Source organism: Adiantum capillus-veneris, chromosome 28 (genome assembly GCF_014529385.1).
Source record: "Adiantum capillus-veneris isolate H3 chromosome 28, ASM1452938v2, whole genome shotgun sequence".
NCBI lineage: Eukaryota > Viridiplantae > Streptophyta > Polypodiopsida > Polypodiales > Pteridaceae > Adiantum > Adiantum capillus-veneris.
The window spans coordinates 64,143,323-64,215,411 of record NC_140958.1 but is presented as its reverse complement, the minus strand read 5'-3'; positions in this window follow the sequence as shown (position 1 = coordinate 64,215,411).

The window sequence follows — 72,089 nt, the reverse complement described above, 5'->3', positions numbered from 1 at the left end:
TTACCAAAATATCCCTCTAATTTGTTGAAATTTCCAAAATACCCTCTATCTATTTTCGTTCGATTGTTCAAGATTTTCTAATCTTTATTCCTTTTTGACAATTGAGATCCGTTGTTGAGTGCTTCGCATGTAATTTCTCACAAATTGCCTCGAAAAAAAGGCAATATATCTAAAAATAATGAAGCAATTCATCTTCGTAGCAAAAGAATTTATTTTTGGAGAATTTTACTCTCACAACCAAGGCTATTTTGAGAATTTTGGAAAATTTGAAGCGCAATTTGGGAATTTATTGGGGTTAGGTGTGAAAAGAGGGGTAGATGTGGTGTGGAGGAGAGGGAGAGACGATGGCCGTCGGACGGTCGTGGATGCGTCACGCGAAGGCAGGTGGCATTACGGCACAACTGATTGGTGTTTGAGCAGAGAAGGGGGAGAAGGAAATGCACTAAGGGCAAAGCCAGAGCGCGAGAGAGGTACGGCGGAGGTGGAAAGAGATGGACGATCTCTGGGAATGGAGGGGGACACCTGAGAGATGAAAGCGGGTATAGAGAGAGAGAGAGAGAGAGAGAGAGAGAGAGAGAGAGGTTGCTAGGGGCAATGGCAATGCACGACAGAGAGACAGGAAGGGGAAGCAAGAGGGGGAGATACGAGGCCCGAATGCGGGTGCAAAGGAGGCCACGACGGACACATGCAAGTACATAGGGATAAGTGCAAGTGCGAAGGGGGGTTTTTGCTTAGCATTAGCTTAAATGAACTTTGCACAGAACAATTTGGAACTTCACATTTTAAAAGAAATTTCTCATAGAACTTTATTTTAATGCATTTTTGGCAGGCGTAGTGATAGTGGTTTTATAACTTGCTTAACAATCCAAGAGATTGCATCTAGAGAGAAGCACTATCTCTGTATTTGATAACAATGGCCAAGAGACTCTTGACTCTGGCATGTGAGGCATATGCCGCTATCAATGTGGTGCAAGCTGATCGTTTAATAAAGCTGAAAAATGGCAGCTTTTGTCGGCAACGAGCAACGTGGAAGCTTGGAAGCTCTCCCTCATACAAGAAATGGCATTCTCTCTCCTCTCTCTATGAAGCGTCACGAGAAACTGCCCTACGTTCCACCTTCATGTGCCGGTTTGCAAGGTTACCCTCATGACTAAGTGGCACGGGCATGGGAGGGTGGGATCTACGACGGGGGCATTGTGGGCCGTAGATCCCAGTGGCGCGCCGAAAGTAATCTATGGTACCCTAGTTTACTTTTTAATTATAAAAAGTAAACTAGGGTACCTTAGATTACTTTCGGCTGTCGCCCTCATGCATACATGTTATAAGTAAATTAGGGTCCCCACGTTTCACATTTCGCGCATGGCGTAGTGGTTAGGATGTGCGCCTCTCATGGGTGAGGTCATAGGTTCAAAACCCACGTGGGTACCCTAGTTTACTTTCAAAACTCGGGTACCTTAGTTTACTTTTTACAAAAGTAATCTAGGGTACCCGTATTCCAGATCTACGACCCACAATCCCCCGACCGTAGATCCCACCCTCCCATGCCCGTGCCACTTAATCCTGAGGCAAGGCTACCTCCCGATCATGTGACCATAGTGATGCACATTAATCTGGTTCAAGGCATAGTTCGACACAGTTATCCATGACGAATAATTGTGGCTCACGTGACCACTTCCTTAATGCCCAATATCCCCCTTCCCCATCTTGTGCGCTTGTGGGTCCCCCCCCTCCTTATTATTTTCGACTCCACTCTCGCTTTATGCTGCCTCGCTTGCTACCTCCTCAAAGTAGGCTCCTGCCACTCATGATGGACATGTATGCCACCTTCATCGACTGCCCATGGAGTCCTTCGGGTCCACATTAAGAGAATGCAAGGGAGATAATCTTGCATGCCATCTAGTGCATCCACAATCTCTCTCTCTCTCTCTCTCTCTCTCTCTCTCTCTGTGTGTGTGTGTGGCAGCACTCGTCCACTGGATGTCTTGTTTGGATGTGAGAGGTTCATTAAAGTTGGCAGCAGACTCTCATTAGATGGTTATCTAGTGCGTACTCACAACAGATGCTTATCTACTTTCAAGCTTATCTTGAAGATAGTTGGCAATAATTTTGGGGTGAAGCTCGAAATGTCCTGAAGATAATGACACATAAGGTGATTTTTTTTTGAGAATTGCTAAGGAAATTTGAAATTAAAAATACTATAAAGACGTCTCTTAGTATTCCAATTTTTGCCGAACCATAATATGATTGTTTGCAAATTGCAATAATAGGGTACAAGGACCAAGTTAAGGCCACCTAAGAGAGGTTGCAAATTGCGGGCAATGTGCTACGTTGTTCTCAGCTTGGGAGGGTGCATTCAAGAGTTGAGGGCAAGGACTGTCCGAGATAGAAGTTGCGTCGCGAACAATAAACCGTACAGAACGCACGACACCAAACAAAATTTCATGTTTGACAAAAATGTCCATGAATAAGAAGCCAACAAGGGATGTAACTTGAGCCAATATGCTAGATCTATTGGCAAGGGTGGGGTTTTGTCCTATGCTAAGCTGCGTTCAGACTGCTAAGGGGGCGCATGCGAGGCTGGAAGCAGTGGCTACCCCTTCGATTCACACAGCGCTCAACGTCACAGAAATCCTCTCGCTACAGCTTCTCCTTCCTCCTGTGTGTCAGTGATCCGAGGGCAGCCCGCATTTGCTGCTCCAAAAGTAGGCGGACACACATTGTTTCTGAGGAGGGAGTGCCTCGTCTCTAATTGACACCCTCAATTTTTTAGAGGGGATCTACGGTTGAAAATCGGCGTCACTTGTCGGCGAAGATCACAACCGTTGATCCCAGATGTGAACTTGATGTAAACTAGATGTAAATTCGGACAAATGTGAACTAGTTTTGAACTTGCATGTAAACTAAATGTGAACGTTGCAAAGTCTGTGAACTATAGTATTGTGGTGTAAACTCGATGTGAACCCGGAGTAAACTCAATGTGAACTAAGATCGCGGCAAGCCAGATGCTACCCAATTTATTTTTTTTTCTCATTGAATCGACGGCCCACGATCAACAATGATCTGGGACCGTAGATCCCCTCTAAAAAATGAGGGTAGCAAATAGAGACGTGGGAGGGAGTACTGCCCGTTCATCTAGTGGGTACGGATACTCCCTCAACTCGTTGGTTTTGGGGCTGTCTGAACGCCTCAATGGGTTCCACTTCTGGAGGAAAATAGATTTATTAAAAAGGGCCCCTTTACCCTCGTCCTCTCTCTCTCTCTCTCTCTCTCTCTCTCTCTCTCTCTCTCTCTCTCTCTCTCTCTCTCTCTGTGTGTGTTTCTGCCTTGGGGCATGGCGGTTCATGACCTCCTTCCCAAGGTCGGCAGTAATCCTCTCTGATGTGCAGGTGCGCTAATTAATTACTCAGGCCGAATGTCTCTCAGCATTTCAGACTCTCTGGAGCGTGCCTTCCAAATTACCTTTGACAGCTCCAAGGGTGTCCGCCGACAAGTGCAGCTCTCTCTCTCTCTCTCTCTCTCTCTCTCTCTCTCTCTCTCCGCGTGCAGTTAATTTTTATCTTATTTCTTGTAGAGCAACATGCGGTAAGTGCATCCATTTCTCATCCCAACCCATGTCACCACTCCTCTCATACTTGCTTGACCTCACCTGCTTTCTCCTTCAAATGCGCCGCTATGCATATTGTCCTTCTCTGTCACGGCATTGTGACTAAAAGGAGAGGAAATGTTGTGTCATTTAAGCAATGGGATACAGTGGAGGAGGCAAGCGATGATGCCGCCAATGAGGAGTGCGCCAAGGATGAGGATGGCTACAAGCGTGCTTGGGGGTTCCACTGTATAATCATGTTAATATACCTCGAGAGTTCAACAAGAGGGGTTTAATTGAGATACATTAACAAGAGGGAAATTTTTTTTTAATAAAGAAAATAAATAAAAAAGACAGGTCAATCTATTCATGTCGACATCTTAACAGAGGGACTGTGAATGCACATTATATATGGGGTTCTTAATATGCAACCCTCTTATGTGAGCTAGTGGTGGAAGAGGAGGGAGGAATTAGCATGCTTGTCTTAAGGGGGGAAGAGAGAGCGAGAGGAAGGAGAGAGGAGCGAGGAGCGAGGAGAAGAATGTGGAGGACATGTTGGGTGACGTAGGAGGTGTCTTGATATATATTTTTAGATTAAACTAATGAGGTTATAAGAATTTAGGTCAAAATATAAGGAATTGAATTGATTGGAACACATAACTATAATGCCTACCTTTTGATGTAAAAATCAAGGTTTAATGAAGGACATTTTTCATCTAAATGAAAAGCCTTCGCTACAAACTAGGATAAGAGAACGCTATGAAGGAGAGTATACATTTTCCCAGTGATAGAGAAGCTTATGTCTGACGGCTCTAAGATACACACTTGATTAAACCTCAATTTTTTAGGATCAAATGTAGGGTATCGTAGTTTTAATATAGAAGTATAGATGGCGGAGGGGGGTGCCCTTTACAGGTGGCGTAAGCTGCGAGATGAGGGCTAAAGGCCAAAATCTAAAACTAAGGCCGGGTTCACAATAGGCAGCGGAAGGAAAATGACGCATGCGTGACCTATCAGCACCCGTACTTGTCAGCCTACCCTACCCTATCTTCACCAGACCACCTCGCCACTTTGCTCTTCTCCTCACGAGACTCCGCCAGCTAGGCTCACAACCTTATACTCACCGACCTTGCTGAACTCCGCCTGGCTAAGAGTTTCTGAGATGGCAGGTCTATGGCAGGTTACCTACCACAGCTTGCACCCGACCACCTCTAATTGGAGGAGACGAGGAGTTAGTCGAAGGGAGCTTGGAAAGTTTATTACAGCTTGCAGTAGACCATCTCTGGCAGGAGGCGAGGACTTAGGACGAATATAGTAGAGACTACATGAGGTGTGAAATGCAGCGTTTTCTCAATGCTTCACAACTTTTTTCTCCCACGGAAAGAATCAGTGTGTGTGTGTGTGTACTGTGTGTGACGACTTGAGAGAGAGAGAGAGAGAGAGAGAGAGAGATTGCCTCCATTCCAGTGTGCTGCTCTGTCTGCAGCCTGCGGGGCGGGTGGCGACTTGGAGGGTGGGAAGAGAGAGAGAGAGAGTAGCCTGGCCCAGGTACGTCATCCCTTTGTGCTCAGGATTGTGGTAATGGTGTGCTAGCCCTCCCTCTTCACCACCGCCTTGCTCCACCCTCTTCCTTAGAGGAAGTAATGGACATTGTGTCGCCCCATCAACCCCTGAGCCTCTGCAAGTGCTGTTGTCCTAGATCTTCCTTGACTCCTCCTGAATACAGGGCAGCCAGAGCCTGCACCTAACAGGTTTGCGCCACCAATCACTGATAGGCAACGATTGGACAACCATATTATGATCCGGTTCTAGCTGGCGACGGCGAGCATGTCCAAGCTGGCAATGACTAACTTCTTCTGTGACATTTAAAATCTTGAATCGATTCTTTTCTTAGCTGACATTCATGCCCAGACGTGCCTACCAGAAGAGATTGGATATCTGTGAGAGAGAGAGAGAGAGAGAGAGAGAGAGAGATGGTTTTATTATAAGCCAGAGAGAGAGAGAGAGAGAGAGAGAGAGAGAGAGAGAGAGAGAGAGAGAGTTTTATTGTAAGCCAGAGAGAGAGAGAGAGAGAGAGAGAGAGATTTATTGTAAGAGAGAGAGAGAGAGAGAGAGAGAGAGAGAGAGAGAGAGATTTATTGTAAGAGAGAGAGAGAGAGAGAGAGAGAGAGAGAGAGTTTTATTATAAGCCACACTTATTTGTGTGTGTGCGCGCGTGTGTTTTTTGGGGAGGATTATTGAGAAAAACTGTGGTGTTCCTCGAAGCATGGTTTTAGAGAGTTGAGGAACATTCTTGATAATCATTTCTTCACCTTTGAACAAATTCTTCTTTCTTGCTGCACTCTTCAATCAGATTGAAATAGCACGATTAAGCGTACTACTCAGATCTATTCCTCTCTTTTTCTCTCTCTTACATTTGAATATTCAGCCATCGGCTCTCTCTCTCTCTCTATCTCTCTCTCTCACACACACACACACACACACACACACAAAATTAGTATCTATCTCTCACTGTAGGTAGAGTGAGAAAGCAGAAGAAGAAGAAACAAAAAAGCAAAAAAGCTTTAAGGTAATTGGAGGTCTACATGGAGAGAAAGAGGTTAGCGTATCTAGGTTTGTACGCAGAGAAAGAGAGAGTGAGATAGCGCATTGAGCTGCATTTTGCCAAGAATGGGAGTCATCATATATTCGAGGTGAGCATGCAACTAGTTAGGGTTTCAAGGTGAGCATCCATCCGGAGCACAAGTCAGAGAGAGAGAGAGAGAGAGAGAGAGAGAGAGAGATGAAATGAATTGAATTGTCATATTAATGTCTTCAAAAGGCCAAAACAAACTCATCTATGTCTGTGAGAGCGAGAGTGAGTGAGAGAGAGAGAGATAAAATGAAATGAAATGATATATTAACATGTCCAAGAGGCGAGTCACTAATGAGACCAAACCATTACAAACATGTGAATCTGATACCATGTCTAGAATTGCATGGGGGATGTTTGATCATTGATACAATGGGTCCCCAATGCAATACAAATGAGAGAGAGAGAGAGAGAGAGAGAGAGAGAGAGAGAGAGATGAAGTGATATATTAACATCTTAAAAAGGTCGGTGTAACCTATGACACCAAATCGTTACAAACTGGTAAACCTGATACCATGTATGGGTTTTTTAAAAAAAGTTGCTAAAATGAATCTAGGGTTGCTACTAATTGGAATTATGTGGGGTGTGTGTCATCTCTGAGACAATGGGTGTCATGTACAATATAAACGACAGAGAGGATATTAAAAATAAAGAGAGAATTGAGAGAGAGAGAGAGAGAGAGAGAGAGAGAGAGAAAAAAAAACATTTCTTCAAAAAATGAAGAGAGAGGAAAGAAGAAGAAGAAAAAGAAGAGAGTTTTAACGTGGTAGGAAACTATCTTGACAAAGAGAGTTGAACTCAAGATCCCTTATTCAAGAGGGAAATGGCTTAACCAATCTACCAGAGAGAGAGAGAGAGAGAGAGAGAGAGAGAGAGAGAGAGAGAGTTAAAAATAGACGGATAAAATAAAGTTCTTTAAAAAATGTTGTGAGAGAGAAAGAAATGAAATGATATATTAACGTCTTCAAGTGGCTAGAGTCGCTAGTGAGATCAAACCTTCATAAATTGGTGAATCTGATACCATGGCTGGGTACAAAAAAAAAGAGATGTTAAAATGAATCTAGGGTTGCTACTAACTGGAACTATGTGGGGTATGTGGCATCACTGATACAATGGGTGTCCTGTACAATATAAGCAAGAGAGAGAATATGAAAAACCAAAGAGAGAGAGAGAGAGAGAGAGAGAGAGAGAGAGAGAGAGAGAGAGAGAATAAAAAATTACTTTATAAAAAAACAAAAAATGATGAGAGAGAGAGAGAGAGAGAGAGAGAGAAGAAGAGAGTTTTAACGTCGTAGAAAACTATTATGACGAGGAGGCCAAGACCAAAAGGGTACATCCATGAGAGAATACATGGAAAAGAAGAGAGAGAGAGAGAGATAGATAGATAGATAGATAGATTTTATTATCGTCCTCGGAGGTCAAATATGACCTATGGGACCAAAGTTACATGTAATGTAGTATGTGTATGGCTGATGAGTGACTCTCGATGCTCCAAAATTGTAGTGATGAGAGTCGCAATGGAGAGCCCACACTTTGGCTGGGAGAGGAAAGTGTGTAGGTCTAAGTTATGGCTGAAAATGTGAGAGAAGCAAGTTCGGATGTGATCAAAAGCTGAGCACTCTAGTAGTGTGTGGTACTCAGACTCTCGAACTTGCAGTGAGCATAATGTGCACAATCGATTTGACTCTTCTCCATTGCCCCAACGCCCTATCTCGCATCGAAGGAAATGGGAGCTAAGCCGAATTGCTGCGATAGTGCGTATCGCGGACAAGGGAATAGGCTCAAGCATGTAAGTGTGAGTACGGTTTCCTCTCTCAGCGAAGAACATGGTTTTGTAGTTGGGGGCAATATAGGTGGTGTAATGTATGAAGCGTGACCCACCGGATTTCTCCCAAGCCGTAATACATTGGCGTTGTAGAAAAGCTTCATTCACTTGAGAGTCAATTGAAGCATCATGTAGCAAGTGTAATGCATCCCATCTCCCAAACCACTTCTTTATGTCTTGCATCCATCCCGTGCTCAAGATCTTGCTTTTATGCGTCTTTTGAACTTTTTTGCTTGCTTCCCATGCAATTGTAGGAAGTCGATGTGAGGGGTTTTGACGCATCTTTATCATGTACTCCACAACCCTTTCCATGCCCATAACCTCAATTGGAAGAGATCCCGACTCAAGAAGTAAGAGCATATATGGTGTTTGTGTCTTAACTTGGAGAAAGTTTGTAAGAAAACGCTTTTGGACATTCTCAAACTCTTTCCAAGTAGACTTTGAGATGCTCCCGCCCCACACTTCAACTCCATAAAGAAGAACCGGTGTCACCAATGCATCAAAAAGATACTTCTTGAGAACCCAACACTTGATGTTTCCTGCATTACACATGTTCTCAAATGCATAATATGCTCTCTTTCCCGCTTCCAAACGACGCATAGCACATTCATGCCACTTGTGATTGGATGGAACCTCAAGGCCAAGGTACTTAAAGCTCTCAACAACTTCAAGTGTCTCGTTGTTGTACACAATGCATGGCTTCTCCTTATGGTTGGTTTTCACAAGCATAACCTTTGTTTTGGATTCATTTACAATCAGCCCACTATGCAAGCAAAAGTTCTCAAGGACAACCATAAGCTTTTGTGCATCTTCTAAAGTGTGTGCTAGAAGCACTACATCATCCGCATACAACAAAAGCATGATTACCGCATTGCAAATAGTGACCTCTTCAATGCCTTCTTCTTGCATAAAGTCAAGTACCATTTGTTCCAATTGATCGATGCATAGACCAAAGAGAGTTGGTGACAATGGACATCCTTGTTTAACCCCAATAGTGCTTACAAAAATTTCTGAAATTTCTCTTCCCATGCGCAATTGACAAATCACCTTCTCATAGATTCGAGAAACCGCAAGCATAAACTCACTTGGCACTTGGAGTTCTTCCATCCTTCTCCACAAATTGTTACGTGGAATCATATCAAAGGCTTTCTTAAAGTCCACAAAACAACAATACAATCGCTTGCCTTTCAACCGACTTTCCTCCATGAGAACACGAAGAGTGACAAGATGATCAATGGTGCTATGGCATCGACGAAAACCCGCTTGTCCCTTTGCACGCTTGTCATTCTCTTCAGCCCAATCACTCAATTTCATTTCCATTATGCACCCAAACAACTTTGCCATAAGAGACCCAATCATTATAGTCCGGTAGTTGCTTACATTCTTTACATCCCCTCCTTTATGCAAAGGCTTAACCCAATTAGTACTCCAATCATAAGGCATACCATGTTGAAGTGCAAGGTTGAACATATCACACATCCACTCATGGGTAAAATCTCCCGTCCATTTGATCATCTCCGGCTTGATACCTTGAAGATCTCCCGCTTTGCGAGTGGCCAACTTTTCAAGCCCACCGCATACATCCTCAATAGTAAAAAAAGACGGCATACATGGGAGTGAACCATAAAATGGCATTTTTTCAGTATTTTCTTGCTCATATAATTGCCTACAATGTGTGTACATATCCACTAGACTCAAGTTACCAAAATTCTCAATCCGCTTGCCTCTCAAGTTTCTCCAAAATCTTCCACATGCATGTGCCTTTTCTTGGACTTGAAATTCTTGTTGCTTTACTTCCCATCTTCTTCTCTTCTTTTGAATCAATGCCTTGTATGTATGCAAATGACTTTGATAGTTGTCTTTGTCCATAGTTGCATCAAGCTTTATCAAGGACTTTCGAGCATCTTGACATTCTTTATCAAACCACCTTTTGCGTGATCTATCTTTGTTGATACCATGGAGATGCTTTATGGCAAAGCATTCTTCCGCACAAGAACAAATAGCTTTTTTGAAAGCTTCCCATTTAGTTTCCAATGGTGCATCACATTGAAGCTTTGTCATCCATAATTTTTGCTCAACCATTTCAATGTACATTGGTGCCCGTTTGAAATCCATACATAGTGATAACTTCTCTTTCCTTTGGCTGAGATTATCATGCTTAGTTGCTTCTCCACATGAAAGGTCAATACATAAGGTGCGATGGTCGGATTCTGGGGTCCATTGACCAAACATAAAACTCTTTATGCGATACATGATGGCTTCAGAGAGTAGCATATAGTCAATCACACTATCCCCATTATGTCTTCTACATGTAAATCCATTGGTTCCACTCCACAAAGATACACCATTGGCAATGAGCATACCCGTGCTATTACACATGTGTAAAAGTAACTTTCCATAGTGATCCGGCTCTTTCTCATCCATTGAAGTACGATCATACAAGTGAACTTCCTCCAACTCCCTTGAAATGTATGGCATATCAAATTGTTGAGTATCATGTTGCAATGTTTTTGTGCGAGCATTCATATCCCCAAATACAATAACATCACCTTCACCTTTGAAATAAGCAATGTCCTCTTCCAAATCAGAAAATGGTTGATCTCTATCCATGCAAGCATAAAAGGGAGAATCATGATGAGGAATGTAGCAACCGGCTACAAAAATGGGTACTCTTTTTGGTGTCATAATTTTCAGCCATACATAACGTTTGTACTTGTCATCTTTCACAATTGATACAAAATCTTCCAATCCTTTCTTAACCATACATGCTAACCCTCCTTGTCCTCTTCGTTGCTTGAGATTTTTTGACCACATCAATGAATGTACATTGTAATCCTCCAAGCCGTCAATCCTTTGTGTATCATGCTCCCAAGTTTCAACAAGAAGTACAACATCAGCTTTGCTTGTTAGTTCATCAATGCCAACCCCCGCATTCCATGGGTATCCATTACAATTCCAAAAGCATATTTTCAATTGTAACTCGGTCTCATAGGTCACGCATCCCTATTTGCTTGAGAGACTTGCCTCCTCCTTGGGCACATTTTCTTCATGAGAGATCTCCTTGTTTTTATTATTCTTTTCCTCATATGCCTTGCGACGCATATTTTGTTGCTTAATAGTGCGATCTTCACATACAAAACATTTTGTATCCCTCAAATAGATCCAACTATTATCAAGGATAATCTTTCGCTTGGTCTCATCCGGCATGGTGCATACAATTGGCCGTTCTCCCGAGCGAGGAGCTCCTTGCTTCCCCACTCTATGTGCTCCATAGACCATAACTCCGGACATGCCAAAGTGGGTTTTGAAGAAATCTTCAATAACAATGGCAAGAGAAGGAGGTGTCTCTGACTTCTCTTCGCGAATTCCACGAATTACAATGTTCTTGGAACGTCGCTCCCGTTCTTTCAACTCCTCCACATCCACATTCTCAACATTCTTTGTTTGAACCATAGCTTGCATGAGTGAGGAATTAGAAACCACATTGCTACCACATACATCAGCCCAAGACTTGTTTGTGCATACATTTTTCATGTCGCATACATCCCGGCTCATAGTGTCAAATTTCTCCTCTTTCAATACATGGTCATGCTCTACTTTGCTCATCCGCTCCTTCAAAGCATTCAAGTCCACAAGAGAGCGTTTACATTCCTTGACTTCCTCTTCAAGTTGCATCAAACGTGTTGTTTGCATCTCAAGTGTCCTCTTGAGATTTTCATTCTCAACCACAAGTACCCTTAGTGTGCCATTCTCCATTGCAAGTGCTCGTAAGTCTTCGCCTTGTTTGTTTACGGTCTCTTGCAATGATACCAAGTACGCCATGATCATGGTTTCCGATGTCGTTGGTTGGGGGGTTGTGTTGCTATCTCCACACTTAGGAGATTTTGGATCACTTTCCACAATGGTTGTGGATCTTGTTGAAGAAGAAGAACCCTTGCGAGTGCCGGAAGACATTGTATGTAAAATAGGAGATGAGAATCAATTTTGTTGAACCTGTTCACTTCGGAAATGCTGCTACAGAAACGCCTTCCATAACTCTGAAAATTTCTGTCTTTACATCAATGCGTAGAGGACTTCGTGCTCTTCGATTGAGGCTATAGATCACCCAAATCGGAGTTCGGATGAAGAAGTTATGATCAAAAGAGTGGACTGCTGTCTACTAGGTCAAAAAACGGCTGCACTGAGAGAGAGAGAGAGAGAGAGAGAGAGAGAGAGAGAGAGAGAAGAGAGAGAGAGAGAGAGAGAGAGAGAGAGAGAGAGAGAGAGAGAAGACCATAAGGTTACATCAATGTGTGACCATACGGTTACATCCATGTGAAGACCATAAGGTTACATTCATGTGTGACCACATACAAAAACGAGAGAGAGAGAGAGAGAGAGAGAGAGAGAGAGAGAGAGGATGAAAAAAAGAAAACCACACAAAAATTTCTTCAGATATTGAGGAGAGAGAGAGAGTGAATAAAAATAGATACACATGTACATACATTTATCGATGGTAAGAGCGAGCGAGACGCGTCGATAAGCGGGTCGCGCGAGCTAGTTACGACTATGAACTTAGGTACCTTGTAGCTCCACAATACTCTCCAAGGCTTTTCTACACGTACTATTAGGCAAATTATAGCCCATCAATTTTCGAGTTGCATGCATAATGTCACATGTTCGAGATTGCACAAGAGAGGTTTGCAAGAAGCTTATTGATAGCTGGTGCTAGTATCAAGAGATAGATAATCCTTGGGATGAGAGTTGCTTTCTCCCTTTGGTAATAATAAAGAGAATGACCTTGCCAGATATATTCATTGATGACTATAGAAAACGAGAGGGAAATTTCAAGTGACTACTACTTGAATAGTTGGTATATATGGTGGAGGGAAGAAAGCTTAAAAATAATTTTAATTTCTAATTAACGGCACAAATATCCACGTTCATATCATCATTAGTATGAGCTTAAGTATAGATGCGACTATTGGCGTAGATTTTGATGTAAGAATCGATGATTATATTATTATCTAAAATTGTAAATAGAGCTAATTAAGCCATCCTAGGGTGAAGGGGCCAATAGGAAACCATTTAAGCAAAAAATAGTAATTCTGGGATGGAGGATTTTTCATATCTGACCAGATTTGAAATATGAAGAGTGCATCGAATCCCTCATGAAAAAAACGGATTAGATGATACTAAGATATATATTTTTTTGATTTTGCCTCAATGCTCTATTTGAAAAAGTTTAATTTTGAGGGCTTTTGAGAGCACAGACACTACAAGAGGTTGTGTGCTCTTGTGACGCTGTTAGCAACGGAAATACACTGGGTTTTTATAACCCCCGGCGTCGCTAAAACCGTCGCTATATGCGTCGCTATAGGCGTCGCTATATGAGTCGCTATATAGCGACGCACATAGCGACGCTCATAGCGACGCTTATAGCGACGTTTACACAGAAGACTATAGCGACGCTACAGAGCCATAAATAGCGACGCTTATAGCGACGCCCGAGAGAATTTTTTTTTTGGTGGCAGGGCATTGAATGCCCTGCCACCCATCAACCATATTGTACTTGATTCACTTTTTCAAAAAAGTGCAAGGGTAGATAATAGACCCAAAATAGTCACCCACAAGACGCATTGTTTACAAAATTGACAATTGTACACATCATAGGCAAAATGAATTGATTGGCAAATGTAATAATGACAATTGTACAACATCATAGGCATAAAGAATTGATTGGCAAAAGGAACTGCGGTGACAAATGTAATAATATACATGGTTCAAAAAGACGTATAAAATCCGTCTCATGATGCATAAGCTATGAGAAACCCTAAACTAATGCTATCTAGCTACGGCTAAACTGACGTCGTCTAGTCAGACGTCTCATCGCGTCCAAGCGGCGTATCTGTCGGATTCTGCAAAAAAAGACAATAAGACAGCTTTCAGTAAGTATAAACATATAACGACATTTATAAAACAATACAAAAAATAAAAAAGAGTAAACCCTAATACTAACCATGCCGCTGCGAGAACTGAGAATGTCCATCAGGGCGTTTAAGCCCTTCCTGCCTGCGTACTCGCGCTCGTACGGTGTGGGATCACGTCCTGTCATCGACCACTGTCAAAACATACAAAGATTTCATTATGTTAGAATTAAAAAACTCATAAACCCTAAACTATCGAACATAAAGAGCAATGTGAAAACACTTACAAAATCGGCCTCAAATGATGCCCATCCACCGCTCCCCAAGTGGTGCGAGCTCCCTGCCTCTACTCGCGCTCTGGTTGCATCCTTTTGTTGCTTCCACTTGTCGGGATTCTCGCGCGCTGCTTTCTTCGCATTCTTCCAATCTTCTTTGGCCAGCCAATCTGGCCTGTTCCACCCATTCTTGATTGCTCTTTGCACTTCGGAACGCTTGTGTTTGCAGTATTCGCGCATTCGAATCTTCATCAGGTCTTCATTGAAGGGCTGATCCCGTATTGGAACGGGAAACTCATCATGAAGTATGGTGATGACTCTGTTTTTTAAATCACTTGGTACTTCACTCCATTTGTTTAGTATGTAGTGTCTAAACAGCTAAGAGCAAAGACTACGCATGCGCGAGATCACCTTCTTGCCGTCATCATCCATGATGATGCCGCCGCTGATGTCGACGGAGTAAGGCAAGCCCTCTGGCCGGTGACGCGTGAACCTGGGTGTCCCGGCAGGGGTCTCTAGCGGCGTGTCGATGGGGGTACGGACGTCAGGTGTCTCCACCGGCGTCTGGGCCCCGAAGCGAGGAGTGTCGAGTGGGGTGGCTCCTGGCGGAGTAGGTAGAGGTGTGTAGCTTCTAGAAACAGTCAGCCGTGCAAAACCTGGCGTAGATGGCGATGCTGTGGTTGGTGTGGGGGCGGGCAAAGAAGGGGAGGGTAAAGAGCTTCGTCGAACACGAGGCAGTGTGGAGGCATCGGTGGCGGAATCCCCACAACAACCGCCACCGCCACCACTAGAGCGCCGGTGTCTAGACGAGTGTGAAGCTCGTCTCGTCGACGCCGAAGCTTCGGAGCGCGCCGAATGCTCCGAAAGAGAGGGAGATGCGGATGGAGTAGGAATGCGCGATGATGCGCCAGAGCGATGACGCTCCACGTACCACTGTCTCTGCTGCGGTGACAAAGAAGAAAGAAACTCCTCATCATCCATACCTTCATTAAACACACGAATATTTAAACTTAATATTGAATGAATAGAGTAGACAATGACGCAAAGACCATTAAATACAATGACGTAATGACGCATATAAATACAATGACGCAATGAATCGAGTGATAGAAGAGGCAAGTCGAAAACTCAGAATTTTCAATCAAAAGATGTGAGCGCGAGTAGAAAAGAGCGTTATACACCATGGAAGGTACTTAGAGAGCCAAAGCTTTTACAACACGGAGCGAAATTGTTCAAATACAATATTTGTGGCTTTAAGAGATCTCTCTCTCATCCTCGCATAACTCAGCATAACTTCCTATATCTATATAGAGCTCTCCGTTTAAACACATATCCTCTATTTCATTTTGTAGCTCCTCTGCATGCACCCCATATAGAGTAGTAGCATCTTGATGCTCGTCTGGCACCACCGCAGCGGCTTCTGATTGAGCATCTTCTCTGATCTCCTCCATTGATGTCGTTGTGATTGGCACATGGTAGCCTTCATACGTCCTTGCACTACGAGGGGCTACCTCTATGAGGTACCACCAGTTTGATGTAGACTTTGTAGGATGAAATATTACCTGCCAGAGCCACATAACTTACATGAGAGCTTTTAAGCACATAACTTGTAAAAGGGGGATGTTAACTATTTACATACTTACTTGTTCACAATGCTCGGGTAGTACGAAAGTGTCTCTTAGGTCAGTCCATTTCTTAGTAGAATCCACCTCAAGAAAACCACACTCTCCTCTACGCACAGTAGCGTTGCGACCCTCCATGATTATCTTGAACCATTGCATGATCCACATTAGAATGCCTCTGATCAAAGCATTCTGTCGTCCTGTGTGTCGGCTCATATCCACCACCTCTATGCCAATCCACAATTGTTGTAGCTCTTCCAATAGTGGACGAAGATACACATCCATATTCCCCACTTTATATCGCCCTGGCACAATCAAGCTTAGCCATAGGTGCCCCTTCTTCGTAGTCAACCACGGGGGAATGTTGTAGTTGACGATGACAACGGGCCATACACTGTAAGATGTTGATCTTTGACCAAATGGATTTACGCCATCCATAGCCAGGCCTAAGCGCAAATTTCGAGCTTCCCTGGCAAAATCCGACCATGTTCCATCTATATGTTTCCACGCTACGCAATCTGCAGGAATTCGTAGCACACCATCCGAAGATTTATTCTCCTCATGCCATGATGCTAGGGCGGCCATGGACTTACATTCGAAGAAATGCTTGATGCGAGGAAGCAGAGGGAAATGTTGCAAAACCTTTTGTGGAATTTTTGTCCCGTGGAGATCTACTCGATATCTTTCGGAATCACATTTCGGACACTTCTCCATGTCTATGTATTCCCCTCTGAAAAGAATGCAGTCATTAGGACAAGCGTGGATAGAATTGTAATCCATCCCCAAGTTTCGCAAAATCTTTCTTGCTTCATCTCGGGAATCTGGCATCACATTGTCAGCTGGTAGTATGTGCTCTTTCAGCAATCTACACAACATAAAAATATGATACAGTCGTGTAAAAATCTATCAGATCATTATACATTTAGAGTTTTATTAAAGTAAACTAATTGTAATAGATCACCTGAAAAGCGCTGTGACGCTAGTGTCACTCCATCCAAACTTTGCCTGCATGTTGAGAAGAACCAGGAGTGCTTTCAATCTAGACATACGTGCTCCATTATACAATGGCGTATCGGCTTCACTTTTCATATCATCATAGATAAGCCTTTCTGAATCCATGTTCGTCTCGATCATTTCATCAATCTCGGGCTCAAACATTGCCTCGTTGGGAATGTGCTCTGCATGATCATCCCCCGAGCTGTCAGAGGCTACATCTTGTGGCCTCACATATGCTGCTTGACCAAAGCGCCTACGAACACGTCTATTGGGTTGCAAGATTGCTGCTTGTTGGCCAGCGTCAGAGTCCGACGAGTTATAATTGGCAACAACTCGATCTATAATAGATGGATTGAACTCGCCAAATTTGCGAACGTGTTGCAAAGAAACACGTCTTGTCCGTCGCACAACATGCTTGCATTGATTATAAGGACATAAGACCCTCGTTGAGAGATAGGTGTTTCGGTTGGACGGTCCCACATCCTCGTCGCTACTCATAATGAGGATAAAAAACTTATAACCTGGAAAACAAATTTAATATTCTATCGGCATTCTTCGTCTTATCTCTCTCTCTCTCTCTCTCTCTCTCTCTCTCTCTCTCTCTCTCTCTCTCTCTCTCTTTACCTCACATTCTCTAGTCATGTCCAATCCTCACACACCTCGGTCTAGAGGTGCACGGAGATCAGAACCACCGGGTTATAATCTCGTCTTTATTGGTCAATACCTATATTTGTGGGTACAAGAAATCTACACACCCACGTCTACATGATACTGCATGTAGTGGACAAAACCCCTTTGCCTCTTCTCTAGCTGTAGCACTTCACAGCATCTTAACATCTTTTCACAGTAGATCTTTTCACTGTTCGTCTAACTCTAAACCCTAAACCGTAAGTAATTCTTGCGTGGACTCGATCTAACGTAAATAAGCGTAAATCTAAATAAACGTAAATCTAACTAAAAATAAACCTAAATCTAATTGAACGTAAGTCTACATCTAACCTAATCTTTAACGTCTTTTGGGATAGTTTCCTACGACGTTAAAACTCTCTTCTTCTCGTGTGTGTGTGTGTGTGTGTGTGTGGGTAAACCTAAATAAACCTAAGTCTAATCTAATATAACATAAATCTAAATCTAACGTAAATTATGTTATATTAAAAACAAAGAACTAAACTAACAGGGATTATAAGAACCTTAAAACTGATTTAACACATAATTTTTCACATAACTCGGCAAGAGTTGGCATTCTCATCACTAAAGATGTGAGAGTTAACTTCCGGCGGTGATGCTGCCTCATCTCCATCCACATCTGACGACAGCAATTGGCCCTTTAGACCGTTCTTGCTCTTGTTACTAACTTTGAAGTTGCTGTTGAATGACTAGAGGTTGTCTAGATGGTCATTGTGTCGGGGATGTAGTGACTCTTGCCGCCCTGAAGATCCACCTTCTTCCCTATCTTCTGAAGACATTTCACCAGCACTTTTGGATCGACGGAGCCCACCATGAGTGAAGGCAGCAATACCCTATATTCCATTGAGGGCTTTCTTCACCCGCTTCATGCAGGCATCGCAGTCTATGGAGACCTAAATCTAATCTAATATAACGTAAATCTAAATCTAGCGTAAATAAACGTAAATCTAGTTAAAAATAAACCTAAATCTAATTTAATGTAAGTCTACATATAACCTAATCTTTAACGTCTTTTAAGATAGTTTCCTACGACGTTATAACTCTCTTCTTCTTGTGTGTGTGCGCGTGTGTGGATGTGTGTGCCAATAAAAAGAGATAAATGGTATAACCTTTCTATCACCCATGACAAGTATGATAGATTGATTATGCCATTTCCCTCTTGAATAATAGGTCTTGAGTTCAACTCCTCGTCGGCTAGATCTTTAGGTCTTTTAATTTTAATTAGTTTCCTACGACGTTAAATTAGTTTCTCTCTCTTTCTCTCTCAATGTGTGTGCATTTTTTTGGATCGTATGCATGTTTTCTCTCTCTTTTCCTCTCTCAATGTGTGCGTTTTTTGTTTATGCATATTCTCTCTCTTTTCCTCTCTCAATGCGTGCGTTTTTTGTTTATGCATGCTCTCTCTCTCTTTTTCTCTCTCAATGTGTGTGTGCATTCTTTGTTTATGTATGTGTGTGTGCGTTTTTGTTTTTGTTTGTACTCTCTCTCTCTCTCTCTCTCTCTCTCTCTCTCTCTCTCTCAAAAACACTATGTGTGTGTGTATGTGTGAGAGAGAGAGAGAGAGAGAGAGGGAGAGAGAAAGAGGGGAAGGGAACATGAGAATGAGGAGAGGGAAGGAGCATACCTGGCTCTCCTTCCTCTCCTCGTGTGTGTGTGTGTGTGTGTGTGTGTGTGGAGAAGAGAGAGAGAGAGAGAGAGAGAGAGAGAGAGAGTGAGGGAGAGCGTTACCTGCTCCTTGCTTGAGGGCGCCGAAAAACTTAGATCTGAGATCTGAGTTTTTGGGTGCGCTCGGTTATTTTTTTAGCCCAGCCGGCGTCGCTATGAGCGTCGCAAATTTCTTTGTAAATTTGCGACGCTCATAGCGACGCCGGGATTTTTTTTTTTGAACGTCGCTGTGTGAGCGTCGCTAATATGAATAGCCTCTTGTAGTGAGAGTCACTCAAACCTCAATAATAGTACACTTTTTAGCAAACTATATAAGGACACCCAAGCAAAATTTCAAGTATGTTACTAATTTATTTTTGTTTCTCTTTTGGGGGTGTGGGGTTATCCACTATTTGGAGGGTGTCCTCTTATTGGCCCTCTTTGAATCTACTACTACTCGGTCTACAATGCATTCATTAATTAATTTGTGCCCGAGATTCCTTGCACTTTTTAACTTCAACCAGTGCAATCTTAGCTAGAGTCCATGCACGCGTCGTTGTTGGTCTGCTCCCCAAGCAAGCTCCCCCCTCCCTTGACGGTCTCGCCTCCATCGCGCGCATCATCCCTCAGTTGCAATCAACCATGGCCATCATGCCTCTTCTGCGATGAGTCACGATGTGGCCTTGAGCGAACTGATCCATCCTAGGCATTGAAGGGCAACTCTCGGCCTTGCCATCGATAGTTCGAAGCATGAAACCCTGCAGCGAGCCGAGAGAGAGAGAGAGAGAGAGAGAGAGAGAGAGAGAGAGAGAGAGAGAGAGAGAGAGAGAGAGAACACACACCTTTGCCTCTCTTCTTCTTCTTCTTCTTCTCTGCCTTTTCCCCTCAATGCAAAAGGGAGCAACCCGTCGCCCTTCGGAACTGCTCCTCACTCTGTTGGACGATTTCTAAAAAAAAAACCATTGATGTGCTTCCAGCTATGCAACTCCATCGCCTGCATCACTGCACCATTGAAGGCGGTTACTCTCCCACCTCTGCTGCACTAGTGCGCAAGCTCATTGACGTGCTATAGCCTCTCTTCTGGCGCTTTTCGATGCATGACATCACTCTCTCTCTCTCTATCCATCTGTCGTCTCTCCCTTTTTTGACTTCAAACCCACCAAAGCCATCGAAGGCATCTTCCAAGATACCCTTTAATCATCCTTGATACAAAATTGGGACGCCCTACTGGCCCCTATTTTTTGTATGTCACTACCTCTCTCTTCGCTTTCTTATCCTTTTCAAATTGCATCCTTGTCTCAAATCTAGATCGTGGTTAAGCTTCTAACATTTTCAACACTTGGCTCTGTGTTCGGTGCAGTCTTCTCGCACACAAGAGGTCTATTTTTTTATGTGTCTATACGAGGGCGTATGTAGTTTGTTTTGGATCATGATGTTGGGTGTCTTCATAGGTATTTGCTTGTTGTCGGCTCTATACTATCATCAATGTGAGTGCTCTTGTTCTCTCTTCGTGCGCGCACTCACTAATACACACACAATTTAACACTAGTTTGGTACCAAAAAGGACACTTTAGTGTCCTTTTTTGCCGAATTTAAATAAAATGGTACGTGAAATCTAGAGCACACGTCAAGAAATGCTTCTGCAAAATTATAAAATGTTATTCAAAGTACTTAAAGAAATTATAATCCCTCACTTTTGATCATAACCTCAATAGTAACTACACTCATGAAAAGAACCTACGCAAAACAGCATTCAATGTTTCATTAAAACTCGTACTCTAGCCTAAGAAAAATGAGTAGGGTGCATGCAATAATCCGTGGTAACTACTTATGTATGTGTTTGATATTTTTGCAATTTTCATGTGAGAAAAAAATCTTTTATGACTAGAATTAAATACAGAAAGTCCTGTGGGTCAAATATGCAACGTTCACAAATTCAATTAGATCAAAAACATTTAGTTCATCTAAATTTACAATGTCTTATGATGCATATATATTAGATCTATGATTCCATTATATAAGGTGATAATTTTTTAATGGTTATGCAAGCTACATTTGGTGATTTATGACATACCCAAAAAACTGCGCATGTTGTAATTATGATTTTTTATTTATAATAAATAAGCCTTAAAATAAAGTCCACTTTTGTATTTTTCCATTCATCTCACTTATTTGTATACAAATATCTCGTATGGACACAATTGGGGGATTTATATACAGACTTTCATTAGTTTTTCATAGCAATGTTGTTTTTGCAAGAAATTACGCACTATAATTTTTTTTAAACGAGCTTAAATTACAAGATGTCTATGAGTTTGAACCCTTGAAAAATGCTTAGTTGATGAGTATTGACCTATAAATATATTATACATCTTAGGTTTTGTCCCATAATCTCATTATGTTAATGAAAAAGGGTTTGAAAGACCAAAACTTTTCTTTTTGTCAGCATTTTCAAGATTTTGGTCTTTTGATTATAACAAAAATCTAGTCCCATAACTAGGTTATGAAGCTCAATTTCTTGCTATAATAAGTTTTTTCCTATCCATACACCTTGAAATCTATGCAAAATCTTATTTTGATGAGAAGTTATGTTCAATTTATGAAAATTTTGTTGAAACTGCACTCGGGTTCTATGATTTTTTCATCTTAAAACTTATCATTATAATCTTAATTTGCTATTAATTTTGGTAACAGTAAAATTTGGCTATGTTATTCACCTCATTTTTGACCTAAGATATGAACGTGTCCTATTTTTTTTTTCTAGATTCACCAAATAATTATGACAAGTTGCTAGAAAAATAGGACACTTTAGTGTCTCAGGACATTTGAGTGTCCGATTACAGAACTAGTGTTAATATTCGTTCATAGTATTGTATATGCACAAAAAAGTGCACATAAATACATGCTTATTCTATCTGACGTACAATTAAAAAATGCAAATTTATGTAGGAATATGCAAGTGCATAAATGAATATGAATAAACGTTTACACATGAGGACATAAAGTGTACACAATGCACTTATAAATACACATAGAGGTACATACGTATGCACACAGACACACAAGTGCATAAAAGCAAAAATGCATGCATATAAATACATATACATATTAAACTAACATAATACTCATTTTTGTTGTAAATTTTATTTGATTTTAGTTGTAACTTTGAGTTTATCTTGATTTTGATAGAGAGGCGGGGACAAAAAGCAATTAGAGAAGATGAGAGAGAGAGAGAGAGAGAGAGAGAGAGAGAGAGAGAGAGAGAGATGAAATGAAATGAAATGTTATATTAACGTCTTCAAAAGGCCAAAGTGATCTATGAGACCAGAAAGTTACAATGTGGTGGATCTGATACAAAGTCAGAGTAACAAAAAATGACATAAAAAAATACTATGGAATCCTAAAGTGTTAGATGTGAGCTAAGCAGCTAGGTGGGATAGCTAAATCACAAAAGATCAAGCATCGATCGTCGCTGACAGATCTCATCAATCTCCTCCATGGTCAATAGCCTGATCGGGCGTCGTGCATGTCAGGTCAAATCCGAATCCTCTGATGCAACCTCTATCGATGCTGTGTAGTCCTCCGCAGTCGTGGGCGTTTGGATCTCCCTAACTCAGTCCCTTGGTCGATTAGTGTGCTTCTGGTGTGAGGCGACGAGCTCTCCTGTGGTAGTAGCTCATCTGGGCGTCCAATTATGTCTGCTCTAAAGAAGTCTGTGATCCGTCTCTGAGACTGGTTAGCCTCTCCCCTCATCAGGCTCTCTCTGTGTCTGCACAGCTCAAGCAAAAACAGACCCAAGCATCTTTGATCCTCGTACCGCATGACTCTGGAGAGTGGTCCAAAGCCCTCTCTGAACAAGCAGGAGAAGCGTCCATGTATCTCGTAGTAGACGGGACAATGGCATGTGTAGTGCAACTCTGTCTTAGGCTCCATGTCAAACAAGAGGCATGTCTTGGCCTCTGCTGGTACTCCACTGTATCTCCCAATCCCGATCCGCTGGTGTAAAGATGTGCGTATTTGGCCAATAGCACATCGTATCCCATGAGACAAGTGGGTGTCCATGTATCTGGGCCTCGTCACAAAACCTTCCTTTGTAAGATGGAGAAGATGCTCTCTGTAGAAAGCCATCTTCGTGACCAAATCCTGTGCTGGTTGTATCCATGTCCTCCTGGTGTCTAGCTGAGTTAGGATGAGCCTAGTGATCTCGGACTGTGTAAGAGTCAGAGAGGGTGCATCCAGTGAGTACTGGAAGGGGGGCAATTTGTCTATGCTGAACCCATGCACTTGAAACCATGATGTCATCTCCCCATACTAGCATGCTGTATCTCCTTGCATGGCTAACTGTCGAGAGGACTCAAGTGCAAGGCGTGCATATCTGTCTCTGGGAAGTTCCCACATGCGGTGTATGAAGGAGACAGATTTGGTGACCGCCTCCACCACTAGTGGGGGGGCAGCTAGCTCTGCCCGGATAATGGCACGTGGTGCTGAAGCCTTGGCTCTAATGAGCCACAAGATCATAGAGACTAGTTGCTTCTCCATGTCCCCCCATCCATCAGTGCGACCTGTCCTCCCGTGATGGTCCAATGACGATCCCCAAATCTCAGCTCCATAGAGCAATGCAGAAGCCATCAAAGTGTCAAAGAGCCAGAGCTTCGTCTGAGGCTTCTGAAAATGAACATGTGAACACATCCTCTCCAATCTACCCAATGTTGCGTGGGCTCTGGTCAGTATAGTCTCTGCTGCTCTCCTCAATGAAAATGTTGGTCAACTGAAAACCACTCCAAGGTAAGTGTAAGCATTTGTATGCTCCACTGTCTCCTGGCCGTATGTGAATGCGGGCGCTGACCTCCTGATCCACTGCGGGGTGGTATTAAATACCGTGACCTTGGTTTTACCAAGGTTGACAGACAAACCACTTTCCTGGGTGAAACTATCCAAAGCATCCAAGTGATGTTGCATTCCCTCCGGAGAGTCGGAGATCAACCCCGGGGGATTCACTCCATATACAAAACGCGATGCCACCTGCGAGCGGATAACTTTGATAAAACCTCTATATACGACTCATATTAGGGAATATGACACCCCTTTCTATGCTTATACGACAATCAATGAAGAAAAATATCATACCCCTATCTTACATATAAAATTTAGGTCTCACATGATCTAATTGAGCACAGCTAGTCAAAGAGTGTGTAGCATAGTGACTGGCAACGTACTAAGGAACCACTTCTATTGATAACTTGATGTATCCTCAATGTGTCTTAGTTTGACTTTCAAATTATATGCTCGATTAATCTGTACTCTGGCTACTTGTCCAATTTTGACCCATCCAAAGCTGGTATAAATCAACCCTTGACCTACTCTAAATCAGTCCTTAACTATGACCGGCTTAATGCAAAATTTAATGTGTGACCTGATTAAAAAATTCCCCAAAAATTCATCTGATTTCTAGTGCACACCGGTGACCAATAATTACAGGTAATCAACCCAGGTTATTCCCCTCCCCTAAATAATATACCCCCCTCCCTTACTTTTAAGCTTGGGAGATAAATTATTGGGGGCCTGCCCCTAATTTATACGCCAATATAGCTTGTGGAAAAACCCCCCTCCCCTGTACTTACGTGGTGCGATAAGTTTTCCATGGTGAATCCCCCGAGAGATCAACACAATATTATCAGCATTTAACAATAGTGGAATCCATGTCCCTGCAAGCTGTGCACCTCTGTCACCAGCTCTCTAATGTAGTCAGAAACCTCATCCACATACATACCAAATAGAGTAGGAGAGAGCGGGCAACCCTGCTTCACCCCAATAGTGGAGTGAACCGTTGTAGAAAGGCCCTCTTGGGTGCGTACATGCCCCACTATTGACCTGTATAATGCCATGACTCCCAAATGAGCTCTATGGGTACTCCCATCTTCTGTAATCTACGCATCAATCTAGCTCTGGGTACTGTGTCAAATGCTTTGCCAAGTCCACAAAGCTACAATAGATCCGTCTCCAATGTGATCTGACCTCCTCAATGATGGCTCTGAGTGTCAAGATATGGTCAAGAGTATAAAAGCCTCTCCTGAACCTTGCTTGCCCGGTTGCCCGTTTCCTCTCTCTCTCAGCCCCCATCTGTTCAGCTGCTGCTCAAGAATGGATGCGTACAACCGTGCCACTGTGTGTCCGATCTTTGATAGTGCGATAATTCCTAGGCTCCATAGGGTCTCCTGACTTGAAGATAGGTACAATTGTAGATAGGCTCCAAGTATCAGGCAAGCCCTCACACATGGCACGGTTAAACATAACTGCTAGAAGCTCTACTAGTAGATCTCTGGCATGCATGAAGTGCTTAGCCACTAAGCCATCATGATCATATGCTCTCCCAGTCCTCATCATGTCAATGTCCTTCCTCACCATCTCAGCGGTGAAAAAAGCACATGTGTGGGGACATGGATCGAGGGGGTCGGGGAGGGGCGGCTGTCCAGGAACTATGTATAGAGATGACGCGTACTGGCCCCAGGCCTCTGTAGAGGTAATGGTGGGGGTGCTCATGAAAGAGCTGCCATGCCTCACGTGAGTCCTAACTCAAGAATAGTTGGTATAGGTCCTTCTCTAGGCGAGCCAAAAATGCCCTCTTCTTCCGCCGCACTAGGCGTCGGAAGTCAATTTGTGACTATCGGTGAGTGATGTCCCCCAAAAGCACCTCCTCTGAAGTCTAGCTCTAGTCTCGCGGCCTTCCTATCAGCGTCTCTGCTCATGCTGGGTGTGTGGATATGCCTCTGTTGCTGCATCATGTAATGTCTGTGTCAATATACTAGTAAGATGCTCCAGAGGTCGCCCTGGCTCTTCTGTACACAGGTGTCTGTAGATCCCATCTATGTATACATAGTCTGTCTCCTGCATGAAAATGTAGCAAGTAGGGGCTGCTGTCTGTGTGTGCTACGCTGAACTGGTAAGAGATGGTCAGCGCGACAGAAGAGCATGGTCCAACCATGAGATCCTGGATACTAGAGATGAGACTCGGCTGTGCCATGACATAATCCACTATGCTGGCTCCATGTCTGTGTGGAAAGCATGTAAAAACCACCGCATCAAGAAATCTCTGTAGGCCATTCAAAATGACCAATCCATGTGCGATCCCCATGTCTATCAAGTGTCATCCATACTCAGTATGTTCCCCATCTTGTGATGGTCTGGATAGGCTCGTCTCTGCAACATCCAGCTCTCTCAGCATCTCCTCTGAATTATCATAAAAAACTGTATGATGATGGGAATTCCTAGCATTGAAGTCCCTAAAATGATGATGTCACCATCTTTAGAGAACTCCCAGATGTCATCATCCAAAACAGAAAAGGGGGACTGTCCTCTGGGTGGTGCATACACTAATGTACTCGGGGGAAAGTAGCAAATAGTAATGTAAAGATATATGTCTATCTCTGCTCTCAGTATCACCCACATGTACCTAGCTTGCTCATCCATGTGAGCTATATGTATCAATGGTTGCAACTCCTCCCTGAATAACAATGCCACTCCTCCTGAGCCCCGCCCTTTGTGCTCTGATCATGTCTCCTATCTACAGGCGGTCTCCCATCTATATCCACTAATGTGAGGCATAGTCTGCCGAGGGGCTTGACGTGTCTCAGAGTAGAAGATGATGTCTCTACCACTAAAACTTTCCTCAAAAGCACCCACATCAAGACGCATAGATCCATTACAATTCCAGGTAGCAACTTTGAATGCGGTCTCATAGGTCTCACACCATCATGTGGAGCGTGGCTCCAATATCACCACTCTTGCCGCTCTAATCTCTGGCATTACCTCCTGCATATGAGCGATCTTTGAGAGGGTAAGATCATCCCCGAGAAAGATGCCCCTTTTCTTAAGAGTTGGTCTCTTTTTCAAAAAGTCCTTCTTCGCTTCCATGAATAAAAAATGAAGGATGAGTGTCCTTTCTTTCGAGGTTTCCCCCTTGCTCCCATTTTTCATGTTGCCTACTCCATGCTCTTGAGTGCATCGGCTCATGAACCCCCATCAAAGCCATGAGTTCTCTTACCTCTTCGTCCACATTATTTTGTCTTTAAGGCTGCAAATTCTCACATGTAGAGAGCGCACATGCCTTCTTTGCTCCTCTTCTAGTGTCATGTTAATTATGGTGGGGTGTGGACGTTGTTGTTTCCTTGCTTTTCTCCTTCTTGGCAACCTCAATCCATTTCTCGGCCTCATCTGCCTTTTGTTGCGTCTTTGTGATAACATCCACCCAAGAGGTCGTTATTTGTTTGTGTTGCTCTTCCCCCTTTTTAATGGCTCGCACTTGTTCTTTGATCGTGTTGAGCTCTTCTATTATTGAAGCTTGTAATTCTCCTTCAAGTGTATTTTGTAATCGTGCCTCAGCGAGCTCCCTCTTGAGTGACGCAATCTCTTCGTCCTGGGCCGTCACACGATCTCCCAATGCAGTATTGATTTACCTATTTAGAGCCATGGAGTTGGGTTTTTTTTGTTATATATTAAGGATCCTTTTTAAGCTCTTGTATACCCTTGAGCACTACTCTTTTGAAGATTTGGAGCTAAGAGAGTCTCATAGTACTCTTTGGCAAATTTCTGAAGTTCAAGTGTCTTAGTATGAAAAATCCCTTAGTTGGAAAGAAAAATTTGTCGATAACTATCTTTACCTCCCCTGACTTAGACAAGATTGGATTAAGCTCTATTTTGAGATCTCAAGAAGCTTTGGATGCTCTCTCTCCTTGTGTGAGAAAGGTATGAAAGCATCCCGTTGTAGCTTTCATATATGTGAAAACTTTAGGAAAAAAGATTTCAACTATAGTGACATCGGGCGTAATCTTAATAAGCAAGAAAGGCTAGCAATCTCAAGTATTGATTGTCCTTGTAGTAAAACTGTCTTTTCTTGTTATGTAAATGGAGCTTTGGGTCATGTAGTTACTGTCGATTGTTCTATTCTTTCTTTTGATTCCTTGAAAAACTTTTTTTCAAGAGGTACTAAATATAGGCTCTCTTCCTCAAATGACTCTTGCCTTCTCAAAGCCATAGAGAAAGGAATTTCTAGTTTTGTGGTAAAGTTTGATGAGTCTTTAGGAGTTCACGGTGTTTTCACCCATTAAAAATTTGTAGTCCTCAAGAAAGCTTCTTTGAAGCTAGCATCTTGCTCTAGGAACGTTTCTTCATGAAAGAATAGTTTATCTTCTTCTGATCGTGATGCTCTTAGAAAATTTCATCATGATTTTGTAATCTCTTGCGTAGGTAAGTACTCTAGTAACTTTGTTGTTATGTGAAAAAAGTTATATTTAGAATGCTTGTTAGGTGAAGTAAACTCTCACACTTACAATGGTTGTGATCTTTCAATGGAAGAGGTTATCTTGAAACATCAGGACTTGTGTAAGTCTTTTGGTTTCAAGTGCTAGCCTAAATAACCTTTTTTAAATATGGTTTAGAAGTTCCACAAGAACCCTATAAAACCTAGATTTATAGCTGGTTCTTGTAGCACCTCTTTGACCGAGGTTTCCAAACGGCTTAGATATTGTTTCAAAGCCATCTTACCTAGCATAAATGAATTGTGAAAAAATATGTTAAACGAAGCAGACGTACCTAGGGATTGAAGTTGGATTTAAAATGATTCAGTAGGTGTGATTTTTGTTATAAAGTTTTTGAGCTCTTCAAGAAGGCTAAAGGAGAAATCTTCTCCTTTATGTCTCCAAACTTTTGACTTTACAAAGCTATATACAAAGCTAAATTTGGAGGACTTTAAATTCAGATTCAAGTCTCTTATTTCGAAAGTTTTTACGTACAAGCTTGAGAAGGATAGATACAAGGCATTGCTAATAGAAAAGTCAGCCTTTAATTTTGAATTCTTATGGTTAAAAAGTAAGAATGTAAATGTAGACAAAAAAAGAAAGATTTACCAAGATTTTAGATGACATCGACATCATATCTTGATTAGATTTTCTTTTGGATAATTTATATATAAACGTGGGTGACTCTCTTTTCAAGCAAACAATTGGTATCTCTATGGGAACCAATTGTGCTGTTTTTCTTGCTAATTTCTATCTTTTTACTTATAAGTTTGATTTTATGGAGCGTCTTGTCCTTGCCATCATTTGTCCAATATTGTTGTACAAGTTATGCAATGTAGCTTTGTAGATGATCTTTTTGTTTCGGACGTTGTTTCTTTTTAAGATTTTATATACTTGAATTCGAGTTCTGCAGGTGGAGGAATTTATCCTAAAGAGTTATATACGATGATCTTATCAAGAGATATAACAAATATAGATTTTTTACAGCTCAATAAGCCTATCTACCACATGATCGAAAAAGCAACTATCACAAGCCGCACATTCCACATGTTATTATAGCAAATCAGTGATATGTTAAAGAACCTTTGAAAAGAAAACCAAAATTGAGATAAAGATATATCTTATGGTGAGAAAAGAAACATGCAAGCGAAAAAATTCGATTAAAGAATCCACGATTGATTACATATCTACAACAATAAGTAGTGTCAATAACCCAAATCTATAGCTTTGATAATCATAGCTAAGCGAGTATTGTTGTGAAAGTGATCTCGACCCCAAAGTGTCACTATTGTTATGCCTTCAAAGGTTCACTATTTGGTTTGTGCTATTAAAATTCTAAAGTAAAGAAAGAGAAGACATTTACATTGCTCTATAAAATTTCTCCTTACAGATTCATTTGCTCGTTCAAGTTGAAGAATGACCATTGATAAAAGCAGTTTCTATCGTTGATTCATAAAGTGAAGTAATGGAAATGAGCAGACACCCTAAAGAATTGAAAGAGATAATCCTTAGAAGTTTTTGCTAAAAAGATGAAAAAAAGAGAAAAATAAATGTAAGATTACTGTTTGAGACGAAGATAGATTGCGCCTTATATAAATGAACAAATTAGTGAAGAACGTAACTTAAAAATTAAAGGTATAATTAATTGTGGTTAAAGAGTTATTATTTTTTAATCATTTCAAATTGAAAACGACTCTTCTTTTTTGTTGAGAAATTTGTAAGAGCTTTTAACTAACCCTTACTTTTTTAATCGACGCATCTAAGGCACTGATTGAAAAAAAATAAAAAATAGTTTGGATAAATTCGAGATAAATCAAAGCAATAAGACGTATTCAAAGACACTTTAGCTCTACACCATAGAAGCATGAGCATACGTAATACATGTAAAATTAATTTTTTACTTCAAAAATAATAATATGCAAAAGTAAATAGATAAGATAAGCCAGATAGATAATTTTTTTAAAAAGTTTTGATAAGAAAGATAAGTTATCAAGATAAATAATTTTGAATTGATAATGAAGATAAGTTATAAAGATAAATAAAAGTAATTTATTGATAGCAAAGATAAGCTATCAAAATAAGTGAAAACACTTATAAAAAATGTGCATAAAAAGAGAGTTTCTTTTCTTATTTTACACTTTTTTTTTCTTTAAAATGCAAACTAAAAAGTAAGTTTATAGAGAGCTTAAAAAAGCCATAGTCAAGGCTTTTGTAAGAACACGTCTCCTACATATGTCTCCTTTCCAAGAGAAGTCATGGCCAAAATCATAAGGAAGCTTCTCATACCTTGATCTTCTTCTTCTCATTGCATTTTTTTTTTCTCTCTCTTAGTTTTCAAGCTTGCAATAGCTTGAATCTTCTTTGTCTCATTCAATTCTCCCATTCCAAGTAGCACAATTTGTAGTTCTCAAATGAAAGTGAAAAAAAAGAAGATTAACTACGTTATCAAACTTCTTTAATATTCCTCAAAGTAAGTAAAAGACTGTTAAATAAATAAATGCATATATATACATATAAAAATAATGTTTTCTTGTCATCTTTAAGGTATCGCACATTTTGAAATTGGATTTTTTTTCATTCTAAGCTAATTTATGCTTGAACTCTTGTGTTTTCATATGCAAGCTTTTTTTTGTTGCTTGAAAAGAAGAACAATTTTTTTTTCTTTTAAATTATAGTATCTTTTTAATCTTTAAATAACAACGTTGCTAATCACTAACTACGATGTTATTTCAAGTTCTTTTTTTTTGTTCTTTAGATTACCAAGTTTATATGGCACAGAGAGAGTAGAAAGCATTCTTTTTATTCATAGGTGTATGAAGATCATACTTATTAGAGTAGTATGCATGATGAATGGTGACTAATATCTATAATCATCTCCTAGTCCTCTGTAAAATTTTCTTATCAATTTTTAATTTATTTATATTTTTTTAACCCTAATTACTCAATGGAGATGAATGTCATCGATCAAATTAAGTATTGGATTTTTTAAATTAAACATGAAACTAATCTTATTTTTAAAAAGAGACATTATAAATTTTTTTAAAAGAAATACTTTGATGAAAAGTTTATAACTTTTCTTTAATTATGCATTTAAGTTAAATTAAAAAAAAAGAATCTTTTTTTCTCTACAAAGTATATGAAAGATTTTCAATGTAATAATATGTTCTTCTTCTTAAGCAAACAAGAAGAAAGCTTGCGTATGAAAAAATGAGAGCTAAAGTAGAAATTAAGTTAAAATGAAAATAAAATCAATTTTAAAGTATACAATAACATGAACATGAAAAAAAGAACATTATCTTAGTATATATATAGTAGTCTTATTTTTTCTTTGAGGATCATTGAAGAAGCTTGATGACGTAGTCGACTCTCTTTTTCTTTATTTTCACTTGAAGACCACAAATTGTGCTACTTTGAATGTGAGAATGGAATGAAACAAAGGAGACTCAAACTATGATAAGTAGTAAAAGAAGAATGTAATGAGAATAAGAAGATCAAGTTATGACAATGTTGATTATGATTTTAACCATGGCTTCTTTAAGAGAGGGTGTGTATGTAGGAGGTATTTTTGCAAGATGCTTTCTTTACAAGCTTGCTCTTTAGTTTGCATCTTAAAGAAATAGAAAAAAGTGTAAAACGAGAAAAGAAGATCTCTTTCAATGAACCTTTTTTATAAGTGCTCTTATTTATTTTGATAGCTTATCTTTTTTATCGATAAGTTTTTTAACTTATTTTGATAACTTATCTTCTTTATTGATAAGTTCTGTTTACATATTTTGATAACTTATCTTCCTTATCAAAACTTTTTCAACAAGTTATTTATTTCGCTTATCTTATCTTTTTATTTTATGTTATTTTTTTAATTTATCTTATCTTTTTACATTTTTATGTTAATTGTTTTGAGATAGAAAATTAATTCACATGCATTGCCTATGCGTTCGCTTCCATGGTGTAGACCTACACCTAAAGTGTCTTGTGAGCAAGCTTTGACGTTTTCATTTAGTCCGAATTCACTTAAATTGTTCGATTTTTTTTTAACAAAAAAAGTTGGTTGCTTAAATGTGTTGATAAAAAGGGTAAGAGCTAAAAAAGACTCTTACAAACTTTTCAATAAAAAGAAAGAGTTACCACCAATTGGAAACAAAAAAGGATGATGATAAATCTTCAATTGCAAGTTACACCTTTGACTTTTAAGTTATGTCAATTTATTCTTTGTCAGTTTGCTTATTTATATAATACACAATTTATCCTCGTCCATCACAGTAATCTTACTTTCATATATATATATATATATATGTTTAAATAATTTTATCAAGAACTTCTTAGAGTTATCTCTTTCAATCTTTTACGATGTCTTTTTCCTCATTTTCATTACCTTGCTTTATGGATCGACAGCATGCACTGGTTTTATAATTGGCCATTCTTTATCTTCACACAAACAAGTAAATCTGTAAGGATAAATTTTATGGAGCGATATCAGTGCTTTGTCTTTCTTCACTTGAAAATTTTGAATAACCCAAATTAAATGATGGACGTTTTAAAGAATAACAAGGGTGACACTTTAGGGTCGAGATCATTTCACAACAATGTTCATTTGACTAGTTGTCGAAGCTATAGATTTGGACTTTCGATATTACTGCGTGTTGAAGTTAATGCATCGCAGATTCTTTAAGCAAATCTTATCGCTTACATAGTTTCGCCTCACTACAAAATATGTCTTTATTCCAATTTTGGTTTGTTTCTTATATGTTTTTTTCACTTCACTTCAAGTCAATAAGACGAATGCTATAATAACATGTTGAATTATTTCAATAAATGAGTTAAGTAATATGTGTGGCTTGTGATAGTTGTTTTTGTGATCATGTGATAGATGTGCTTGTTGAAATAAAAATCTATATTTGTTGTATCTCTTGACAAAATCATCGTACATTAACTATTAAGTTTTTTGTTTTTGTTTTGAGTTTATCTTTATTTGATTTTTTTGAACGGATACAATTAAATTCGTTCTTAGTTTTTTTGTGTGATAAGAACAGTATCTTCATCTTTCAAATAAGAAGAGGATCTGTGATATATCTTTACGATCAGTTGACATGAAAGACATTATACAGATGTTAGTGAGGGGTAAAGCGAGTTCGTAAAATTAATCTCTTATCCTTCGAAAAACCTCAAAACGTTTACAATATCTATATACTAACTTCTTGTATTTTCTAAGTTTGAGTGAATTTCTCTTTGGTTTGACCCTAAGGAAAACTTTATCTAAGAGATCTATGGAAATTAGCATAACTTTTTAGCTTGCCACTTGATCCCTTAAGGTTCTCTGTTATTATTTTGATTTGATGATCCATTTCTTCAAGTGTTTTCTTAACTACAGGCATGATCCCTTAAGGTTCTCTGTTATTATTTTGATGTGATGATCCATTTCTTCAAGTGTTTTCTTAACTATAGGCATTGGGAGACTTGGGTCAGTCATTCTAAGAAAAATAAGAGAATCTTATCCATAAAGAGCTTTAAATGGGAACATTTCCAAGCTTCTATGATAAGAAGAATAATATGTAAATTCCACTAAGAATAAATCTTCGATCCAAAGACTTGGCTACCGACTACAATATGATCTTAACATAGCTTAAGTGATTTGATAAACTCTTTCAGTTTGTCCATCTGCCTCTAGATAATATGCTAAACTTAGGTTTACTTACGTGTCTAAGAATTGGAACATTGCCTTCCAAAACTTAGAGAAAAATTTGCATCACAGTTATTGATTATTCAAGCAAGGATTTTATGTATTTTGAGAATTTCTTTTATAAAGACTTGAGCAATATCGACTGCCGATATACATGCTCAACTCCTGTGCCGCCTGTATCTAGCTGAGTCAGGTCCTGGCGGATGAGCTTGCTAATCTCGGACTGTGTAAGAGTCAGAGAGGAATGAGTATTGGGGAAGGGGGCAAATTTTTCCATGCTAAACCCATGTACCTGAAACCATGACGTCATCTTTCCATACCGGATGCTCTATCTCCGTGCATAGCTAATCGTCGAGAGGACTCAAGTGCTAGGCGGGCATATCAAGCAGTGTATGAAGGAGATTGATAAGAGATTGATCTCGTAAGCGCCTCCACCACTAGTGAGAGGGCAGCTAGCTCTGCTTGAATAATGTCATGTGGTACTGAAGCCTTGACTCTAATAAGCCGCGAGATCATAGAGACCAGAGGCTTCTCCATGTCTCTCCATCCATCAATGCGACCCGACCTCCCGTAATGGTCCAATGAAGACTTCCATATCTAAACTTTATAGAGCAGTGCGGAAGCCACCATAGTGTCAAAAAGCCAGAGCTTCGTCCGAGGCTCCTGAAGCTGAATTTGTGAAACATCCTCTCCAATCCACCCAATGGTGCATATGCTCTGGTCACTGTAGTCTCTGCTGCTCTCGCCAATGAGAATGTTGATTCACTAAATACCACCCCAAGGTAGGTGTAAACATCTGTATACTCCATTGTCTCATGGTTGTATGTGACTGCGGGTGCTGATCTCATGGTCCACTATGGGGTGGTGTTAAACACCATAACCTTGATTTTACCAAGTTTGATAGACAAACCATTATTGTGGGCAAACCTATGCAAAGCATTCCAGTGATGTTGCATCCCCTCACTACAAGAGGCTCTTCATATTAGCGACGCTCACACAGCGACGCTCCAAAAAAAATTTCCCGGCGTCGCTATGAGCGTCGCAAATTTACAAAGAAATTTGCGACGCTCATAGCGACGCTCATAGCAACGCCGGCTGGGGTAAAAAAATAACCGAGCGCGCCCAAAAACTCAGATCTCAGATCTGAGTTTTTCGGCGCCCTCAAGCAAGGAGCAGGTAACGCTCTCCCTCACTCTCTCTCTCTCTCTCTCTCTCTCTCTCTCTCTCTCTCTTTCTTCTCCACACACACACACACACACACACACACACACACACGAGGAGAGGAAGGAGAGCCAGGTATGCTCCTTCCCTCTCCTCATTCTCATGTTCCCTTCCCCTCTTTCTCTCTCCCTCTCTCTCTCTCTCACACACACACATACACACACACACATAGTGTTTTTGAGAGAGAGAGAGAGAGAGTACAAACAAAAACAAAAACACGCACACACACATACATAAACAAAGAATGCACACACACATTGAGAGAGAAAAAGAGAGAGAGAGCATGCATAAACAAAAAACGCACGCATTGAGAGAGGAAAAGAGAGAAAGAACATGCATAAACAAAAAACGCACACATTGAGAGAGGAAAAGAGAGAGAAAACATGCATACGATCCAAAAAAATGCACACACATTGAGAGAGAAAGAGAGAGAAACTAATTTAACGTCGTAGGAAACTAATTAAAATTAAAAGAGCTAAAGATCTAGCCGACGAGGAGTTGAACTCAAGACCTATTATTCAAGAGGGAAATGGCATAATCAATCTATCATACTTGGCATGGGTGATAGAAAGGTTATACCATTTATCTCTTTTTATTGGCACACACATCCACACACGCGCACACACACAAGAAGAAGAGAGTTATAACGTCGTAGGAAACTATCTTAAAAGACGTTAAAGATTAGGTTATATGTAGACTTACATTAAATTAGATTTAGGTTTATTTTTAACTAGATTTACGTTTATTTAAGCTAGATTTAGATTTACGTTATATTAGATTAGATTTAGGTCTCCATAGACTACGATGCCTGCATGAAGCGGGTGAAGAAAGCCCTCAATGGAATATAGGGTATTGTTGCCTTCACTCATGGTGGGCTCCGTCGATCCAAAAGTACTGGTGAAATGTCTTCAGAAGATAGGGAAGAAGGTGGATCTTCAGGGCGGCAAGAGTCACTACATCCCCGACACAATGACCATCTAGACAACCTCTAGTCATTAGACTTACGTTAAATTAGATTTAGCTTTATTTTTAGTTAGATTTACGTTTATTTAGATTTACGCTTATTTACGTTAGATCAAGTCCACGCAAGAATTACTTACGGTTTAGGGTTTAGAGTTAGACGAACAATGAAAAGATCTACTGTGAAAAGATGTTAAGATGAAGTGAAGTGCTACAGCTAGAGAAGAGGCAAAGGGGTGTTGTCCACTACATGCGGTATCATGTAGACGTGGGTGTGTAGATTTCTTGTACCCACAAATATAGGTATTGACCAATAAAGACGAGATTATAACCCGGTGGTTCTGATCTCCGTGCACCTCTAGACCGAGGTGTGCGGGGATTGGACATGACTAGAGAATGTGAGGTAAAGAGAGAGAGAGAGAGAGAGAGAGAGAGAGAGAGAGAGAGAGAGAGAGAGAGAGAGAGAGAGATAAGACGAAGAATGCCAATAGAATATTAAATTTGTTGTCCAGGTTATAAGTTTTTTATCCTCATTAGAGTAGCGATGAGGATGTGGGACCGTCCAACCGAAATACCTATCTCTCAACGAGGGTCTTATGTCCTTGTAATCAATGCAAGCATGCTGTGCGACGGACAAGACGTGTTTCTTTGCAGCACGTTCGCGAATTTGGCGAGTTCGATCCATCTATTATAGATCGAGTTGTTGCCAATTATAACTCGTCGGCCTCTGACGCTGGCCAACAAGCAGCAATCTTGCAACCCAATAGACGTGTTCGCAGGCGCTTTGGTCAAGCAGCATATGTGAGGCCACAAGATGTAGCCTCTGACAGATCGGGGGATGATCATGCAGAGCACATTCCCAACGAGGCAATGTTTGAGCCCGAGATTGATGAAATGATCGAGACGATCATGGATTCAGAAAGGCTTATCTATGATGATATGAAAAGTGAAGCTGATACGCCATTGTATAATGGAGCACGTATGTCTAGATTGAAAGCACTCCTGGTTCTTCTCAACATGCAGGCAAAGTTTGGATGGAGTGACACTAGCGTCACAACGCTTTTCAGGTGATCTATTACAATTAGTTTACTTTAATAGAACTCTAAATGTATAATGATCTGATAGATTTTTACACGACTGTATCATATTTTTATGTTGTGTAGATTGCTGAAAGAGCACATACTACCAGCTGACAATGTGATGCCAGATTCCCGAGATGAAGCAAGAAAGATTTTGCGAAACTTGGGGATGGATTTTGCGGAACTCACTTACTTCGGCACGCTGCAAGAGATTTTGAGGATCGATTACAGAGGATTTTTTGTTGACTTGTTCGACGTCCAATGATTCAAGATAATCATAGAGGGTTGCAACGCTACTGTTCGTAGAGGAGAGTCTGGTTTTCTTGAGGTGGATTCTACTAAGAAATGGACTGACCTAAGAGACACTTTCGTACTACCCGAGCATTGTGAACAAGTAAGTATGTAAATAGTTAACATCCCCCTTTTACAAGTTATGTGCTTGAAAGCTCTCATGTAAGTTATGTGGCTCTGGCAGGTAATATTTCATCCTACAAAGTCTACATCAAACTGGTGGTACGTCATAGAGGTAGCCCCTCGTAGTGCAAGGACGTATGAAGGCTACCATGTACCAATCACAACGACATCAATGGAGGAGATCAAAGAAGATGCTCAATCAGAAGCCGCTGCGGTGGTGCCAGACGAGCATCAAGATGCTACTACTCTATATGGGGTGCATGCAGAGGAGCTACAAAATGAAACAGAGGATATGTGTTTAAACGGAGAGCTCTATATAGATATAGGAAGTTATGCTGAGTTATGCGAGGATGAGAGAGAGATCTCTTAAAGCCACAAATATTGTATTTGAACAATTTTGCTCCGTGTTGTAAAAGCTTTGGCTCTCTAAGTACCTTCCATGGTGTATAACGCTCTTTTCTACTCGCGCTCACATCTTTTGATTGAAAATTCTGAGTTTTCGACTTGCCTCTTCTATCACTCGATTCATTGCGTCATTGTATTTATATGCGTCATTACGTCATTGTATTTAATGGTCTTTGCGTCATTGTCTACTCTATTCATTCAATATTAAGTTTAAATATTCGTGTGTTTAATGCAGGTATGGATGATGAGGAGTTTCTTTCTTCTTTGTCACCGCAGCAGAGACAGTGGTACGTGGAGCGTCATCGCTCTGGCGCATCATCGCGCGTTCCTACTCCATCCGCATCTCCCTCTCTTTCGGAGCATTCGGCGCCCTCCGAAGCTTCGGCGTCGACGAGACGAGCTTCACACTCGTCTAGACACCGGCGCTCTAGTGGTGGCGGTGGCGGTTGTTGTGGGGATTCCGCCACCGATGCCTCCACACCGCCTCGTGTTCGACGAGGCTCTTTACCCTCCCCTTCTTTGCCCGCCCCCACACCAGCCACAACATCGCCATCTACGCCAGGTTTTGCACGGCTGACTGTTCCTAGAAGCTACACACCTCTACCTACTCCGCCAGGAGCCACCCCACTCGACACTCCTCACTTCAGGGCCCAGACGCCGGTGGAGACACCTGACGTCCGTACCCCCATCGACATGCCGCTAGAGACCCCTGCCGGGACACCCAGGTTCACGCGTCACTGGCCAGAGGGCTTGCCTTACTCCGTCGACTTCAGCGGCGGCATCATCATGGATGATGACGGCAAGAAGGTGATCTCGCGCATGCGTGGTCTTTGCTCTCAGCTGTTTAGACACTACATACTAAACAAATGGAGTGAAGTACCAAGTGATTTAAAAAACAGAGTCATCACCATACTTCATGATGAGTTTCAATGAAGACCTGATGAAGATTCGAATGCGCGAGTACTGCAAACACAAGCGTTCCGAAGTGCAAAAAGCAATCAAGAATGGGTGGAACAGGCCAGATTGGCTGGCCAAAGAAGATTGGAAGAATGCGAAGAAAGCAGCACGCGAGAATCCCGACAAGTGGAAGCAACAAAAGGATGCAGCCAGAGCGCGAGTAGAGGCAGGGAGCTCGCACCACTTGGGGAGCGGTGGATGGGCATCATTTGAGGCCGATTTTGTAAGTGTTTTCACATTGCTCTTTATGCATGTTCGATAGTTTAGGGTTTATGAGTTTTTTAGTTCTAACATAATGAAATCGTTGTATGTTTTGACAGTGGTCGATGACAGGACGTGATCCCACACCGTACGAGCGCGAGTACGCAGGCAGGAAGGGCTTAAACGCCCTGATGGACATTCTCAGTTCTCACGGCGGCATGGTTAGTATTAGGGTTTACTCTTTTTTATTTTTTGTATTGTTTTATAAATGTCGTTATATGTTTATACTTACTGAAAGCTGTCTTATTGTCTTTTTTTGCAGAATCCGACAGATACGCCGCTTGGACGCGATGAGACGTCTGACTAGACGACGTCAGTGTAGCCGTAGCTAGATAGCATTAGTTTAGGGTTTCTCATAGCTTATGTATCATGAGACGGATTTTATACGTCTCTTTGAACCATGTATATTATTACATTTGTCACCGCAGTTCCTTTTGCCAATCAATTCTTTATGCCTATGATGTTGTACAATTGTCACTATTACATTTGCCAATCAATTCATTTTGCTTATGATGTGTACAATTGTCAATTTTGCAAACAATGCGTCTTGTGGGTGACTATTTTGGGTCTATTATCTATCTTTGCACTTTTTTTAAAAAGTGAATCAAGTACAATATGGTTGATGGGTGGCAGGGCATTCAATGCCCTGCCACCAAAAAAAAATTCTCTCGGGCGTCGCTATTTAGCGTCGCTATGAGCGTCGCTATAGTCTTCTGTGTAAACGTCGCTATAGGCGTCGCTATATGCGTCGCTATATAGCGACGCATATAGCGACGCTCTCGTAGCGACGCTCGTAGCGACGGTTTTAGCGACGCTGGGGGTTATAAAAACCTAGTGTATTTCCGTCGCTAACAGCGTCACAAGAGCACACAACCTCTTGTAGTGCCTACAGGGAGTCGGAGATCAACACAATATTGTCAGCATATAACAATAGTGGAATCCATGTCCTTGCCAGTTGTGCACCTCTATCACCCTCTCTCTCAATATGGTTAGAAACCTCATCCATATGCATACCAAATAGAGTAGGAGAGAGCGAGCAGTCGTGATTTACCCCGATAGTGGAGTGAACTAATGTAGATAACCCCTTGTGGAGTGCGTAGATGCCCCACTATTGACCTGTATAACGCCACGATCCCCCCAATCAGCTCTATGGGTTCTCCCATCTCCTGTAGTCTGCGCATCAATCTAGCTCTGGGCATTGTGAAAGTCCACAGAGCTACAATAGATTAGTCTCCCATGTGATCTGCCCCCCTCAATAATGGCTCTGAGTGTCAGAATGTGGTCAAGAGTAGAAAAACCTCTCCTGAACCCTACCTGCCCGGCTGTGCATATACCCTCCCTCTCTACCCATCTACTCACTAGTTTCTCTCAATAATGGATGCGTACAACTTTGCCAATGTGTGTCCAATCATGATAGTGCGATAGTTTCCCAGCTTCCTAGGGTCTCGTTACTTGAAGATAGATACAATAGTAGATAAACTCCAAGTATCACGCAGGCCCTCACACATGGCACGGTTGACCATCATTGCTAGAAGCTCTGCGAGAAGATCCTTGGCATGTATAAAATGCTCAGCCACTAAGCCATCAGTATCATATGCTCTCCAAGTCCTCATCCTATCTATGGCCTTCTTCACAATCTCAGCGCGGTGAAAAAAAAAAATGTCTAGGCATGGCTCGGGAGCTTTAGGGCTGATATGAAAACGCAAGTTTTATGGGCTGAAAACACTGGTCTTATCCTCCTGAAAACGCTCATCTTGTCCTGAGAAAATGCTAGGACCTCTGGAGTGACTACTGTGGGTACTTGCCTCCTTGTGTCCCTGCTTCTACTAAGTGCCCAATGGATTTCTTTTATGGTTATTTTAGCCATATGCCCTACCTACATTCCAAGAAGGGTAGATGAAAAGTCACTTATCAATAATTGACATGTAAGAGGTGGTTCACGCGGTTGCCGATAAAATGCCTACATGATGAAATTCATGTTCTGTGCAAGAGAGGGTATGCAATTATAACCGGCCTGGACATGCACATCTTGCTAGAGGCTCACAAAAGTGCCAAGCTAGGTCCTAAGCTAAGACTCATGCTAGACTGTAGCAAAAGCATGTCCACGTAGCGCAAGTGAAGTGCGCACATGACATCCCCCCTGTTAAAGGTGAGGCACAACTGTCGAACTTCTATTTGTTCTTGTGATGTTGATTGTTTTTTATGTGGATGCATAACCAATGAAGATTCCTCTGAACGGGTGGGTACTACAGATATAGATCTGTTAGTGCGATGTAAACACCTATCACACGAGTTGCTAGGTAGCCTTACTACTGTTGCAAAATACCAGCCTTCGTGCTGTCTCTGCCTACCGAGCAAGTCATGACCACTCGAATAGTCCTGTCGTGAAAACATTGCGGGTGAAGCTGAAAGGTAAGGGTCCTTGGAGGTAAATTCAAGGGTTTCTTGTCGACAGAAGTGGATGCACGCTACATGCAAATGTGGATGCAGAAGAGGCTAGAGATCCTATCTCCAACTCCTTCCATATCCGCATACGAGGCAAGTAGACCTTGGTACTCAAGATCTGGGTTCTCGTGTATCCGATGTCGATCTTCCTTCAAAGACATGGCAATGAAGATGGGATCTAGTAAGTCCATGGGCGGGACTCAAAGATTACTTAAGGAAAAAAAATCTGGGAGAGGTTCTTTGGATTCTTGGGTCTGCTTAAATTCTTGATGGTTCCTGGGTACTTTTGGGGTTCTTATTTAGGTTCTTTCCTTGAGTTCACGATGCCGAAGCACACACAGAGCTCTGATACCAATGTCACATGCAACGGAAGTGTTTATGGATTTAGCTTGGATCTAGTACTCTGCACAAACACAAGGGACATTTTATTTCACTTGAAAGAACTCAGCTGAACTGAAAGAAAGAGATGAGAGAGGAAAAGAGATGACACAGGGATGTTGGGTCCCAACCTTCCAAGGGCCCCCTTGCTCTGTTGCAAGAGCAAGTACTTTCTTTATTCTTATACAAATGCTCATACAATGAGGTGTTGATGCTAAGGGGTACTGACTATGTCGACGAGGAGGATGTCAAGTGTGAAATCTATAAACCTTAGGTAATGTGTTGTGGGTTTGCTACTGTGGCAGTACTGTTGGGCTGATCTGCAATCGGCGAGACGTGCAATGGCTGAGATGCAAAACGCTAGCTTATCAGGGCTGAATTTGCAAAGCGCTGGCTGCTTTGGACTGAACCAAAAACGCTAGGCTGATCTGGGTGTTGATGGGAAACCCGCCGAGGATCTGCAATCGGATGGTGCAAGTACTCGTGAGTCTTAGGGCTGATTTGAGAATGTAGGTTTTATGGGCTGAAAACGTTGGCCTTGTGCTGCTGAAAACGCTGATCTTGTCCTGAGAAAACGCTAGGGCTCATGAGGTGTTGCTTGACTGTTGGGTGCTTGCCTGCTTGTGTCCCTGCTTCTGCTTCTTCTACCGAGTGTCCACTGGGTTTCTTTAAAAGTTCCTTTAGCCATTTGTCTTACCTACATTCCAACGAGGGTAAATGAAAAGTCACTCATTAATAAATGACCTGTAAGAGGTGGTTCACGTGGTAAAATGGTTGCATGATGAAATTCATGTTCTATGAAAGAGAGGGTATGCAACCATGATTGGCGTGGACATCCACGTCCTGCTAGAGGCTCACAAATGTGAAAGCTACGTCCTAATCTAAGACTCATGCTAGTTTGTAGCAGAAGCATGTCCACGTAGCGCAAGTGAAGTGCGCACGTGACAATTTTCAGCTCACTGGTCTCTTTTGAATTTAAACAGGTTCACACATTTTTTTTCAAAGTGACCGGCTGCCCACCTCATAAGTGGGCAGTCACTCTGTTAAAATAAAGCAAGACACAAAGCCTCTTCTTCCTAAATCTATCAATGCAAGCTCTCTCTCCTCTGTCTCCTCTCTCCTCTGTGTGCTTCCTGTAGAGATAGTAACAGTAGCAGAGTCGCCCTTGCCGCCGCCACCACCACCTTTGCCAGTGGCATGTGCGCCGCCCTCTCTTCCGATAGTACCACCACCATTTGGAGAGAGAGAGAGAGAGAGAGAGAGAGGGAGAGAGATTTTATTATCGTCCTTGGAGGTCACATATGACCCAATGTCCGGGTATAAAAAATAAAAGGGTTTTTAAAAAGGGGTACTATCGATTGGGACATCCGATGCAGTCGAAAGATATGGTGGTGGCAGCGGCGAGGGAGACTTTGCTACTGCTGCTACCTCTACAAAAAGCACACAGAGGAGAGAGAGCTTGCGCTGACAGCTTTAGAAAAAAGACGGTTTTTGTCTTGCTTTATTTTAACAGAGTGGCTGCCCACCTCATACCGGTCACTTTTAAAAAAATGTGTGAACCTGTTTAAATTCAAAAGAGACCAGTGAGCTAAAAATTATCACGTGCGCACTTCACTTACGCTACGTGGACATGCTTCTGCTACAAACTAGCATGAGTCTTAGCTTAGGACCTAGCTTGGCAATTTTGTGAGCCTCTAGCAGGACGTGCATGTCTAGGCCGGTCATAGTTGCATACCCTCTCTTGCACAGAACATGAATTTCGTCATGGAAGCATTTTAGCACGTGAACCACCTCTTACAGGTTATTTATTAATAAGTGACTTTTCATTTACCCTTGTTGGAATGTAGGTAAGACAAATGGCTAAAAGAATTTTAAAAGAAACCCATTGGACACTCAGTAGAAGCAGCAGAAGCAGGGACACAAGGAGGCAAGCATGCACCAGTCAAGCAATACCTCAAGAGCCCTAGCCTTTTTTAAGGACAAGATCAACGTTTTCAGCAGCACAAGACCAATGTTTTCAGCCCATAAAACCTACGTTCTCATATCAGCACTAAGACTCACGAGTACTTGCACCATCCGGTTTGCAGATCCTCGCCGGGTTTCCCATCAACACCCAGATCAGCCTAGCGTTTTTGGTTTCAGCCTAAAGCAGCCAGCACTTTGTAGATTCAGCCCTGATCAGCTAGCATTTTTGCATTTCAGCCATTGCAGCCCAAGAGTACCGCCAGAATAGCAGACCACAAAAGATTACCTAAGGTTTATAGATTTCAGGCTTGGTTGACATCCTCGTCGTCAGCATCATCGTCGTCGACATCATCGTCATCGTCGTTGTTATCAAGTACCACATCTTCAGTACCCCTTAGCATCAACACCTCAGCATTTAGTCATTGTATGAGCATTTGTGTAAGAATAAAGAAAATACTTGCCCTCGCAACAGAGCAAGGGGGCCCTTGGAAGGTTGGGACCCAACATCCCTATGTCGTCTCTTTTCCTCTCTCGTCTCTTTCTTTCACATCAGTGGAGTTCTTTCAAGTGAAATAAAGTGTCCCTTGTATTTGTTGTTTGAGTATTAGATCCGAGCTAAATCCATAAACACTTCCGCTGCACGTGACATTGGTATCAGAGCTCTGTGCGTGCTTCGGCATCGCGAACTCAAGGAAAGAACCTAAAGAAGAACCCCAAAAGTACCCAGGAACCATCAAGAATTTAAGCAGGCCCAAGAATCCAAAGAACCTCTCCCAGCTCTTTTTCCCTTAAGGAATCTTTAAGTCCCGCCCATGGACTTACTAGATCCCATCTTCATTGGAAGATTGACATCGGATACACGAGAACCCAGATCTTGAGTACAAGGATCTACTTGCCTCGTATGCGGATATGGAAGGAGTTGGAGACACGATCTCTAGCCTCTTCTGCATTCGCATTTGCATGTAGCGTGCATCCAGTTCCGTCGACAAGAAACCCTTGAATTTACCTCCAAGGACCCTCACCTTTCGACTTCACCCGCAATGTTTTTACGACAGGACTATTTGAGTGGTCATGACTTGCTCGGTAGGCAGAGTCAGCACAAAGGCTAGTATTTTGCAACAATAGTTACGCTACCTAGCAACTCGTATGATAGGTGTTTACATCGCACTAACAGATCTATATCCGTAGTACCCACCCGTTCGGAGGAATCTTCATTGATTATGCATCCACATGCATAAAAAACAGTCAGCATCACAAGTACAAATAGAAGTTCGGCAGTTGTGCCTCACCTTTAACAGGGGGGATGTCATGTGCGCATTTCAGTTGCACTACATGGACATGCTTCTGCTATAGTCTAGCATGAGTCTTAGCTTATGACCTAGCTTGGCACTTTTGTGAGCCTCTAGCAGGACGTGCATGTCTAGGCCGGTTATAGTTGCATACCCTCTCTTGCACAGAACATGAATTTCATCTTGTAGGCATTTTACCGGTAACGGCGTGAACCACCTCTTACAGGTCATTTATTGATAAGTGACTTTCCATTTATCCTTGTTTAAAATGTAGGTAGGGCATATGGCTAAAGTAACTATGAAAGAAACCCATTGGGCACTCAGTAGAAGCAAGGACACAAGGAGGCAGGTACCTACAACAGTCAATCCAGGAGTCCTAGCATTTTCTCAGGACAAGATCAGCGTATTCAGCGTTTTCACTCCATAAAATAACTGGCCAAGAGGGGTGCTTTGAAATGAAAGGGCTGAGTTTATAGCACAAAATCATGTCTTAAAGCACAAACACATGTTTCAAGTTAGCGGGGCGGCGGGCTTCTGCACAGATGATAACTGAGGATTTACATTAAGTTACATAAAAATAACTGATATTAATGAACAATAAAAAATAGACAAAGCGTTGGAATATTGTAAGCCAGACTTCAAATTAAAATTCACTATCCCTCTCTGATGGGCACATTCAAGAATAACCACCAAATCAGCCAATGACAACTTGATACTCACCCAAAGTTTCAGGTGAGAAATAGGTCACCTACAGGTTCTAGAGTTATCATTCAGTGAACTTTTTGGTGAATTTTGGGTACTCCGTTAACACCGGCTAGAGCTTCGAGATACCTAATATCATCAAGGAGATCAAAACCAGGTTGAAGGGCTTTTACAGCAAATCTACTGGTGGGTGAGACAACCAACCAAGTAAACATGACTTGTCAAGCCAGAGCCTAGGTGCTTGACCACCCTCCAAGAGGATGGCAGCCTGTGTATTGCCAGACTCGTCTTTGCGCCCAAGACGAAAGGTTTGGCATGCGAAAATCCACATATGCTCTCCATAACATCTGCGGTAGCAAAGCCCCTAGCAACATTAAGGTGATTGTCTACTTTAGATCAGAGTGATACGAAACCACTGCATCATTTTCATGTCAGTGACGCCAAGAACAATTGACTGTCGTTCAGGCCCAGAATTCCTTAAAAATGCCTCCCCCTCTGACACTAATTCACCCAGAGACACATTGTCATCAAAGCTGCTACTACTACCGTCTGTTCCTGTGTAAAACTTGATAAGGGCTCCTGTATTCAAGTATGACAAAGGAAAGCCCCTAAGTTTAAGAATAACACATGGGGCAAGGCTTACAACTAAAGGTTCAGCACAGCTTGCTGAAATGCGCTCAAAATTACAATCACTAAGAATTAAATGCTCTAGCAGCTGTTTAACTAAGCAGTTAGGCTCCAAAAGGCATTGATCCCATTGAAGATTCCTCACAAGTCCTTCAACCTGTAATGCCTCTGGGAAAGTGGTGTCTAGGGTAGAGGCTTTGGCACATTGACCCTTCTCAAAAGGGGTCATGGTACTTTGTAAATGGGTGCCCGATTTTTACCTGCCCATCGAACCACACCCTAGATGAAAATAACAGAAACAATGAGCTCCCTCCCGCCCTCCCTCCAAAAGAGCTAGCCGCCCACGTGGAGCACATCCGTGAAAGAACGCCTAAGGTTGCTCAACACTAAGGCCTTTCCTGCAGGCCAAAAAGTGTGAACTTACATTCTGTCACAAATTTGTGACGTGGCTGCCCAGTACTCACACACACCCGCCCCCGGCTGGCAGCAGTCCTGGAATAGCAGGGCAGTGTTGAGGTGGCAGCAATGCCGACGTGGCAGCATCGTACGGATTGGCCCGTGAATTGCGGCGCGGATTCCGGCGTAATTCCGCTGCAGGGCTGACGTGGCAGATTTCCGTAGTGCAAATTTGGAACTTTCTTTTTGGCTACGCAAGTTGCAAGAGAGAGAGAGAGAGAGAGAGAGAGAGAGAGAGAGAGAGAGAGAGCTTTTGCTTTATTAATGCAAGGCTTTTAACTTTGAAGCTTTAGGGGCTTTGCTTTTGGCATCCCTTGTAAAATCTTTATAAAGTGTGGTCAGGCTTCCCACTTCTCAGAGCATCCCACTTCTCAGAGCATCTGGACGCAGAGTCTGAGAGTAAGAGCCTCCCACTCCAAGATTTGGAGGGCTACCTCTTACTTCAAGGGAAATGCTCAAATTGGTGGTCCACGTTTCTATTGAACAAGACAGCGTGAGTTAAATGGCTGAAATTTAAAAGGCTTTTAAATTCTTCTTGGTTGATTCGAGAGTACGAACGCGACATACGAACTGCTTGGAACCATCTTCGGATGACCAAGAAGGATACATTGGATGCATACTGCGAGAGATTCTGGAGCTCTTTTCTACCAGCCTCTTCATTTAAGAAGATCTCGTTCAAAGAACAGATTGAGCGGTTGACCTTGGGACTTCCTACAGAGATCCAAGATCATTGCTTGGAGAAAAAGTCAGATTCCATTCAAGAACTGATGAGTCATTGGGATTACGCCTGTCATTGGCAAACTTTGGTTGCATTGTCAGGGGTATTTGGGGCATGAGGACTTCTACCTAATGCCCTTGGAAGTTTGTGATGTCCTCTTGGGAATTCCCTGGTACCATAAGAACAACACCGTGGTCGACTATCGGGCGAGAAAAGCGACTTTGACTACAGAGAAGGGCCGAACTATTGTACTTGATGTAAAACATAAGGGCGAGTCTGTCCCTATTGTATTGGCTTCGGCCGTTTCCAAATTAATGAAATCCAGTCTGTTTGTTTACTCGATCTTTTTGAAAGAGTTGAATGGTGAGGATAGGACAAATATGTCTGAACTTGATAAAGAACGCCAAGATTTTCTCCATACTCATGCCGATTGCTTTTCAGAGGGCTTGCCAGGGCAGTTACCACCCGCTCGTCCTAAGGATCATACTATTGATCATATACCTGGAAGCACACCACCGAACCGGCCACCTTACCGTGTGAGCCAAGCCCAGACCGAAGAAATTATGAACCAACTGAAAGACTTCTTGGAAAGGGTCTTCTCCAGCCTAGTACTTCACCATACTGCTCTCCAGCGTTGTTGGTTTTGAAGAAAGCCGGATCTCGGAGAATGTGCATCGATTATAGAGCTCTCAACAAAATTACCATCAAGAACACATTTTCGATTCCTAGGATCGATGATATACTTGACCGACTATAGGGATCCTCGTGTTTTAGCAGGATCAATTTGAAGAGCGGATATCATCAGGTCCGAATCGCGCCGGGAGATGTCTACAAGACAACTTTTCAGACGACTTTTGGGTTATTTGAGTTTTTGGTTATGCCTTTTGGCCTAACCAATGCTCTTGCGACATTTAACCGGATGATGGACATGATTTTTCGAGAGTACAGACTATTTGTTGGCACTTTCTTGACGACATCATTGTTTTCTCCGAGGGTGAGGCAGAACATAGAGAACAACTGCTACGGGTCTTTCAAGCATTACGAGATCATGATTAATGCAAAGAAAAGTGAATTTTTCCTACCAGAGATACACTTTTTGGGACACATTGTGTTAGCAGCAGGAGTGCAGAATTCAGATGGACCCGGCCAAGATAGAGACTATCCGTGATTGGCCCGATTTGAAGAATGCCCATGAAGTTAGAAGCTTCTTGGGCTTGTGTTCGTACTACAGGCGGATCATTAGAAAGTTTGGAGAGGTTGCTTCCCCTTTGCGTTTGTTGACGCAGAAAGGAGTCCCTTTCTCATGGGGACCCACAGAGGTGACTGTCTTTCAGACATTGAAAGAGAAATTGACTACATGACCAATTTTGACTTTGCCGGACTTGCAGAAATCATTTGAAGTATATTGTGATGCTTGTGGTCGTAGTCTGGGTGCGGTCTTAATGCAAGAAGGCCATGACATTGCCTACGAGAGCCGATTGTGCTCAAGGTCGGAATTGACAGCACAGGTTTATGAGAAAGAGCTTTCGGCAATTATCCATGCTCTTACTCAATGTCGATATTACTTACTCGGAGCGGATTTTACTGTCTTCATAGACCATCAGAGTTTACGCTACTTCTTGTCACGGAAGCAGCTATCGGAAAAGCAGATTCGGTGGGCGAACATTTTGTCACAGTTTCACTTCCAAATTGTCCATGTGTAGGGACATAATAATTTTGGTGGCAGATGCTTTGACCCGGAAGTCGTTGGTTCTGGCTATTTCTGCTATATATGGTCGATCAGTATGCCACAGATACAGATTTTGTAGATATTTTCACTCGGATACAGAATGGGGAGATAGTAGAGGGATATTCCATTCGGGATGGCTCTTGATGAGGAAAACGAAGTTGTGCATTACACAGCCGTTGAGGGAAAAGGTTACGGGTCACCGCGGCATCGCTACAACCTTGAAAGGGATAGAGAGATACCTCTTTTGGCCAAGACTCAAGAAGGATGTGGACAAATTTGTACGCAGTTGCTTGGTATGCTAGAAGGTCAAGTTTGATAGGCATAAAGCACAGGGATTGTTATTGCCTTTACCCATACCCACCCGCCCCTAGGAAAGTATTGCAATGGATTTCATTTTTTATCTCCCGAGAACATAGAGTGGTCACGATGGTATCAGGACTGTTATTGACAGATTTAGCAAGCAAGCTCATTTCATTCCAGTGAAGAAAACAGTGAAGCCAGATTACTTAGCGAGAGTGTTTGTGGCCTAGGTCTTCAGATTACATGGCATGCCCGAGACGACTGTCTCCGATAGGGACCCGAGATTCACGAGTTTTTTTTGGAAGGCTATTTGGGAGAACATTGGCACGCGGTTGCAGTTCTCGTCATCTTTCCACCCGCAGACTGACGAGCAATGTGAGATTGCCAATTTAGTGGTACTAGATTTATTGAAGTCTTACATCTCGGATCAGAAGACTCAATGGGAAAAGTATTTACCTTTGGTGGATTTTGCCTACAATAACACGATACACTCTTCGACGGGGAAGGCGCCATTTGAGATTATTGAAGGTGCTACTAAGGTCCACCCTTCCTAAGCACGAAAGATAAGTCCCGGAACAGCAGGGAATGCTGACGTGGCGGCAGTGCTGACATGGCAGCATCATACGGATTGGCCAGTGAATTGCGGTGCGAATTCTGACGTAATTTTTGCTCCAAGGCTAATGTGGTAGATTTTCGTACGGTAGATTTTGGACTTGCTTTTTTGCTATGCAAGTTGCAAGAGAAAAGAGAGAGAGAGAGAGCTTTTGCTTTATTATTGCAAGGATTTTAAGTTTGAAGCTTTTGAGGCTCTGTTTTTGGCATCCCTTGTAAATCTTTATAAGTGTGGTCAGGCTTCCCACATCTCAGAGCATCTGGACGCAGAGTCTGAGAGTGAGAGTCTCCCACTCCCTTGTACTTTGAGTTGCAGATTAATACAAAAAGAAATACCGAAAGGGGCGCCAATGTTTTCTAGGCACGGAACTTCGGCGGGCCATGTCGAATAATTGTGAACTGTGAACTGTTTTGAAGTGAATTCTTGTCGTGTCGCGGTAGACTCTTGACTTGGAGTGCCCAAGTTTGTTACACATTCTCTTTTGTAGACCAGACCAGCAACGTTGTGTGTGTGAGTTTTGTTCCACCCTGGGTAGAAGCTCGCAAGTAGCAGCTCCACATCTGTCACCTTCTCCATAGAGAGGAATGTTGGAAATTGCCGGATCACACCCCGAACTCTCATCTCCATATCTGCATCTCCGGGATACCACTCCACAAGCCGCTTCATCACCGCCGTACAAGCATCATTCTTAGTGGAGGACGCCGCTACGCTGTTTCCCAATACGCTGTTTCCTAACATCAAAGTTCCCCCGTCTAACCTGAGAGCATAAGGCCGAAGCAACAAAACGTAAAGGTAAATCAAATGCGCGACAGTGTTCTAGGCAGCAATATTGATGTCACCGATTGTCGAGATGTCGAGATATGCCTCCTCATCTGAGCTATATATGAATTGTTCTTCGAATTGTGTTGATTTATCAACTTTGCATGTTGCTTTACATGACATTATGCATGTTTATTACTAGACTAGATCTTGATTTTTCATAATATATGTGTTTGTTTGAGCAAGATGTTGTTATGCACAAATACATGTTGGTGAGAGAGAAAATCTTGATATCTTTTTTTCCCAATTAGTTATGTTTGTGTATTTCAAAGGATTGGGTGATGCATTACGTGCATGTTTGTGTACGTAGAAGGATTGGTTATGGCTCTATGTGAAGGCACTCTTGAGTTGTGCAGGGATTCCATTTGCGTAGTTAGCACCATTTCTTGTCGACGGGGTGGAATGTTGTACATTGCTAAGGCTTGTGTGGTCCACCACACCGTGCACAAGCATATCATGGAAGGGATCATAAATCAAGACCTTCAAACTCTCTCTCTCTCTCATTCCTTTTTATCATCTTATAATGCATAATCCAAACATATACTGCCATGGTACAGCCAAGATACAATTGTATAGTGTCGTGATATTGCCATATAGAACAACCATCATATAATGTTACTAGCCATATACTACCATGGTACAAATTGTGATGGTATACTCATATACTATGATAATCCTTGATGATGGATATTCTTGACCCCTAGCTAAGTGCTATTACTTATGTTTTTGGGATTGCAGACAAGCAAAAAGAAGTTCATGAAGAAAAATGTGAGCCAACTATGTGGAATTGTTGTCATTGTGAACTAGAGGTGGGAAGCACCCCTTGGAAGGCCCCATCACGCCCGAATGTGGTAAGACGACATAAACTCACTCTCTCTCTCCCCCACCACCATCCCTATGGGGTGACCCTTAGTCAATTTAAGTGTTCAAGGGAAGAGATAGAAATAGCGTTGATGTGTCACCCACCCCCTCTTTTGATCTCCTCCATCGTTTGTAGCAGGCCTGCTATCAAACACCACCCCCCGTCTTCATGCAACAGGACCGACTCTCTCTCTCTCTCCCTCTTTTCTTGTGCTAACGAGAATAGTAGAAAATGATCTCTCTCTCTCTCTCTCTCTCTCTCTCTCTCTCTCTCTCTCTCTCTCTCTCGGCCGCCATGCCCCTCTCTGTATTCTTTGGATGCACCCTCTCTGACTCTCACAGGGTTAGAGATGACTAGACTCATCCATCAAGGCTTGATTCAGCTAAATGCCAGGAGGACATGGATACAATCGACACAAGAGTTGGTGGGCACGAAGATGGCTTTCTATAAAGAGCATCTTTCCAACTCACAGAGAAATGTTGTGTGACTAGGCCTAGATACATGGATACACACGTATCTCATGAGATACAATGTGTTATTTGCAAGCTAGGCACATCTACGCATCAACTTCAAAGCACTTATGCCATACGGAGAGCTGCACTACGTATGTCATTGCCCGGGGTGTACTATGAGATATATGGCCGCTTTCTTTGCTGAGAGGTTTTGGACAAAGCTTATATGACATAGACATAGCGTTGATGTGTCACCCACCCCCTCTTTGGATCTTCTCCATCATCTGTAGCAGGCCTGCTATCAACACCAGCCCCCTTCTTCATGCACTAGTTGTGTTGACAATAGGACCGACTCTCTCTCTCTCTCTCTCTCTCTCTCTCTCTCTCTCTCTCTCTCTCTCTCTCTCTCTCTCTCTCTCTCTCTCCATGCAACTCTCTGTATTCTTTGGATGCATCCTCAAACACAGACCCCAGTGTCCAAAAAATGCAGGTGCTTCCCAAAAACGCAAGGGGCAGCAGAAAACGCACGTGGAGGTCAAGGGTTTTCCGGCGACCAAGCAATCCCAGAAAGCTAGCACTTGAGTTAGAAAGCCCAGACCTTAGGACAGGCCTTAAAGTTGACTCCCTCCCTTAGATTTTGGTTAAATATATACGACTCTTAGTCTACATTTATCGAGCTTCAAATTACACTCAGCCTATAAAAGTTGGACGTCAATCGATTTTTGAGTTGTGCAGTTCAAATGACGCTTAACATTGTACGATACTATGTCACTACAATAGAACAAGTGACACCTCTACACATGCATGCATTCATAATAAACATTTGAAACATGAGAGAGCTCATATTCAAAATTGCATAGTATTTTGAAGTATCTAAACTTGACATAATAAGAATACACAAGTTACAACACAATATATATATGACACCCTACTCCTTATACTTGGGAGTCTAATGACACCTTGCCCCCAGTAAGAAAGTTTCAAGGTGAAGCCTTTGTGGACCATTCTAGCCTTCATTTGATGCCCAAAATGTCAATGACACCCAAAATGGCCTCCAAATTTAAGGCCTGCCTTAGGATGCATCCTCAAACGTAGACCCCAGTGTCCAAAAAATGCAGGTGCTTCCCAAAAACGCAAGGGGCAGCAGAAAACGCACGTGGAGGTGAAGGGTTTTCCGACGACCAAGCAATCCCAGAAAGCTAGCACTTGAGTTAGAAAGCCCAGACCTTAGGTCTTCAAAAAGAATTTGTAGCGGAAATAATGTGTTGTGCTCTCTACTGTGGGTGCTCCTTAGTGCAATGTGCGTGAATTCTCACTCCAACAGAATGAAAACATTGTAGGCAATGAACGACAGGAGTATGCGAGCTCATAAATAGTGGCGAAATTTTTGTAGGGCATAAAAAACAGTCAAACCCTCTCTCTTTGTTGTACTGTAGTTGTGCTCAGCTTTGGTGAGCAAACGACTCACATAATGAATAGGGCAATCCAAGTTGAACTTCTTGCTAGGTTGAGTCACAACAACATCTATAGCAGTCTGACTAGCATCAGTATGTACATGAAAGGTGAGAGACGAGTCCGAAGCCACTAAAATAGGGCTTCAGTCAAGCACCTTTTTAGGTAAGCAAAAGCTTGGGCTTTAGTAGTGGACCATTGAAAGGGTACAACAATGTTGGTCAAGGTGGGGCAACATCGGCATATATACGAATGAACCTGCAATGATAACCTGTATGGCCTACAAAGCTTTGAATACCCTTGGGATTAAGAGGTGTAGACAACCTCAAAATGACCACTATTTTGTCAGGTTCAGGAGTCATTCATTTAGCAGACACTACATGACCTAAAAGCGTATCTTGAGTTACTAGATTGAGCTTCAGACGTGCCTCCCGGCACTTGAGGAAGACTACAGAGAGCCGAACAAGATGCTCCTCCAAATTTTCCATTGGAGTGGAACACTGAGGGCTAGAGAATGTCAAAAAATCATCCATGAAGATTCGAAGATGCTCAATGAGTAGAAGATAAAAGATGATATATAGTGCGATTGGAAGAGAGAGGGGCGTTTTTCAACCCAAAAGACATCCTTGTATAAATGAATATACTCCATGGAGTCACAAATGCAGTCTTGATCTGGTCTGCAGGATGAATGTCCACCAACTGATTGTAGCAGTTGAAACCGTCCATGAAATTGTAAAGTATATGCCTTGCCATATCTTCGAGCATGCGTTCTGTGAAGGGGTTTGGAAAACCATATGGAATTGTTACCTTGTTCAGAGCACGGTAGTCGACGCACACTCGGATTTTGTTGGATTGCTTCTTGGGTGCTATGACCATGGGTGATAGCCACTCAGAGTGTTTCACAGGTACAATGATCCTTGCTTCTTGCATTTTTTTAAAGCTCCAGTTTGATAGCTTCTGCATACTTAGGGTTGAGCTTGTAAGCTCGGCCTCTGACTAGCTTAGCCCCTTCAAGCAGAGGGATAGTATAGACACCCAATTCTTGTGGGATTCCGTCCAAATATTTGTAAGACCAGGCAAAATCATCTTTACAATGCATAAAAGAGACTACCTGATCGAGTAGCACGGAGTGATCCCATAACCAAGCGGCTAAGAGGATGGGCTGAGGGTTATCAAGGTCACCCAGGTTGACTTCTCTGACCAGGTCAGAAGGTGTAGTTGGCGAGGATGCATCAGAAGATAAAGATTTTGCTGCCTCTTGGAGCTTCGGGACATCATGGGCTGGTGTTTGATGGATATAAAAATCAGCATACTCTTCTTGCAACCATCTTGGTGGAAGCTCCTCGAAGGGTAAGTCCTCAAACACAGAAGAGAGCTTTTGCATGGTCAAAGAGTCAACACAGAGGAGGCTAAGGGGAGATGAGGCGTTGGTGAACTTCTGTAAAGGAGATTTCTTCCCCCTTCGATGACGTGTTATAGGCTCACCAAGGCCGATGGCTTCCATCAAGGGGACAACTGAAGTATCAGCCTCAGTGACTGCCACACTTGCTTCTGGATGATGTGGCACGCTGGTCTCAGTTGGAGGAACATTGGAAGAGGGTGTATTCTCAGGCAAGGATTGAATAGAGACCACATAGCATGGCATAGACGTGGGAGCCTTCAACCGCAGTTCTTCATCGGACCCGTCAGGTGGAGTAGATTGTTCCAGGTGGGGGTTGGTGGATTCCACTGACAGAGAACTATGATAAACTATTGGATCCATGCCTCCTTTGAGTCGAATGGGTTTCATTGGGGAGCTAGGAGTATATATCCACATGGCGTCGTTTCCCCAATCATGAAGTGCTTTAGTGTGTTGCAGCCATGGTCTACCAATGAGCAAAGGAAATCCTCCCTCAACCTGAGAAAGATGTTGGGATCGGAGAGCACACACAGAGAGAGCCAACACGAAGAAGGAGATAGACACAGTGTGTGGTGGGGCGGTACTCACACTACAATGTGTAGTTATGAGTATAGTTATTATGAATGAGTAAATGAATGGCACACGGGCCTTTAACCCAACAATCTCCCACTTAAAGGCAGTGTGCCTTTAAAGTGGCCAAAGTACAACAAAAGAAGTCAAGCCATACCCATCAGCGATCTGCAGTGTGCAAACCGCTGTGAGGCTAACGACTTCGTGAGTAGATCAGCAGGGTTATCGTCAGTGTGTACCTTGACAAGCTCTATGCGCTTGTCCTCTAGCACCTCTCGTATGAAGTGATACCTCACCTCAATGTGCTTTGTCTTCGCATGGAAGACAGGATTCCGTGCCAATGCTATGGCACTCTGGCTATCACAATGTAGAATCGGAGCATCACAAGCCATACCAAGATCTCCCACTAGTCGTGAGAGCCATACGGCCTCCTTGGCAGCCTCAGTGGCAGCCATATATTCAGCCTCTGTAGTGCTCAAAGCAACGCATGGCTGTAAACGTGATGCCCACGAAACCGGTCCACCTGCAACTGTGAACACATAGCCGCTAGTAGACTTCCTCGAGTCCACTGACCCTGCATAGTCTGAATCTGTATATCCGCAAACAGACATATCCTTCTCACCATAACATAGGGACAACTCTGAAGTCCCTCTCAAGTATCTGAGAATACCTCTCACTGCATCCCAATGACGCTTGCCCGGGTTAGACATGTACCTGCTAACCACACCAACTGCATGAGCAAGATCTGGACGCGTAGCCACCATGGCATACATCAAGGAACCAACAGCTGACGCATAGGGAATCTGAGACATCTCTGTAGTCTCCAAATCTGTCTGAGGGCAGTCATCATGGCTGAGTTTTACATATGGAGGCAACGGGGTACTAATGGCCTTCCCCCCTTCCATATGAAAACGCTCAAGCACCCTGTCAATGTACTCTTTCTGACTAAGAAAGAGCATCTTGCGAGAACGATCACGAGTGATCCGCATACCCAAAATATGACTGGCATCCCCAAGATCCTTCATGGAAAAGGTCTCATGTAGCCTATGTTTCAAGGCATCCACATCAGAAATACACTTCCCTGCGATCAGCATGTCATCCACATACAAAACCAAAACAATAAGACTACCATCTGCAGCCTTGCGAGTATAGAGGCATGGGTCCTCATAACTGCGTACATAACCCAATGAACTCATGAATGCATCAAACTTACGATACCATTCACGAGATGATTGCTTCAGCCCATACAAGGTCTTAAGAAGCCGGCATACCATCTTCTTTGAACCATGAATAACAAACCCACTTGGTTGCTCCATGTACAAATCCTCGTGCAAGTCCGGATGTAAGAAAGCTGTCTTTACATCCATTTGCTTCAACTCCATGTCTTCTGTAGCTACCAAGGCAAACAACATACGTAAAGTAGACATCTTCACCACTGGGAAGAAGATCTCGTCAAAATCAATGCCCTTCTGTTGCTTGAATCCTTTAGCCACAAGCCTTGCTTTGTACCTAGGCTTTGCATCCATTGAACACAATTTTATCTTGTAAACCCACTTGCATGGTAGTGCCTTCTTACCCTTTGGCAAAGGAGTAAGCTCCCACGTTTTATATTGGATCAACAAATCCATCTCTGACTGCATAGCCTGCTCCCACTTGAGCTTGTCAACACTAGACATGGCCTCATCATAACATGATGGCTCCCCGCAATCAGTCAACAATACATAATCCATAGAAGGCACAAAACGCTGAGGCTGTCTTGCACGCCGCTCTGAACGCCTCAAAGACTGTGCAGGAGGTGCATCTGGCTGTCCCACATCTACATGATCTCCCAACAAGGGCTGATCTGGCTGTCCCACATCTACATGATCTCCCAACAAGGGCTGATCTCCCACTTGAGGGTCAATGGGCTTCCCATGAGCAGCCATGGGACCATCATACCGATGTCCATCCTCCTCAAATATCACACGCCGAACCTCAACCGTTCGCGGTGATGCTCTATACATAGAGTCCTCATGAAAAACAACATCATGGCTGCGCACAATCTTCCTGTCAATAGGATCCCACAATCGATAACCCATCTCACCAGAGCTACCATAACCCAAGAAGATATATCTCTTGCTCTTTGGATCCAATTTGCTGCGTTTTGCCTTAGGTACATGTACATAAGCTTCACAGCCAAAAACACGAAGGTGACCATACGAAGGTTTCAAACCTGTCCATACCTCTTCAGGCACTTTGAAGCCCAAAGGAACACTAGGTGAACGATTTATCAAATGCACAGAAGTGGCAACAGCTTCAGCCCAAAATCCATTTAACAAACCAGCCATAGAAAGCATACTACGGACTTTTTCCTGTATAGTCCTGTTCATGCGCTCTGCCACACCATTTTGAGGAGGTGTATAGGGAGCACTAAGCTCGTGCCGTATACCCTTCTCAACACATAATGTTGTGAAAGCATGAGACATAAATTCACCCCCATTGTCCGTACGTAAGCACTAACTTCAACTTACAACCTGATTGGTTCTCAACAAGAGCCAACCATTGCTTAAATATATCAAACACCATATCCTTCTTACGAATGGGGTATGCCCATACCTTCCTGCTAGCATCATCAATGAACGTAACAAAGTACATAGCACCTCCAAGAGAAGCATTGGGCATCGGCCCACATACATCACTATGCACCAAAGCTAGCTTTTCCAAAGATCTGTGTGGAACACTTTTCTTATGAGAAGACCGAGCATGTCGACCATAAAGGCAATGCTCACAAAACTCAAAACCACCAAAATCTGAAACGGGAATGTAATCCGCACGTGCCAACAACTTCATACCTTTTAGTGACATATGCCCCAAACGCTGATGCCATAAAGAAGCAGGAGGTTGCTCAGTGATCCCCACAATGTGATCAGCCACACTAGCTACACAAAGGGAATACAACGTATTCCTCTTAGCACCTTTAACCAAAACAAGGCTGCCCTTAGTGATCTTCCAACCTCCATCACCAAAAGATACATTGAAACCAAGTGAATCCAACTGACCCACACTAATCAAGCTTTTTGCAAGAGCCGGCACATGACGCACACGCTGCAAGACAAACGTAGTAGAGTTTGGCATAGCCAAATGAATATCCCCAATGCCATGAATCTGCATAGAACGCCCATCGGCAATCCTGACAGTACCTGTGCTCGAAGCATCATAGTCATGAAACCACGACCTATGAGGCGTAACGTGAAAAGAAGCACCACTGTCAATGACCCAATCCATAGGCATACTACGCTCATGAGTGAGAAGAAAAGCGTCATCAAAATAGGATGCAAGCAACACATCACCAAGCTCTTCACTAGTAGCACTAGTCGGAGCACATACATGGTCATCTTGAGAGCTACACTCTCCCTGTGTTGCATTTAACTCCTCAATCTTGACATTGGATTTAGGCTTGTCCTTAGCATCATGGTCTTTCTTCTTACCATCTCCATTTTCCCTTTTCCACTTGTAACAATCCTTTTTGAAATGGCCTTTTCTACCACAATGAAAACATTCCACATCCTTTTTACTTGTGCCTGCACGGGACTTGCTTCTAGATTTACCCCTGTTGGACTTATACTTGTCCATAGTCCTGCCTCTGACAACCATTGCACTAGAAGACTTACTACCTCCATTATTCTTTCGATTAATCTCTTCCGTGAGAAGACTAGACTCCACATTAGTACTTGTCAACTCATTCGCAGGAACCGAGTTACTTATGGCTATCCTAAATGTGTCCCATGACTCAGGCAACGTGACAAGTAAAAACATAGCTTTTACATTTTCCTCAAACGTAATTTCCTGCGTAGCAAGTTGGCTGAAAATTGTATTGAACTCATTCAAATGCGCATTCATGGAATCACCTTCCTCCATTCGCAAATCAATAAGCTTTTTAATCCAATACACCATAGAAGCAGCCGAATGCTTATCATACATATCGCAAATCCGCTGCCATAGCTCATAAGCTCCACCCTGTGCATCTTTCACATTGTAATAAACAGACTTTGAAAGGGAAAGCCTAATGGTAGACCTGCACATCTCATCCAACTCCTCCCAATCATCCCTCTCCATGTTCTCTGGCTTAACTCCCTGCAACTTTAGAGGTCGAATATGTTTCTTCTGCACCAAGACATCCCAAATCTGATCTTTCCAATATGAGAAGTTAGCACCATCCAACTTCTCAATATTGAAAACTGTGTCCTCTTTAGTGCCCATTACAACAAGAATGCAACAATGAGAAACCTGTAACCAACCAACAAACTGCCACAACAAAGTAGTGTTGCAAATCTGACAACACCTGCTGCTCAATCAAAGAGCAAACGCATAGAGTATAAATCAGCCCATAATATGGTCAAAAAACGTACGTAGAAATCCACAAACAAATGCATAAACCCGTGACACCTGTAACTCAACCGGCCTAGGCAAACTGTGCCACAAAATGCATCAACAATGAGCTGTCATAGAGGCATAAACATACTCCATGTCTGAATAACCACAATAGAGACATAAGCTGACCAAGCTTACACAAATCCGTGAGCATAAATGGATCCAAGTGAGCATATAACCAATGCACAAGCTCAGCGAAGTCCAATCTCTACTGTCAACCAAGTACCTGTCCGTACTCAAACCGCAACACTGCAAGCAAGAGCAAACCCGCTCTATGTATAAGTGAACCAAATCTCCACAATATCATGCAGAAAGAGTGTCTATCAAACTGCCATATCCACATCCATCAACATACATAGATGATGTAAACCTGTAGCTCAAGAACACGCATAAACAGACTACCCAGAAGAGTAGAAGCTCCCACTCAAACCACAACCATATGCATGGCTGTCCCTCAGTCAAAATACATGTTTTGTAACCACAGAAGAAACCTGTATCCAAAGCTCCCTGTAACCTGTAACCTGTACCCGTACCTGTACCTGTACCTGTACTTGTAGTCGAAGAAGACAATGTCGCCAAACTCCCACTCTATCTGTGTGTATGAGGCCACTCCAAGAAGAGGCTACACACTCTCAAATGAGCTGTGGGCTCACGTAAGTGGAAGACACTACAACAATGGCACCTGTAATGGCTATGGAAGCTCTGGCAGCAGAAAACTACCAAAGAGAGATGAAAAACGTAGCTCCTAGTCTGTAGCTCGGATGGGATTTCTAATGGCACGAATGGCTCCGAAAGGGGGGTTAAACCGCAGGGCGCCTGCTGAAAATACTCGCAGAGTGCTGAACCTTCCAATGCCAAGCTCAGAAAAACCTTCTGCTCTTTAGAAATGCGCGCGTGCGCGAAACCGAAAAACGGCAATGAAACAACAGCAAGTTTCAACACACTCAACAATGATGATGAAGCTCTCAATGCTCTCACTACCAAGCTCTGATACCACTTGTTGGGATCGGAGAGCACACACAGAGAGAGCCAACACGAAGAAGGAGATAGACACAGTGTGTGGTGGGGCGGTACTCACACTACAATGTGTAGTTATGAGTATAGTTATTATGAATGAGTAAATGAATGGCTGTACATGGGCGGCTGAACAACGGGCAGCCGGGCACACGGGCCTTTAATCCAACAAAAGAAGAACCACAACAAAATCGAAGCTAAAGGTAAAGTCTTGTACCTGCAGAGGCACCTTGTCCACTATGCCTAATGGGTAGACTGTCCTCTGGTCGGCGAATGTAACTGTGAAGGGAGCAGACAGGTAGGCTGTAGACCTAAAGCCAGCATAGTGAACTCAGGCATTAAATTGATGTCAGACCCACCATTGACTAGGACACCGGAGAATTGGTGCCCTAGAATAGATACAGTGAGACAAGGACTCTTGTAAATCGGTGAGGGGAGCATCGGGATAAGAAATCATGTAGGACTCTGAGGGTTTCACTGAGACGTGTCCTCCACTAGACCTTGCACTCGGATACAGAGAGTGAATGACTGTAAGGGTGTCACTTATTAGATCTGCATCGAGTCGAAGCATGTCATAAAGTGACACTTGCTGAAAGGTGTTCTTCAAGATAGTTTATGTTGCAGGCCTGGCCCCTTCGATCTAGGCTTCCTCTTGTACTTTGATCTACTGCAACTCAGCCTCTACTTCTAAGAAGGCCCCATTAATATCAGATAGCATGGAGGTCGGTCGGCTCTTAGCACCAATGGATGGCTTGTCAGTTGGGGTAGGTAGACTAGGTTGTGGAAGTGGAGATGGATGAGGTGGACCTTCTGAAAGGCTCTTTGTGCGTGAGTGAGGACGCCAGCAGGCTCCTCCACTTGCTGCAGCCTATCCTTAGGAGTAGCATGTAACCGTTGAGGGATGGTGTTCACTGCTATCACGTTGATCTTTGGAAATGTGAATTCTTGTTGGTTCTGACTTGGGCTTAAAGAAGTGTATGCCCTTTGCTTGGGACAATCCTTATTATAGTGGTCCTTGGCCTCAGGGCAATGACAGCAAGGAAGTGATCCTTCGGACAAAGGACATTTGCTTTGATAATGTCCATATTCCCCACATCTATAGCATAGAATGGGAGGATTTGGCAGGCGAGTCGGGGCATGAAGTGGTCTCTGCTCCTGCTGCATGGAGGTGCAGGTTGAAGTGTAGAAGCTCTGAGGAGCTGAGGTAGTATTAGCATGATAAAAACTTTGAGATGGAAAAGTGCTCAGCATACCTTGCTTCTCGAACAAAGGACATTTGCTTCGATAACGTCCATATTCCCCACATCTATAGCATACAATGGGAGGATTTGACGGGCGAGTCGGAAGATGAGGTGGTCTCTGCTCCTGCTGCATGGAGGTGGAGGCTGAAGTGTAGAAGCTCTGAGGAGCTGAGGTACTATTAGCATGATAAAAACTTTGAGATGGAAAAGTGCTTTGCAGAGGAGGGGCTCTACGTGCTTCCTTGCCCCCTCTATCCTAGTAGCAACCACAACAAACTCCTCCAGAGTAGCTTTAGGTCGCAGATTCTCGTGGAGTTTTTGTTGAGAAGTCTTAGGAAGAGCCTTCTCTACCCACATCTTGATCATAAATTCGCCTAGTTGTTGGGGAAGCTTGGCGACCAGAGACTTTGTTCTAGTCATGAGTTCTGCTCATTTGGCTCAAGCACGACGTAGGCCAACTCATCCAAAAAAATTTCTTGGAAGTCACGTGGTCTGAAAGCTTCACAGAATTGCGGCCTTAGGACTGTTCAAGTAGTAAAGTGGTTCTCAGCAAATTGACTGTACCATTTATCTGCTATGCCATCCAAGGTTGACGGGAAGAGCACGAGGTAGGTGTCTTCTCTGTTGAGGCGACGACCCTTGCAGAGGGAGACAAATCTCCTAGCATGCTCGTCTGCATCTTCTATGGAGAGTCCTCTGAAAGTAGAAAACTTTATGGTCACCTTAGCTAGGATGCTTGTGAGCTCCTCCGTGGCTGCCTACTCAGGAGCTTGTTGCTCAAGAGCTTGTTGTAACACAGTGGGCGAGAACTCTATTGGGGAAGGTGACCTGGGAGATGAAGAAATGGTTGAGGGAATGGAAGTAGCCGCGTGGGAAGGTAAGGGTAATGGGGTTGGTGGACTTCTACTTGGGACAAAGGGTTGACGCTTCCGATGGTAGTACTTCAGAGGACTCAATAGTGGGCTTTGTTGATCTCTGGACTACCTTGTATATGTCATGCAGTAATCGGAAGCCCACCCAAGCTTTGGGCACGAAGACTTTTAACTTACTGAATATTGGTCCAGACTCCACTAGATCAGGGCGAGTGACTCGACCACCCTAGACCTGGACGAGACCTGGATGACTAGACAAGCTGGTCGAGGACTAAGCTGGACTAGACCAAGTTGGTTGAGGACTAAGCTGCACTAGACCAAGCTGGTTGAGGGAGGCTGGACGAGACTAGTCGAGACTAGCAACTAGCACAGGCGATAGCTTAAACCAGCTAGCTCCTTGACTCGACTCTCAATGGAGTGAGACTTCAGTTGAGGTCCCACCGGGCATGCCAAAAATGAGAGCACCTGTAGTGGGAATAATGCGTCATGCTCTCTATCGCTTCTCAGGGCAATTTGCATGAGATCTCACTCCAACAAAATGAAAACACTATATACAATGAACCACAGAGCAAACAAGTGACTCAAGAGTAGGACCTGAATAGCATGGGACTGGGCTAACTCGAATGAACCTGTATAGACTCTAGCTGGCAGCACACTCAGCTCCAAGCCCAGAACTCACGGGTACAATGGGGGTGTCGAGGCTCAAGATGTGTAGGGAGAGTGCAGATGTGTGGTGTAGACTTGACGCGACTCTCGACTCCAGTCTCATAAAATCATCTAGAACAGTGTAACCCTCGGTTAAAGCAAATACGAACATATATACAACCAAAAGGGCTAGCCAATGGATAACTCAAATATCTTTGACTGTCCAACTGCACCTATCTCCAAACTGTGGCGGGGAAGAGCAGGCCACGGTGACTTTAAACCACCACTTCTGCCATGTATCAAGTCCAGACGTAAGTCCACCATTGTGAACCCACAATGTGATTTTGTAAACTGCATGCTATGTGGATGTACTGTCTTGTGGGGATGTTCATGGACATGGTTTGCTTGATTGAAATGTGAAAAGAAAGTATATGAATCTGATAGTAACAAGATTTAGTAGATCAAGACATCCGTGAAAAGATCAGTGTAGTGCAGTCTGGATGTGATTGCGAAATGGTTATAATGATCAAGATTTGTATCTGAGACCTTCAACAGAAATGTGATTGATCATTGATGTCTTTGTAGAGTGCTGGGTTGGTGGAGTCTGGTGTATGAGTACATAGAGTCAGTGTCTATTGAAGAAAGTTTCTGTCCTATGGTTGTTTTGCAAGTGTAATTGAGGGCGATTACAATTCTTTCAAGAGGAGGGAATGTCACAAAGTGATGACGTTGCATGCCCTACTAGAAGAGAAATGGATGACGGGACAACATGAACTAAACCTAGAAGATGGCTATCGATTGAAAGAACTTAAGACCACGGGCTATCGGGCCTAAAGCCGTTTTTACATAAAGCTGACCCCTAAAATTGCATAGGACTGATGATGTGGCAGTCGTACAGATTTTCACAAAATGTGATGGCAGTTTTAGCACTAGCTTTTGTGGTTTAATGCTTTTGGGCTCTGCTTTTAAGCATCCCATGTAAGTTTAAAAGAGCCCTTGGGCCTCTCACTCTGCAGAGCATCTGGACGCAGAGTCTGAGAGCAAAGGACCCTCGGCCCTCGGGAGTTGTACTTCATTGTGAGCAATAATAAAGAATTACTGAAAGGGACACTAGTCTTTGGGGCCAATGCATCTAGGCACGGAACTCCGCCATGCCGTGTCGTCTCTCTCTCTCTCTCTCTTTAAAGTTCAGTGATTTTACAGTTTCTGTTCGTGTGGTGCTATTTTTCTTTCTTGGAGTGTCCAAGCCTATCACACCACCCTTTCAGCTTTGCCTAATCTGCTATTCCCACACCTATAGGCTATTAGGCATCCCATATACCCTCACATCACTCTTGGTAGTGCATTACTATTGAATGTGTTATGCTCCATCTCCAACACTTAAGCTAACACAATATATGGGCCAAGCACCATCTAACAGCACGCTCAACAACTTGTTCTAGCTCAGGTCCAACAACTCCCAGGAAGAGGCCTCGAGGTGGAACACCTCTCAAGAGTTCTTTGTGGCTAAGATTCAGTTTCTGCTGCTTGCCATGGGTGTTTGCGAGAGCAATAGAAATGCTTCACTCTAGCTAGTTCCAACTCAAATCTAGAACTCTCAAAATTCTGCAAGGAACCCATCTGTTTTTGTTCCCAGCTAAAATAAGGTATTTTAAATTTGCAAGCTTTGCTATATTATCCTACAAGCCACCCATAGCATTGTATTGTGTAGGAAAATGAGCTGCTCAAAAGAGGAGCCTGGAGCTATCGAGAGATGAGTGGCTGAAATAGTTATAGAAGAGGAGCTTACACAGCCATGTTTGGTGCACACATTTGGCATACATATAAATCAAAGCATTGCCAAGCACAACATGTTTCTCAAAGAATCCTCGATTTGCAATCTGATCTGGTCAACGTCTTCTGTTAGGCCACAGACAACGTCTTGTGTTAGGACGCCGTATTTGGCATGCATGTCATCCAAAGCACCACCAAGCAAGACATGTTTCTAGAATAGCCCTTGACTAGTATTCTCTGCCCCATGAAAACAACACTCTAATTCGGCAGTGATCTATCTATAGAGCAAAAAGACATACCCTAGCACTGGGGTCATGGCATATAAAAAATGATTGCAGTAGGGGAGGTGGCCTCTTGTTCAGCCAAGAAAAACAATCCAGAGCTTGCTTGGGCACCCTAGCTGGGTACATAGGCCTATGAGTGCATTCCAAGAGGCTTTGTCTAGTGAGAAAACTCGCTTTTAAATCAAGTGAAAACAGCCCACAGCTTCCTTGGTGGGCAATCAACTCGCTCAAAGTAATGACATCTTGGACAAGAAGCTGAAGGCGTCACATTTGGTGTGCATTCTTATCAAAGCTTTATTGCCAAGCAAGAAGCGGTTCTGCGACATGCCCTCACTAGTAATAACATCATGAATTCTCGCGCCCATGCAAATGTCTTGCGTAATCATCAATGCCACACCACTTCAAGGTGCACACATATGTGGTTGCATTTGGAGAAAGCATCAGCTTTATCACCATTTGTTTCCCTTACGCTGCCAAACCCCATCCATTAGACGTAGGTGACTATATGCATTGAGCGCACTAGCAGAGGTGATTGCACTTGGGAAGGTGCCCTCTTCCTGAAGGAAGTGCAGAGCTTGCTCGGCTAGTCCTTGCTGGATAAATCCTCTTGCAAAGGGCATTCTAAGGGGCTTCATCATGCAAGAAACCCCCGCTTCTTATCCACTGAGGAATGTGTCCTTGCCATAGCCATGTCTGCCCTAGGAGCTTGGGTGCATTCAGTCTTGGTCGTTCTTCTTGTGCATTTTTTGATGTACCAGGGGAACGGCCGAGAGTGCCCAAACCCGACTCCTAAAACAAAAAAATAAATAAATTGTTGACACCCAGGACAGACAGGAATCTCATCAAGAGCCTTTCCTGCTTTCATGAGAAGACGCTATAGTTGGCATTCATGTTGCGACCAAAAGTTTGCTGTGCAAGACAAGTTTCCACTAATGTTCTCCCAAACAAGCAAACTCATCATGAATTCTCTTTGCACATATCAACATGTTGCAGAATGTGATCGCAAGCCTTGAAGCTGATAAAGAGCTGTTTGTGCTTTTGTGAGGATGTTGCATTTGGCATGCATGTCAACCAAAGCACCAGCAAGCAAGACATGTTTTAGAAATAATCCGTGACTAGTAATCTTAGAATGGATGCCTCCCACCGATGTCATGCACTTGCGCAATGCTATAGGCGATCAAGTTGTAAGCATAGGTGATCACATATGAAGAAGGACTTCACTTTGCATGTGTTGAAAACAGCCGAGGGCTTCCTTACCAGTCTTGTTAAACCCTTACCACAGTCATGTTTGGCATATTAAAAGAGATGGTAGTAGCAGAGGTGCCCTCTTGTTTCATGCAACAAAAACAGTCGAGAGCTTGCTCGACCAGCCCTTGCTCTACACATCCTCTTATGAGTGCATTCTGAGAGACTGTTTCTGGAGAGAAACATCACTTTCTTTCCAGTGAAAAAGCCACACCTTCCTTGCCACAGCCAGGTGAGCATATCCTGTACTCGACACGCTTCAAGTGATGACATCGGGATAGGAAGCTCATCAAGAACGTTTTTGCTTCGGTGAAGATGGTGCATCTGGCATAGATGTCAACCAAAGCATTGCCAAGTAAGACACAGTTCTGCAAGAGCCCCTCACTAGTAATCTCATCATGAATTCTCTTGCTCATGCCAATATCTTGTGCAAGATTGCACAGCTTGAAGGTGCATACATACGTGGTTGCATTTAGAGAAAGGCCTTCTGTTAGCATCTGCTGAAAAACAACCCATAACTTCCTTGCCATAGCCATGTTTGGCAAAATAGTCGATCTTTAGTGCCTTTTGACCGTTAAATTAGCGACTCCAGACTTGTTTAAATTTTTTACCTTTACAACTGTTTATGCGTTTGATTATATTGCAATTTAATGTTTATTGCTTACAAATGGTTTAAAATTCTGTTACCAATCAAATTGTCTGCCTACAACTGCATATGCTTTTCATCAATCAAACATGTTTGTGAAGGTTGTATTTTGGGTAAGATGCAGCGCTCTAAGTTTCCAAAGGATGGTTCAGTTCGGACCACATGCAGGTTGCAGCTTGTGCATAGTGATGTTTGTGGGCCCATGCAAACTCCATCCTTGGGCAATTACCTTTACTTCATGACTTTCATTGATGATTACTGCAGGCATGCATGGGTATTTCTGCTTAAAGCGAAGTCCGAAGTTTTTATGTGCTTCAAACAATTTCTTGCTATGGTTGAAAATGTCTCGAAATATACTATGGGCACCCTCCGTTCCGATCGAGGGGAGGGAGTATATGTCTCATGAATTCAATGCATTTCTGGCTAGTTGTGGGATAAAACACCAATGTACAGTTCCTTATACACCTCAGCAAAATGGTGTTGCTGAGAGGAAAAACATGTCACTTACAGAAATGGCACGATGTATGGTCAAAAGTCAAGCTTTGCCGCATTCTTTTTGGCTTGAGTCCACCATGTGTGCCACTTATGTACTAAACAGGTGTCCTACGAAAGCTTTGTAGTCTATTACTCCATATGAAGCATGGCATGATAGAAAACCTTCTATTGAGCACATGCGTGTTTTTGGCTGTTTGGCATATGCTTTGGTGCCACAAACACAACGCAGAAAATTGGATGATAATGCTTACAAATGTATTTTTGTTGGTTATAGTGCTGAAAGCAAAGGTTACAGATTGTATCATCCGCAAACAAAATGTATTCTGGTTTCACGGGATGTAGTGTTTGTGGAAGATTCTGTTGAGCCCTTGCTGTCATGTACTAGAGACAATAATGTAAGCTCACAAGAAATTTATGACACCTTGTTGCCTCTTTTTAGTGGTGGAAATATGAATGTAAGCTCCAATGTGGCAAATGTACAGCCTATGGGGGTTTTTGAAAATGTTACAGAACAGCCTATTATTGATGCAGATGTACATGATGTACTTGATGAGGAAAGGGCTGAAAATGAGCAGGCTAGAGGTATGCCAAAATGGCTGGTGCACACTTTGTGTGACAGTAAATTGGATGCACCTTTGTCTAGTCGTACTCGTTCAGGCTCTCGCCATGCATCTTATGCATTAGATTGTTATGCTTTGGCTGTGTCTAGCTTACATGATGTTGAGAAGCCTCTGTCTTTTGATGAAGCATAGAATTCAGAAAATTGGATGGCTGCCATGCAATCAGAATACGATGCACTTAAAGAAAATTACACATGGACTTTATGTGATTTGCCTCCTGGCAAAAAGGCCATTGGTACGAAGTGGGTTTACAAGTTGAAACGCAAGCCGGATGGTGAGATCGATCGCCCTAAGGCTCGACTTGTTGCAAAAGGTTATGCACAGCAAAACGGCATAGATTATGAAGAGACTTTTGCTCCCACTTGTCGTATGACTACTGTGAATTTTCTATGTGCATTGGCAACTCATTTTGGTTGGGATGTACATCAATCAGACATTGTTACTGCTTACTTGAATGGTGACATATTTGAGGAAGTTTATGTAACGCAGCCTCGCGGTTTTGTCATAAAAGGACAAGAGGACAAAGTGTGTAGATGTAAGAAGGCTTTATATGGGTTGAAGAAATCTCGTCGTGCTTGGTATGAGAAAGCTGACACTCTTTTGGTTAAACTAGGCTTTCGTAACAGTCCAATAGAAAGCACATTGTATGTAAAGCGTGAGGGTGATGTACTTCTCATTGTGGTTCTTTATATCGATGATTTGCTGATCACTGGACCAAATGAGAGACATATTGCTGAATTTAAGGCTGATTTGAATGCTACTTTCAAGATGAAAGATTTGGGGCTATTGCATCATTACTTGGGTATATAGTTTAAGCAGTGTGATGTTGGTATTGCCTTGTGTCAGAAAAGTTACATAGAGACATTGTTATTGAAGTTTGGACTTGAGGATTGCAAACCTATTGCCACTCCCATGGAAACAGGTTTGAAGTTGAGTCTAGATGATGCTCGCGATGCTGCTGATGTCACTCTTTACCAAACTGTTGTTGGCTGCCTCATTTATGTATGCAACACAAGGCCAGATATTCAGTTTACAGTCTCAGTGGTCAGCAGATTTATGCATAGCCTAGGGTCTAAGCATTGGCAGGCTTTTAAGATGATATTCCGCTACCTTAGTGGCACTTTATATCTAGGCTTGTTTTATCCCAAGGGGGGATCATTGCCGCCAGACTTACATGCTTTTCCGGACTCATATTTGGGCTGGGTGTTTTGACACGTGAGTGTCCACAAGTGGTTTTTGTTTCATGCTTGGCAGTTCATGTATATCATGGTTGAGCAAGAAGCAACCTACTGTGGCCACTTCGAGTTGTGAGGCTGAGTACAGGGCAGTCTTCACAGCTACAGTTGAGTGTGTATGGCTCAGACACCTTATGGTTGATTTGGGTGTTGGACACGACACTGCCAACACTATCTACACTGACAATTAGAGCGCATTGGCAGTTGCGAGCAACCGAGTTTTTCATGCTCGCACAAAGCACATTGAGGTGCATTACCACTATGTCAGGGAGAGGCTCTCAGTAGGAGAGATCAGCTTGGCTTATGTGCCAACACAGGACAACCTTGCAGATCTTTTCACAAAGGCATTGTCTCGTGAGAAGCTTGTAGCTTTTCGTAAAGCTTTGGGCTTGCTCCCTTTTGTGGACTGATCATGTCCTCAGGGCATGGCACTTCCCTTTACTCATGTGCCAGCTCTCGTTCACCGCATCACTCCAGGGGGGATTTGTTACCATATACATGTGGTAGTGATGTGTGTGAACACACGAGGACCGCCAGGGCACTTTTTCCCTCTTTAGGAGGTTTTTTCCCCCGAGCATTGTATTTACGCCCATCAGTCTAGGGCTATCTATATTTCCATTGCACACTAAGTGACACACTCTCTATTGTGTGCCTTGAGCTTCCTTCATCTTCTCCAAGCTGTGTGTGTTTCTCTGCAACCCTAATTCCAACAGGGCTTATCCTGGATTCATCTAGGTATATATAATATAGTATCCACAATCCTTGCTATTAGCTTGCTGTGACATTTAAACAAGCAGAAAGTGGCATATATAAAAAACAAACCAATAAAAGCTTTTCATAATACACTACCATATATAGCTCCATTGTTTTAACATGATAATTCTCCACATCTAAAAGCACTTTTTTAAATTGTTGATGTGATGTATAAGCATAAAAAAACTAAAAAACTTAGAAGGTAGTGATATTTTTTGTACCTTCATTGTTTTGCAGCTTTGTTTCTACTTATACATTGCATTAACAACTTAAAGAATGGCTTTTAGATGCGGAGAATTATCATATCAGAATAATGAATGTATATGATTGAGTGTTATGAAAGCTTTTATTGGTTTTCTTCCATATATATCTCCATTGTTTTGACATGATAATTATGCACATCTAAAAGATCTTTTTTAAGTAGTTGATATAATTTATAAGCAGAAAGAAAGTGCAAAGCTCTAAAGGTAGTGGTGTTTTCTATGCCTTCAAAGTTTTGCTTTTTTTTGTTTGGCTTATACATCGTATCAACAACATAAAAAGAGCTTTTAAATGTGTTAAATTGTTATAAAACAATGGAGGTGTATATATGGTAGTGTGTTATGAAAGTTTTTATTGGTTTGTCTTTTATATGTGTCACTTT